The 72,089-nt window shown below is 37.0% G+C and overlaps 3 protein-coding genes and 1 long non-coding RNA gene across 15 annotated transcripts; 3 read left to right on the top strand and 1 right to left on the bottom strand.

Moving 5' to 3' along the window:
* The first annotated feature begins 18,359 nt into the window (after positions 1–18,359).
* JAZ3 (jasmonate-zim-domain protein 3) lies at positions 18,360–26,368 on the top strand. Of its 11 annotated transcripts, none has more exons than XM_028209202.2 (7): positions 18,360–18,528; positions 22,716–22,915; positions 23,116–23,360; positions 23,481–23,571; positions 24,294–24,597; positions 24,807–24,864; positions 25,976–26,368. In XM_028209202.2, the coding sequence occupies exons 1-7, from the start codon at positions 18,444–18,446 to the stop codon at positions 26,094–26,096; spliced, it is 1,104 nt and encodes a 367-aa protein (XP_028065003.2). In that variant the 5' UTR covers positions 18,360–18,443; the 3' UTR covers positions 26,097–26,368. The 11 variants fall into 11 exon arrangements, with proteins under 11 accessions (XP_028065003.2, XP_082765445.1, XP_082765446.1 ...); XM_082909319.1 differs by having other exon boundaries at positions 18,370–18,528; positions 23,487–23,571; XM_082909320.1 differs by having other exon boundaries at positions 18,371–18,528; positions 22,731–22,915; positions 23,487–23,571.
* Positions 26,369–43,092: 16,724 nt separating this feature from the next.
* Positions 43,093–58,937, top strand: TDX (tetraticopeptide domain-containing thioredoxin). Of its 2 annotated transcripts, none has more exons than XM_082909317.1 (11): positions 43,093–43,516; positions 43,649–43,685; positions 55,058–55,198; positions 55,286–55,373; positions 55,475–55,555; positions 55,662–55,726; positions 55,866–56,006; positions 56,164–56,274; positions 56,362–56,415; positions 57,091–57,121; positions 58,544–58,937. In XM_082909317.1, the coding sequence occupies exons 1-11, from the start codon at positions 43,407–43,409 to the stop codon at positions 58,870–58,872; spliced, it is 1,188 nt and encodes a 395-aa protein (XP_082765443.1). In that variant the 5' UTR covers positions 43,093–43,406; the 3' UTR covers positions 58,873–58,937. The 2 variants fall into 2 exon arrangements, with proteins under 2 accessions (XP_082765443.1, XP_082765442.1); XM_082909316.1 differs by having other exon boundaries at positions 56,164–56,280.
* Positions 51,140–51,730, top strand: LOC145813639 (uncharacterized). Its single transcript, XR_014356833.1, has 3 exons — positions 51,140–51,275; positions 51,402–51,455; positions 51,599–51,730. It is a non-coding gene; the product is annotated as an uncharacterized LOC145813639 (long non-coding RNA).
* Positions 58,938–60,103: 1,166 nt separating the features above from the next.
* On the bottom strand, positions 60,104–63,346 carry LOC114284686 (ABC transporter G family member STR). The gene is made up of 4 exons (XM_028227633.2): positions 62,941–63,346; positions 62,288–62,467; positions 61,952–62,220; positions 60,104–61,861 (listed from the first exon to the last, which is right to left on the bottom strand). The coding sequence occupies exons 1-4, from the start codon at positions 63,295–63,297 to the stop codon at positions 60,199–60,201; spliced, it is 2,469 nt and encodes an 822-aa protein (XP_028083434.2). The 5' UTR covers positions 63,298–63,346; the 3' UTR covers positions 60,104–60,198.
* Between the last annotated feature and the right edge of the window lie 8,743 nt (positions 63,347–72,089).

Genomic DNA, 72,089 nt, shown 5'->3' with positions numbered 1-72,089 from the left:
AATTTCAGCCAGCTATTGTAATGATTTAAAAAAGTTAAAAGTTTCGCCCTAAGCTACCGTGTGACAATTTATCAAGTCAATGAATGAATGCTTGTCCAATTTTCTTGAAACGTAATTGTGGTATCCTTAACAGAGGCCCTCGCCCAGGGGACATAATATTGCGGCTTGGTCATGAGGCCCTCACTCGGGGGAAACAATACCGGGGTGCAAGCCCTCGCCCAGGGGAAATAATACCGTGGCCAATGTATGAGATGTGTTCCCAGTACCAGGGGTTCCCTTATAGAACTTGACATGCTTGACCAATACGATATGTTACACTAAAGGAAGTACCGCACATGACTTGAATATGAATATGACCCTAGTACGCATCTGTTCTGAGTCCGATGTGTTTCCCCCTATTTTGAAATAACTGAAATTGATTGGTCCCAGCACGTCTGTTTGAAACTGAGGCCATTATTATGTGAGTACATTTCCACATAATTCGGAAATTATGTAATAAATTGGCAAAACCATGGTGGCATGTATGCCACTCGGAAAAAAGAAAACGATATAATCAAGAGATATCCTGAACTTTTCCCTCTAGATCCAATTTTTTTTCTTCCAAATAAAGGTAATTCGAGTTTGGAAGACCAAACTCTTTGTAAGGAGGGGAGATTGTGACAACCCTCACCATTGATTAGTGCTAATCTATGATTAAACATGTTAACTGACTGATTGACTGAAATTCTGAACCGAGTAATTAAGTGTATTAGCCTAAGTGCATTTCTATTTGTTGACTGTTAGATCATCTGTCCATGTTTTATGGTTTAAACTGCAATTTGAAAGTCCTATTGGCGGCCGAATCTGAAATCGATTAATGTGTTTTGTTAATTGGAATTAATGTGATTTTATAGTATATTGAATTGAAATGTCATTTGGTATGATTAAATTAGATTAAATAATGTAAATTACAAGAGTTAGCCTTATTTGCATTTTTGCCACTTAGTGGCCCACCTCATATAACAATGTTGGAGCTTATTACATTTTGGTATATCAATTCATCAGCCCATTTTGAGAGACAAAATCGAGAGAGAGAGTCTGAGAGAGGAAGAACTTGATTCCACCTTGAATTTGCTTGGAGACTTGATAGATTTGGAGGATTAATTGCAAATTGGGCTTTCCTTCTTGTGATTCAAGACTTAAGGTAGGGCCTTTACCTTCTTGTCCATGTAATTAGGTCATATGTTGCATGGTTCATGACATATTGAGGATTAGAGTCAAGATTTGGCCTAAAAATGTCGATTTGAAGCTTGAATCATGCATGCATGTTTATATTATTGCATTTTGATGTTGACTTCATGGGAACTGTTACATGCATGTCCATACTATTGTTATAGTCCATGAATTCATCATGTTTTTGGAAGAATGGACTCATTTAATCATGTATATGAAGCTTGATTTCAGTTGAACACTTGCATGTTGCATACTCAAGGTGTTCATGAAGTTTTGTTGGAAAATTGTATTCAATTGAACTACCTTTGGGCTTTGATTTCTCAAATTAATCTTTAAAACATGTCATACTATGAGTTTACAAGTGTTTTCCAGAAAATTAGCCCAAAATGATCGAATTTGATGCATTTGGAATTGATTTTGAGCTTAGAGGTTTATTCTGGAAATTCCAGAATTTGAACCCCCGCTCGAGTGTGCACACTGAGTCTTGCACTTCCGCTCGAGTGTATGAAGTAACGCTCGAGCGTGATTTTAGTGCATCCAGTACTTTGCTTTTGGTTACAGTCCGCTCGAGCGGGTATCGAGCATGAATTTCGCACATCCAGTACTTTTACAGTCCGCTCGAGCGGAATAACTCACGCTCGAGCGGATACCTTTGTTTGCATGTCCGCTCGAGCGAATAAATCCACGCTCGAGCAGGACTCCTGTTTTCTGAAAAATTTGATAAGTGTTTTAAAAGTGCATCTTTGCATCCTCATTCCATCCTAGGCATTCCTAGGCCTAGTTTAAGGCATCTTAATGAGGATATTGATGTAGAACCACACCAAGTCAAGTTAGGGATTAAGTTATCAAACTCAAGTGAATAACTTAGTGTGTGTTCGTTCTGTGACAATATAAGGTTGGCATCCAAGGACGCTCAATAGCTTATCTCTAGCCGAGAACTCTGTGAGTAACATTGTTATAAAGATAAGTTCATTTATAATTATTTCATGAACGATCGACTGAACTGCTTCCTGAAGTGATATTGCTTCCTGAGTGGACGCTCGTCCTATTGTATGAACTATACTTGTAGCTCCCATAGTGACCTACCATTACTGTCACTGCTATTGTACCGCTACTGTTACTGTTATTGCACCGTTACTGTTACTGTTACTGTACTGTTACTACTACTGCTAATGTACCATTACTGCTACTACTATTGTACTGTCACTGTTACTGCTATTGTACCGTTACTGTTACTGTTATTGCACCGTTACTGTTACTGTTACTGTACTGTTACTGCTACTACTAATGTACCATTACTGCTACTGTTATTGTACTGTCACTGTTACTGCTATTGTACCGTTACTATTACTGCTACTGTACCATCACGGTTACTGCTGTTGTACCGTTATTGTTACCATTACTATTACTATTATTGTACCGTTACTGTTACTGCTACTGTACCATCACGGTTACTGCTGTTGTACCGTTATTGTTACTATTACTAGTACTATTATTGTACCGTTACTGTTACTGCTACTGTCCTGTTACTGTTACTGCCACTATTACGGTTACAAAAATCTCTGTCAGTTCCAATGTTTGGAACTACTACTGCCTACTGTTTTGATGGTCATCATCAACGGACTGACCGGTCTATCAAGACCTACTGTACTGTTCTGCAATTGAATGTACCACGTATGACTGCTATGATTTCTAAATGACTGATACGACATGAAAAATGAACCACTGATTGGATAACTGATCTATCGATGTAAATGACCGTTTTAACTACTATAAGGACATTCGTTCTTAACCCTTTACGCAGTTGTTATTCATTGGGCTTTAGTTCACTGTTTATATTTATATGTAGGTGTCCAGGCATCAGACCAGAGCTAGGAGCGTCGGAATAGCTCCCTTTTTGTCAAAGCCAACCGTTGTGCCTTACTTCGAGATTCCGTGACTGTTCAAGCCAAGGCTTTTGGGTGGCTCAGTTCACCCTTTTTGTTCCTGTTCTGTAACACTGTCTAAGACTTGTACTGCATAGTTATGGTGAAGGGATTGGGTCCCTAACTTGAATGTTTATGTATATGATGTTTGTACGTAAGTTGTAGTTGTGAGATGAATATGTTTTGAAAGTCTTTTTGCCTGCAGTCTGTCCCAGCTCATTGGACATCTTTTATTTACTGTTTCGGCTTCCGCCAGCCCTTGTACTTTGTATTATTGTCTTTACTGTTAAGCAGGCCTTCGGTAATCGCGGATTACTGGCCGGTTACGGTGCTAAACCCATAGGGGCGGGTTTGGGTCGTGACAGTCAGATCTTGTGAAGGGGGTTCTTGGTTCCATTTCTTTTGCCTCGGGTAATTTTTATTTTGTGCCCTTCCAGTATTTTTCCAAATTTTCTTAACTGGCTTCAAATGACTATTTTTATAAAATCGACCTTTAGGTAAAGTATTTCCAGAAGTTAAATTTACCTTTGCAGTGGAATGCTCTTGTGTCATAAGCGCATCTTGTCCTCGTGCTTCTTCCCCCACCCGAATCCATGTGATTAGAGTCTCCAAGGACGTCTCTTTTTGCTTGTGACGCATTGACTTCTGGAACTCCTTCCAAGATGATGGAAGTTTTTCAACAATACTTGCTACAACAATATTGTCTCCAATTTTGATGCCTTCAGATCTAACTTCAGCTACTAACATCTGAAAATCTTGAACTTGTTCCACCATTGATTTTCCATCTATCATCTGATAGCGGAAAAAACGGCTTACAGCGTATTTTTTAGCACCTGCCTCTTCAGTGTCATATTTGTTCTGCAAGGCTTTCCAAATTTTCTTGGCAGTGGTGTAAGTAGTATCATAATAATCATAAAATTGATCTGAAAGACAATTCAAAAGATAGTATCGACATTTATACTCATCTGTGTTGTATTTTTTGAGTTTTTCAAGATGAGCAGCATACTCCTCGTCAGTCATCTCTTCAGTGGAGACTTGTTCGGATTTTTCTTGGTCAGGATATAAGCCACCTTGAGGAGACCGAGGTAGAAAATCATCTTGCCTTTCCATCTCTTGAAATGAGCTCCCTTGAATCGGAAGGGCTTGTTGAGATCGTCGGTTTTCTCGTTGGGCTTCTCCAGTACTGGCTCCATGAACTTTTGCTATTTGAATCTTCTTAAAATTGTTGGTGATAATTACAAATAAAACACTAGAAAATACAAATAATAGAAATTACAATAATTATTGAAAGGGCTGAGGCACGGGAAATTCGCTCTCTTTAAGGAGATTCAAGCCCTTTGCGGTTAGGCAAAGCCTCATACCGGTGCAACAGAAAAAACCTTGACTTGTCCCCCCTAGGATACAACAGCCTGACTAAGTCGTATGGTTCACCAATACTGCACAATTGGTTGAACCCAAAGTTTTATCACACACACCCTTTTTATTTGTCTGATAATCTCACTCAAGACATAAGAACACAACCAAAACTTCTTCTCTCGTATGTGTCAAGATAGGAGATAAGCTGAATATATATAGAAAGGAAACTTAATAGGCAAGGTTCTTGGTGGATAAGATAACAGGAGACTTGACCAAGACCTTGGAAACTTATCTAGGAATACTTGGAATGGATAAGTCTTGGGAAGACTAGGAGAAGACTTGAATGGATAAGTCTTGGCAAACCTTATCTTGGAAGATTTGGATGGAAAGAATGGGGAGACTAGGAAGACTTGAAAACATAAAACATGAAGAAAATCAATAACACATTATAATATTAAAATACCTGCTAACAATTACACACAGAGATGGAACTATGAGAAGATTATAGGAGCTATGACCCTCCTATTTCTGTGAAAAATATAATTTGTCATAACATTTTTTAATATATTTTATTTTATACATAAAATGACCCTCAGTATAAAAAATACATATCTCATTATTCTCTAATCTCGTACTCTCTTTTTATTTTGCACCAAAAAAATTTCATCCTAATATAAATTACTTCTATGGCATTTGAATTTTTTTTTGTGTATATACATAATTTATATATTATATTGTACATACATGTGTGCTTGTGTATATGGTGCAAATTTTTTATTTGTCTTTTGACCCTCTCATAATAAAATTCTAATACAAAGTACACATATATAATATTTTATCGCAGGTCTCACTAAAGAGAGGCCGAAGAGACTTCTTTGCTCTATATAATAAAAAATAAAAACTATATGTATACATGTTTTAAATAAAATAAAATAAAGAAAAAGCTACACATAATGTATTTGCGTGATATCTGAATTAAGCAAAGTAGGTAATGTAAGAAGAAAATAATCCAAACAGTAGGTAAATGTCTATCCAGGCTGGTCTTAGACTCTTCAACAACTCATTCACAATGAGCAATATTAAGTATACATAATTTATCAAAAAAAAAAAAGTATACATAATTTATACACAAAAATAAATGTGTGATTCAGATTAATTTTAAACATAAATGTCACTAAATAAAAGTAAATTTGAACCACACAACTCATTTTTAGATAAATATTTAGGTATCAAGTATGTGTCTCTAGCTTGATGCATTCACAATACACAACCAAGAAAATTTTAGAGTTGCATAATTAATGCACCATGCAGAAAGTGTGCTTCCATGGCCTAGAGGAGACTCATTTTTTTATAGATGGGGAGAGGAGACTCATTGAATGATTAAATTATTATTAGTCAATTGTCAATGCACTAAAACAAACACTAACTAAAGTGTTTTTTTTTTTTTTGTTTTTTCATCTTTATTTGGAACTTGCATAAAATTTAAAATTTAAAATAATAGCATTTAAGAGTTTCAAAAGAGTTGATTATTAATTCATATTATGACAGACAAAATAAATTTAAAAATCTTTTCTCCAATTGATCTCTTATATTGAAAATAATATCCACATACTTATTTGTCTATTTGTTATCCTCACTAATTGAGATGTTTCCTAGGCAATCTATCAAGTATCTGTAATTATAAACAACATTATTGAGTTGATGGCATACATTATGATCTTCTTTAACTAGTTATTGTTTGACCAATCTTCTGTGTAAATAAAATAATTCCAAATAAATTTAAACAAAATAAATAAAAACATACCAGATTTATTTTGTCGAACCAAATAAAAATTACAAGACCAAGTCGAGTGTGTGACACTCTGTCCTTAAGACAGATTCGCCCCGCTAAGGTGCTTACGGTTGAATGGCGTCTATCTCCCAGGATACAATGATCTTCACAAATTTATAGAAGCACTTCAAATAAATTTGTTCGGCGAACCAAACCTGTGATCTATACTCTCTTTAATTTATTCTAAAACTAAATATGAAGAATAAATGCACTCAAAGAAAAATTGGACAGCAAAGAGACAAAAATATCAGACTATATTTCGTACTACAAAATAAGATTACACGGACAGAATTTTCCCCGGGATACAAGAATGCTGGATTAAAGGCTACATATATAGGCAACCAAATTTAGCCCCGAACAGTTCCCAACCAAAGTAAAAAGGTGCAAACTGTTGCATGAATTCTTTTTCAAAAAGGTTTGAAAAATGTAAGAACAAATTTCAAACAATTTGAAAATAATGTTGTTGGAGAGTTTCAAACTGTTGGTCCTATATTATTATATAAACTATTTGAACATATATATATATATATATATATTAAACTATTAAATATATACATATATATAACAAATTGAATAATATAATAAATAAAGAAAAGAAGTATAAATTTTAGGAAACCACTTAGGAACCCAAAATTTGAATTTAGAATTAAATTAAATTCCCACAATAATTTTTATTGAAAAAATTCAAAAGAATTTTATCTAAAAAATTAATGTTAAACCCGAAAACGACGTCATCTTCCCATTCACTCATAAATGGTTTTGACGTTCCGTCTTCACCACTTCACCTTTTCGGACCCACCCCAAAACACGTTTGGGGTCTACCCAAATTGGGTTAAAAAATATACCTATATAAAACTATTTTTTCGTAGTAACTCTCAAATCCATCGCCAATTGCAACCCTTCTCTTAAAACTCGCAATAACTGCTATACTAGATGTAGTGCCAAAGGGACAATAAAATCCTTCAATCCATTTTTTCAAACAATCCATAATAAGGCCTTGCTCCATCACTAATACCGTTTTTGTTTTTGGTTAGGAGATTTGAGAAAATATCTGAAAATGTAAAGGGAAAATGTGTGAAACTAGGTGAAATGTAAATATATTTTATTTTTATTTTACCTACTTTTTTTCTTTTCATTTTCAAATTACTTCATAAATTCTCCAACCAAACACAACGTAAGTAGGGTTTACTTTTGCAGCTCCATCAACAATAAGTTTCATAAAACTCTTAAGGGTTCGTTTGTGATGTGAGTTGATTTTTTGGCTTTTTTAGTCTGGGGCTAAAACATCTCGTTTAGGATAGATTTTTTGATTTTTTTGATTTTTGTGAGAAAAAAAAAATTATTATGGTTTGAATGTGATATTTTGTCTTATTAAGATAAAAAGTTTGTTTTATATTTTTGTAATTAAAGTAGCAAAAAAAAAAAAAAAAAAGGGCATGCTAAACGAAGGCTAAACTCATTTGACTGCTATGAAAGAGTTGGCAATCACAAGGAAGTAGCAAAGTTATTGAATGACTAATTGAAAGAAAAAGTTATGTTATTAAACAATTGTCAGTCAATTTTCAATGCACTAAAACAAGCACTACCTAACACTTTGCCACCTGCCCAAAAAATATATATGTATATCTTAAACATTTTAGCTTTTGTTTTGTGCATCCCACATGCCTAATTATCTATTGAATTTTTATTTTTTTTTTAAAAGAGTCTAGTGCATTGTCAAAGTTTAGGGCCACAAAAACAGAGGGATTGTAGAGAGCGGGGATATATATTTCTCTAAAGGGGGAATGGTGTAAAACTATTATATAAGATCAAATTAAAAAATCACTGTGCCGTGTTTGGTGGGTCAGAGCAATAAAATTTATTCAAAAAGTTCAGTACAAGAATCGACGTCATCTTGCATTGAGGGTGGTGTTTTTATATATGAATAATAATACAAATTAAAAATTACATATAAAAATTTATATAGAATAATATATTATATGTATATTTATTCATCTTAAAATTTTAAAAAAATTATTATTACATTATTCTGGTAAAATTTTTGTATAAAATTTGTATTTACAAATTATTATTATATATAGAGAGAGATAAAACAATGTGATAAACAAATGTGGTAATTACTTATTAACACTTAACACCTCAACAATTCACTAAGGCATAGCATGTACTATTTATATAGATTAATTGATACATATAATTTATATAATTTATGAGTTATTGCAAGTATTTAAATATATATATATTTTTGCAGAGATGAATTCAAAGGGTGGGTCAAGCTTATATCACTTAAAACTCAAACATACATGAAAGTTGCAAGAGATTATATGTATTGAAAATTTATTTATAATGCCGAAAAACATTGTCTCGAAGGGGTTTCACCTTTTAAAAAGGGATAAATTACACTAATTTCTCATGAGATTTTGAAATATATAGTAAATTCTATAAATTTGATAAAATTATATTAAACTTCTTTAAGATTTTAATTTATATAAAACTTGACATCTTTTCATCAAAAACTCGTTACTTGTATGAATGAAAAAAATAATATTATTATCTCTTTTACATTAAAATATATATATTTTTATTTTATTCATTTTTGTATCTTCATACCATTTATATTAGTTTTAATTTTTTTAATCTTACTAAAAAATAAATCCGTATAATTATGTCAAAATTATAAAATTATAATATTTTTTTTCTAATTTCAAAAAAATTAGTATAATTTATCCTTTAAATAAAGTGAAATTGCTCATAGGTCAAGTGTATGTCGCCTATGACTTTAAAAATAATCATATTTGCCCCACCCCTAAAAAAGAAGACAAATTAAAAATAAAATATCTGAGTTAAGTTTTCAATGCATAATAAAAAATATATAATAATATTGAGAAAGATGAAACACGGCGAATGAATTTTTTTTTAAAATAAATAAAAGAGTCCTCTTGAGAATCCCAGTGGGAGGACCCAGCTCCCACGTCCACGTGAACGTGGGGCTGTGAGGGCAAAGTCCAAAAAAAAATAAAAATAAAAAATTTTCATCTAATCAAAAATCAGTGGGGTGGGGCTGTGAGGGCAAAGTCCAAAAAAAAATAAAAATAAAAAATTTTCATCTAATCAAAAATCAGTGGGATGGTAGGGTCACTCCACTGATCCGAAGTGTTTTCCTAAATAAAAATGCATACGGGCCAAAGATAACCCGCCATTTAATTCTTATAAAACTATTTAGGGCCCTGTCACATGCCCTATGCTCGAATGCACATGCCCTCTCATCCTTGCCATTTTTCTCTCTCCCAAATTGAAACTCTCAGCATTTGATTGATCCTTAAACTAATATTAATTAATTTCGATTTTTTTAAGTTCATTGTATATGTTTTCAATTTCTTTTGACCACATCCATATGATGGTTTATATATATATATATATATTAACACTGGTTTGATTGGAAGATTTAGAGAGAAATTTAGAAAGAGAAAGAGAAAATGTGTGTAAAATTAGATGAAATATAAGTATGTTTTATTCACATTTTACTTATATTTTTCATTTTTCTTTCTAAATCTCTTCTCAAATCTCACAACCAAACACTTTATAAGTAATTAGCTTAAACTAATGTCAATTAATTTTCTTTGATGTCCTTTAAGTTCATCGCATAAATATCTAATTTGGTTGGACCACATTCGTTGTGCTTTTTTTTTATTTATTTATTATTATCAAAGATAGCATTAATATATTAATATAGTTAGATTATAACTAAAAAATTTGTCACTACTCCATCAATTCAAACGCCTAATCTCCTATTCACAGCCCCTTATGGTGTGGCTACTATAATATCGAGGAGTGGCGATTTAGAGCACTAAATTTGAAACTCTAAAAATACCACTAATGATGTAGCAATGTAAAGAAAAAAAAATAAAACAAAACAAAGGCCAAACTATCACATCAGTGGTGGGGTTCACATGATGCCATATCATTAGTGATGCATTAGTGATACTAAATTAGTGGTATGAAGTATTTTTCAATATTGAGGCACACCCCATTCTCTCATTCATTGCCCTCTCTATTGACCTATTGTCTTTTAAATAATAAATACTGTTAATTAGTTTGATTTGTTTATAATTTAAATATTTGTATTAAACTAATCTCACCAAGAACCAGGAGTGGAGCTACTGGGTTGGGACTGGAGTTATAGTTTACATATATTTTTCAAAGTTGCCCCCATTGAAATATTAAAATACTAAGTTTACCCAATATTGTAATTTTTTCTTTCAAATTTGCCCTTATTATTATTTATTTAATTATCTCTACGTGCAAAATTTAAGTGAAATTAATTGAGACATTTTCAAAGATTTCAGTAATTGTTCAAATTTAGTAGGTCATTTTTATAAGCGCTTTTAATTATTTAATTGTCAAGTATAAATAAATTTTGTGTATGGTTGTTGTGTTTGCTGAATATTCGAACACCCTCCTTGCCCAAAAAATTAAAATTAAAATTATAACATGCATGTGTTTGTTGAATAATTGAATAGTTGCACCCCTCTTACATGTTACGTAAGCACTGAGGTCATGTATGATTTATTAAAGAAGAATTATATTAACGGTCCATATAGTTTGAGTTTTATGTTACTTTGATTCTTGACTTTTTAATTGTAACATATTTGATCATGAATTTTGAATCTTATTTCAAATAAGGACAATTGAAGATTCTATTGCTCAATTTCAAAGGCAAAGTCGTTAATTTTATAAAATATAAACTAATTTGACTAAAATAAATATCAAAAAAATATTTTTAAATCTTTAAAAATTATTTCTACCCATTAAAGATAAAATTATGAAAATTGATAAATTTTTTAAATATTTATTTTTTTTAACAAATTAATTTTTATTATGTGTTTAGATGATAATCATGTAATGAATAGTTATTTTTATTTTCATTAAATTAGTTTTTATTTTTCCAAAAGTCAAATATGGCGACAATTTTGATATCATTATTAAGCTAATCCATTAAATCAAAAAATTCAAAATTAAAAACATTTTATATATTAGATATATCGATTACACATTAAAAGTCTAACAACCACCTATTACATGATCATAATCCAAACACATAATAAAAATTAATTTGGTAAAAAAAAATAAATGTCTAAAAGATTTATTAATTTTGCATAATTTTATCTTTGATGGGTATAAATTATTTTTAAAAATTTAACAATATTTTTTTGATATTTATTTTTTTCAAATTAATTTATATTTTATCAAATTGACAATTTTGCCTTTAAAATTGAACAATAATATCTTTAATTTTTTTTTATTTAGAACAAGATTCAAAATTCAAGATCAAATATATTACAATTAAAAAGTCAAAAATCAAAGTGATACAAACTCCAAACTATAGGGACTGTAAATATAATTCGCCCATTTATTAATAAAGGCAAAGCAAAGCAAAGTATATAGTTCAATGAAATATTTTTATTATCATAAATAGTGAATGAGTGGTTTTGTATAGTATGTGATCTAGCCATGCATGCATGTTCATCCAATCTTATAATAATGAAGATAACATGTTTCAATATGAGTTGTGTTTATGGGCTTGTGGGTTATTATAATTTTCGTTTTGATATTTTAAATTATTTATTTTATAAAGTTTTTAAAATATATTATTTATAAAAACGTTTAAATCAATTCAATGACCATATCTACTCAATTTATCTCGCTTGTGAGCCACATGTTTTTCGACTTCATTGTTGGTTGGTTGGTTCAATCCTTTCACGTGCAAAGCACTGCTAGTTAACTAATTGCCTTCAGTCAAAGCATATAGTAAGTCACATAGAATATTTTTGCCAATTCACATTAAAATAACTTATATAGGTAGTTTAGTTATTAAATTGTTGAACTTGAGAGCTCCACCATGTGGTTATTTCTGGAGGTGATTATGTTTCTTGTTTAAAAAAATCACATAAATTATTGCCCATTCAATAAGTAAATAATTTACAATAATGCTTTGATAACTATTTATCATCTCATGAGGTAGTATTGATTTAATGAGTTTTACTATATATACAACAATAAAAATTGATTTATTTAACTTACATAGTGTAAAAATTTATTACGAATTTTTTTATTTTATTTTATAAATTTGATTCATATGCGATATTATAATGAAACCCAACAAATTATAGTCATAGTAATGAAGATCAAATATAATATAAACTTTTACAAAGAAACTCCAAAAAATGAGAGAGAAAGTCCCAATTAATATATGGGGAATAAGACTGACATGCAGATGAAGAGATTCAAATCACTAACCTCTTAATGAGATGTAGAAGTTCTGGCTAATCGATCTAACCTCGTTGGTTATTAGGAATTGTTAGGAATTGAAAGAGCACAAAACAATGAAGGTTCAACTGAGATATAAAATTTGTGATTTTATCTATCATACTTAAAAACTGAATATAATAACAAAATTTGTATTAAATAGAGCAAGTTTCAATGGTAAATAGGATTAGTTACAATGGTAAGTAAATATCAAATCTGATGATAAGTAGGATTATAAATGTATCGAACTATTGGTGAACAATTCAAGTTTGACTCATTTAAAGTTCGTTTGAGTCCGGTTCATTTGTTTAAATGAATGATATCTAGCTTAATTTTTAGGGTTGTTCAGTAATTGAGTTGAGTTGAGTTCAAGTAAATATAAGTTCGCCTCAAAAAGGCTTGTAAATAAAAAGTATATAAATTAATATTTATTTTTGACATATATCAAGTATATTAATTATTTTTTTTATTTCCACATTTTTTTAAAATAAAAAAAGGGCGCTCCATGGCAGCATTCTTCATTTGTGTTTGGTATTTGTATAAGTTTAGATATTTTAAAATCAATATGAGGAATATACTTGATATTTCATTGGCTAACTTTGATAAGAGAGGATAGTGTAATTTTAAAAACTAGAGATCAATGTAATTAAGTCATTTTAATTTGATTTTTTTTTTTTAAATTTAAATTTGACTTCTTTATGTAATCGAAGTTGCTAAAGTTTTTCAAATGCTTGGTGAGAAAAGCTTGAGCTCAATTTTTATTAAGTTTGACTAATTTTTAGTAAGTTGAGCCCAAACACCTTAATGCCCAGCTCGACTCTGTTGATTTGTAGCCTAGGGTCACATTATGTATTTGTGAGTACAGTGGACGAATAAACATTCTATTCTTACTACCTTCTTAAAGTTTTGACCCAATAATTATTTGATATGTGTAGAATGAAGAGATTATATGTAAGTATATGAAAAATTAATCATGTGGAACCTTGAAAAATTTTGTGAGAAAGACAACAAAAACTACTTTTGTCTTAAAAAAAAAAAAAATCTAACTTGTTTTGACATAATTTTACTCATTTCCAATTATAACTAAAATTTTATCTTGAACACATCTAATTATTTTAAATAATTTTAAATACAAAAAACAAGTTTATTGTATGATAGAAAAATCTAACAACAAATGATTCTGCTTGGTTGAATTTTTAAAATTTATTTATTGATTTAAAAAGAAAATTTAAAACTAGTTTAACAAAAAATAAGATTATTTTCACCACAGAGAAAAATCAATCAAGCAGTTTTATAAATTGTTTAATGATTTTTTTAATAAGATATAAATAAATTTGACAAAGTTAAACACCAAAAAATATTATTGAATTAAACAAATTATTTTTAGTCCAAAAAAATAAATAACCATATAAAAATTAGGATTTTTTTTATTTTTCATTGAATTAATTTTAAAAAAAAAAAAACTAAAAAACATATTTTTGGATGCACAATACATGTGTAGGGGTGACCAGAGGAGAAACTTTATGGTCCCAAATTAAAGGGTTGTTCGGGGTGTTCTAAATAAGTGCTGAACCATTTTGATAATCTGAACCAGTCAATGTGTAGAACTCGTTGAGAACTATATGCCTGTAAAAAATCACGTTGATCGGATATCAATAGCTATCTGATCATATTAGTTTTTTTTCAACCGTTAACTATAACACCATTCTTTTTTTATACAAAATTGATTTGATCATATAGTTAACGATATTCGATCAATGTAATTTTTCACAAATATATAGTACTCGACGAGTTTTACACATTGAACGGTTCATATTATCAAAACGGGACCTGTGATGGGCTCCCATGAGCCGAATAGCAATGTGTTAAAATTGCACTCCAACTGTGTAATTTTTCTTAAAAAACACAGTCACACATCTGAACAGATTGACTTGTAATTTTGTGTGTAAAATTAATTTTTAAATATTTTTTTTTATGAATAATGATAACTTTTTAACTTTTTGAATAATTTTTTGTCTTTTTTACACATGTCAAACCAGACCTAAATTATTCAAATTTTTCTAGGTAGTATGATATGCGGTGAAAATTGAATTGATTGATACAAATGTGGGGTTCATAGGTAAATGAATCTGAGCAATAAATTGATGAGTCTGGATAAAATTTATGGATCCATAGTATTACTCGATTGGGAATAGCAGGTGAAAAATATAAGTGTGGGAAATCGCAAGGAATCCATAACACTGCTTATATTTAGGCTAGTAATGTTATAAATCTAAACTTAATTATTCAGAAATCATCAAAAATTATCTTCTACTAATTCAAATTTATATTACACAAACTACACACTACACAAATTCTATGCTAACCACTTATCAACATTCTGGATAAATTCAACGACTCTGAGTTGTTATTATCCTATTTAGTAGATTAGTTAGAAAATAAAGTTAGCAAGTATAAACTATTTTTATATTTTTAGACATCATTTTATAAAATTATCAAAAAATCAATTAAAATACTAATTTTCGTTAAATCACCTCTGTCTTCCTCTCCCTACGAACCATAAAATTATTATACACTTTTTTTATATATCAATATTCTCTTTTGAGCATCAGAATTGAACTATGGTGGTATTTGGTAAAGTTAAAAATTAAAAATTTTAATCTGAAAAGTTGTTTAATAAAAATTTAAGTGTTGAATTAAAAATAAGTTGTTTGATACATATAATATCAAATTTGAAATTTGTTATTTTCAAATTATATATTTTAATTTTTATTTTGTGATGGTGGTAGTGGTAATAGCAGTAGTGGTAGTGTTGATGGTAGTGGCAGTGATAGCGGTAGCAGTAGCGATGGTAATGTGATAGTACATTGATGATGGTGCTTATAATAATAATAACAATAGTAATGAAGGTGATAATAGTAGTGGTGGTAGTGGCGGCGGCGGTGGCGGTGGCATGATAGCATTAATGGTGGTGGCGATGATATTAACAATAAAATGTTAGTGGTACTTATAACAATAATAATAATAGTGATGAATGTGATGTTAGTAATGGTGGTGGTGGTGACAGCATGATTGTGATGGTAGTGGTGATGTCACGATGGTAGTGATGATAGTGGTGGCATGATAATGGTGGTGAATTTATAATAGTGTATATCAATATTTATGTTTAATATTTACGGTAATACTTGGTAGCTCGAGAAATGCGGCTCGAATATTGGCTCGAATCGACAAAACGACGTCGTTTTGTAGATTTTTTTTTTCTTTCTTTCTTTTTCTTTTTCTTGCTTCAGTTTTTTTGGATGGATAATTTTATTGCTTCAGTTGCTTCACAGAGGAGAGAAGAGTCGACTCAGGCGAGAGAGCAAAGAGAAGAGAGGAGGAAGAGAAGGAAGAGAGGAGGATGATCTGGATCTGAATTTTTTTGTTGCTTCAGTTTAATTTTTTTGTTCAGTTTTTCTTGTTGATGATCTGGATCTGTTTGCTCTGCATTTTTTTTTTCTTCTTCTTCTTCATCAGAAAAATCTGCAGAAAAAAAAAACATCGAAACGAAAAAATCCAGATCAACTAAAAAAAATGATGAAGATGAAATATTGATGAAGATGAAGATCGGTTGATATATGAAAAATATTATATGAAGATCTTGAAAAATAGTTGATGAAGATCAGATGAAATATTTTTGATGAAGAAATATTTTTTGTTTTTTCAGATGAACAAAAAAAAAAAATTAGATGAACAAATTTTTTTTTTTTCAGATGAAATATTTTTTTTAAAAATTATTATTATTTAGGTAACTATTTTTCAGATAAACAAAAAAAAATTCAGATGAACAAAAAAAATATTATATGAAGATCAGATGAAATATTTCAGATGAACAAAAAATGTTTTTCTGAAATATTGATGAAGAAATGATGAAGATCAACTAAAAAAATCCAGATCAACAGGTTATCTTCTGGATCTGAACAAGATCTGCAGAAAAACAACGATGCAGAGCAAACAGATCAAGAAGAAGAAAAAGGAAGAAGAAGAGGAAGATGGAGCAACCAGATTTTTCTGATGAAGAAGAAGAAAAGGATCTGTCATCAAATAACATTAATCAATAAATCTTCATGGATTTGTCATCTACTTCAGAGCGCAGATTTAGATCAACAAATCTGAGGATCAAATTTTTTTTGGGTTTGATTTGGTTGATCTCTTTCTCTCTCTGCTGGGTTTTCAATGTTGATTTGAGCACTTTCAAGATGAACAAATTATTCCCTTCCTTCTCCTCTCTGAACAAATTATTTGGTTGAAAGTGCTCAAATGAACAAATGAACAAATCTGGGTTGATCTCTCTGAACAAATGAACAAATGAACAAATTTGGTTGAAAGGGAATAAACACGGAAAAAATCTAGATGCAGCCATCATATATTTTCTGGGTTGATGTTCATCCTTCATTTCAGAAAAAACACGGGAAAAAAGGGCAAAAAAAAAAAAAGAAAAAAAAAGAAAAAAGCAAAACGTATCGAAACGACGTCGTTTCACTCTCGAGCCATTTTCGAGCCACGTTTTTCGAGCTACGTATCGGAACCGTAATATTTATAAATAAAATTATGATGTTGTTTGGTAATATGCTATTTTAGTAATTTTTTGACTTTTATAAAGAGATATTCAGAAAAATAGAGATTGATATGATAACTTATAACTACTTTTTAAATTTTTGACTAAAATATTTAATCCCCAAACGAAGCTAAATAAGTTTCATATAACTTAATTTATTTTAAAAGTTTTAACTTACATTTTAAAATATATTTAAATTTTTAAATGATATTAATTGTGATTATAAAACAGGCTTAATTAATTATTACTTAATATATTTAATTTTAAGTTTTAAATCAAGTTATTAAACACATCCCATATTTAAGGCAGTCTTGAATTCAGTTCTGTGAGAAACAGTATGCACCGTATACCCTTTATAATTAGGGCTGAGTAAGGAATCCGTGAAATTCGTAATCCGATTTAGTCCAGTCTAATTCAGTAGGTTTGGATTAGTTTTTTGAATCTGTCGTTCGGTTCCGGATTGAAAAATTAAAAATCAATAGTTCACGGATTGATTCCGGATTGAACTCCACGGTTCCAGATTGGAACCGATCTGGACCGTATACAAATAGTCTATATTTTTATTATACACCCTCCTGCATAGTACTTTCTCTTATTTCATATAAAACTTAAATCCAAACCTAAACTTGTATAATATTTTTTTTATTACTTTTGTTTGCTAGTTTCTAGTGTTAATTTGTAATGGTCTAAATACTTATAGTGGAACTAGTTTTTTTATGATTGTTTAAATTTTAGAACAGTTTGTTGCTATTACGAAAAGACATGTTGTTATTATGAAACTAATATGATATTATATTTATATTTTTATGAAATTAAAGTGTTATATATATATTTTTTTGTTATTTAATTATGTAAATCCGTGATCCTAAACCGATCTAATCCGTGTTTAAATGGATTGGTTCGGATTGGTTCCACGATTTAAACGGATTGGATTGGTTACAATTTTTCAGGATTCGTAGATAACGGATTGATCCTGATTTTATTCCAATCCGGACCATGCTCATCCCTATTTATAATTAAGAAAATTAACATAATTTTAATTTTTTAAGTCATAATTTTAAAAAATTATTATAATTAAATATAATATAAGACATAATTAAAAAATTTATAAATTATAATTAAAATAACATCATAATAAAAAATGAGAAACGAGAATGGCATAAATAGGGCATATGATACACCTTTTGTTTTCATAATTACTTACCCACACGTATAGATGGAGAGATGTTTTCTGGGTTTGGGTTCCAAGAACAAGTCGGTGGCTGTCAAGGAAGGTATTACTGCTGCAAGAAAAGATTCAGGTAAATACACTCGCCTTGTTCTTTGTTCTTTTTCTTTCATTTCTGTTTTTGTTTCATTTATACTTGTTCTGTTTGGTTGCTGAGAAAATATGTAAAGTTGGGATTTTCTATAATGTTTTTAATCTTAGACTAAAATTTGCAAATGAAAATGTTGGGTACCGATTAATTATTATTATTATTTTTAATTTCTTAAAGATAGAATTTATTCTAACATTTGTTCACAAGTAGAACAAAACTCGCATATATTGTAGATTTTTTTTTGCTTTGTTTTTCCCTCTTCTTGAAAATTGGGATATGTTGAAACAAAAAATTAAAATAAAACGTCGAAATTACAACTAGCCTCATATATTTGATATAATGACAACACTACTTTTTCGTTTTCAGTAAGAATAAAGACACCGAAACTAATATCCTTTTTGGTGCTGGCTTCCCTGGAGGGTACTGTTGGGCCCGTGGGGGTTTACCATGGATCCCGTTTTAATAACCTGGACCGTTTTATATATATATATATATACACACATATATGTGTATAAAAAATCACGGTGATCGGATATCAATAGTTACGTGATCAAATCAGATTTGTATTAAAAAAAAATGGACGGTGAAAAAATAAACGGTTGACAGAAATTTGATCCACTGAGATAGCAATCGATATCCGATCAATATGATTTTTTACAGGCATATAGTACTCGACGAGTTTTACGCATTGTCAGATTAATGGACCCCCATGGGCCAGTACTCTCTAATCTGATCACGGACTGGAGGGAATAAAAAAAGGAACCAAGTGTTATTTGAATTAAAACCTTGACGCTGCATTTGGTTGGGGATTTGAAAAGGAAAAGAAAAAGGTGTGTGCAATAATATGAAATGTAAGTATATTTTATTCACATTCAGAGACGAAACTAAGATTTCATCATCGGAGGGGCCAAAAGACAAATAAAAATTTTCACCATATACATAAGATCACATATATGTACAAATATGATATATAAACTATATCTATACACATAAAAAAAAATTAAAATACTAAAGAAGCAATTTATTATAGGATAAAAAAGTTTTTTTGGTGCAAAATAAAAAGAGAATGCAAGATGAGATAAGAATGAGATATGTATTTTTTATACCGGGCCATTTTATGTATAAAATGAGATATATATTTTTAAAATGCCATGACAAATCATATTTTTCACAATAGGGGGCCATGCCCCTATATTCTCTTGGCTCCGTCCTGTTCACATTTCACTTACCTTTTCCCTTTCCCTTCCCCTTCCCCTTCCCCTTCCCCTTCCCCTTTCCCTTTTCATTTTCAAATCCTTTCTCAAATCCCCCAATAAAACACATTGTAAGAGAGTTTAGTGTAATTATGTCAAACTTGTGGAGCTTACTGTATAAATAGCATCCTTCATTTATCAAAAACATATTATTTTATTTGTTTCATTTTAATCTTTCTTCAATAATACTATGTTTACCATGTTCTTATAATAGATTTTGTTACATGATACATCTACACAATTTTTGGATATTAATATGAGACATATGTGGGAGCTATTGTTTTGTGACATGCTACATTGATGTGATAAATAAAATATATTATAAAAAGATGGTAAGTATAGCATTATTATTGTGTTTCGTGCATTACAGTTTGGATTATTTACACTAAGACTTCCTCAACTATTAGCGAATATTACTAAGAATGGCAACGAGCTGGGGAGGGGATGGGGACCGATCCCCAGAGGTTCAAAATTTTCCGCCCTCGCCCCCATCCCCTAAAAATCCCCGACAACAGATTAAAAAAAAAAAAACAACAGAAGATCATTATCAACAACATAGATCATCATCAAACAACAGATTAAAAAAAAAACAGCAACAGATCATCAAAGATCTCACATAGATCTGAGCTAAAATCTATATATATATATATGTATATAACACAGAGAAAGAGAGAGGAATGGAGAGAGGAATGGAGAGAGATGGAAGGCGTCGGTAGAGAAGCAGATAAGGACGACAGAGGAGATCAGCGCTGTGAAGAGCACTGTGAGGGACTGAAATGGCGATTAGAGCACTCCATGGCGGCTCTCTTCTCCCTCCCTCTTCCTCTCCCTTCTCCCTATTTTTCTCACGACGCGAAGCTCTCTCTCGTCCCGAAAAATGGCTATCAGAGCACGATTTGGACTGAAATCGGTGAGATATTAGAGATAGAGTGAGAGAGGGTAAAGGGAAGAGTGACGGCGGCGGAGAAACGGGGACTGTGAAGAGCACGGAGAAACAAGGGAGATTGGCGCTGTGAAGAGCACTGTCTCTGTGAGGGACTGATGTGTTTTGTGTGTGTCTATAACCCTAAAATGAGGCCAACAAATTGAGAGACACACAAACACACATATATATACAGAGGGGTACAAAATTAATTTTATTTTGGGGAAAAACAGGGCCGGGGACGGGGCTGTGAAAGCTATCCCTGTCCCCTGCCCGTTGGTGATATTTTTCGGGGAAAAACCACTTTTATTGTGGACGGAGGAGCGGGTTCCCGTCGGGTCAGGTTCAAATTGCCATCCCTAAATATTACTTTACCCCTCATATATGAACCAGTATATTTTGACCTCCTTAATTATAAACTTGTATTATTTTCACCTGCTGCAAAGCCCCTCCAAACCACCCCCCAAAGGTCCAAAAGGAGTGTATTTGTATGATTTTTTTAGTTGAGGGGTCAATAGGTATGGGTTTATAGATGAGGGGATAAAGTGATATTTATTAATAGTTGAGGGGTCTTAGTGTAATTAATCTTTATAGTTTTTAGCAAAAGTATAATAAGACAAAAAAAAAATGAATAAAATAATATATAAAGTTTGAAGAATCTGTCGGAGTGCACACACAAATTATTCCTCAATTTGCTTTGTAAGTTGGCATAGCGTACTTTTTATCTTATTAGACTTTTGTAGTTTTTGCTAGAGATGCGCTTATAGGTTTTGCAGTACTTGGGGGCATGAATAAAACAGATTAAAACGTGAACAATGAAGTTTACTTTTCTTTTCTTTTCTTGTCTTTTTTCCGTCTGCCAAACAAGTGGCTAATGTGTTTTATCATTAAAGTTTTCAAGATAACTCATTATTTTGTTATTTTTTCTCTTAGAGTGCTAATGTGCACCTTGGATGCGCACGATTACTGAGTGCTAGTCTAATAGACAATACATTATAGAATGAATAACACTTTGCACCTTTTTATGTATTACTCAATTCTCAATTCGGCCTTCATTTTGATTTTTCAACTATTGGATTTTTGTCAATGTAGTCCAGTTCAGTTACTTACTGATGAAAAATGCCACACGATGCTTGAACTTTTTCTACTTTGGCCCTTTGGTTAGTGTCATGTGGTGAAAGAATTTGACGGTACCATCTGGACCACATTGACAAGAATTCAATAATTTAAAGACTAAATTGGAAAAAATATAAAACTTAATGGCCAAAATGAGAATTGAATAATTCTTTAAAGCTGCAAATTGTTGTAATTTAACCTACGATATAATATATCTAATTGTTCTCTTTTGGCTGGAGGGTTGGTTGTTGAAACATGCAGTTTGTTTTTTGTCATGCCTTCATCCTCTCTACCGGGCTTAGGTAAAGAATTTTTATAGGTTCTTTGGGTTTGCCAGATGTCACATACATTTCTAATAATTTTTTTTAAATGATGCATAATGTAATATAAAAAACAATTGAAAACCCCAAAATGTGTTAGATGTAATATTATATTGGCTTTGACCACGTAGTTCTAAATATTCTAATGTTTATAAAATTATTTCTTCAATTAATAGATGTAAACAAAACAATTATAATAATGTTCATGAGATGCGCAGTGATTAATTTTTTAAAGTTGATCAATATGTTCATCCCCTTTTGACAGCTACACTGATGGAGCATTTTCAATGTTAAATTGAATTCTTGATTTGTATAATCACCCTATGAAGAATATGGGGATATGTTATTGATATATGGTTTGGAGGGTAGTCTAATTTATTTATTTATTTTTTGTTTCTTAACCTACACTATATATAATTACTCCGTAGATCGTAGCTTCGAGAAGTGATTCACTGTCTATATGATATTAAGTTAAAATTAGGTAGCTCTGAACAGAGAGTTCTCTATTGTGGAAGAAACAGTTGGTAGTATTTTCTCTTGGGTTCTAATTTTCAGCAGCATCTGGAGCTTCAGGCATGCAGTGGTCATTTTCAAACAAGGTTTCTGCATCTCCTCAGTACCTTTCTTTTAAGGCTAATCAAGATGATGGTGGACCTAGAAAAACCGGTTTTGATTCCCTCTCCTCAACTAGATTTATGACTATATCCAGTGCAGAAGCTTTTGAATCCAATCACAAACTGTACTCTAGCATCGTGCAGGTTTGTTCTTGTGAAGTGTTTGGAATCATCACTTTAAGATAGTTTTCTTCTAAATTAGTCCGCATGAAGTTTATATCTCAAATCTCAATGTATTGTTGTTATTTTCATGGAAATTACAAAAGTTTTGAGCCTTGTTGAATGATTCTGTGTGATTTTTGGACGTGTTCCTTTTGCCCCTTTTTTTTTTCTTCAATTTATAGAAAAACTTGAATCCGGATAAGCAAGCGGGAACCCATTATACAGTGACCAGCTATCCTCCAAAGCAATTTGATGCACATTCTCGTCCCCATGAAGCCAGGATGCTGCCAATGGCCAACCAAACAAACCAAAAGATTTCCATTATCAGTTCTGCTATAAACCCACAACCTCTTCGAGCAGTTCCTGTAATATCCTCTGTTTCAGTCGTTCCCACGAGCACTTCAGTTGTCGGTACCACTGACTTAAGGTATCTCATATTACAGTTTCTTTGGGTACTATTACTACTATTGAAATTTTTAATCGAAATGTTGAATGTTCTACCATAAATATAGCTGGAAACTTTAAATTGAATTGGATCTGTCTTCAGGAACAGTTCTAAGCCCTCCGGGGGTCCTGCTCAGTTGACCATCTTTTATGCTGGTTCTGTATGTGTTTATGATAATGTATCTCCTGAGAAGGTACTTGCATTTCTTTCTCTTTTTCTATTATATAAGCTCCTTAGGCTGTGTTTGGTAACGTTTTTGTTTTTGTTTTCATTTTTCCGATCTTTTTTTTTTTTGCTTTCTAATGTTTCCATTTTCTGTAATTTGTTTTAGTTTTCATCTTTTTGTTTGGTAATGTTTTCATTTTCTGTTTTCATGTTTTTTTTTTTTTTTTTTAAACTGGAAGCGAAAACTTGTTTGGTATGCTATTTTTGTTTTCAAAAAAAATAAAATTGACTCCAAAATTGTCAATATTTTTGGAAATGAAAAAAAAAATGGTGTTTTCACTTAGTTTTCAAAACAAGTTTTCACTCTCTCCTCCCTCCCCCATCACCTTCGGCCCCCACCCACCACCGCTACCGGCTACAACCAACCGTTGGCTACTGGGGACCCCCCAACAAGCTCCGGCATTGGATGGTCACCACACATGACCTCCGGCCACCAACTCCGACAGCTACTTCCGTCCACCTCCACCACCGGCCATCAGTAGCCACCAACACTAGCAACTCATTAAACATGTTTCTTCATTTTTGTTTTAAAAAATTGTGTACACCAAACAAGTTTTTTTATTTTTGGTATAAAAAAAAATTAAAAAAAAAACAGCGTTATCAAACCACACCTTAGATTTATTTTTTCTCCCCATTTCTTTCTTCTGTTGTGTTGGGTAATTTTTTTTTTTTTTTTTGGTTTTAATTCAGGCTCAAGCTATCGTGTTGTTGGCTGGAAATGGGCATTCTTCAACTCCAAATAAGGCAGTAGCTACAACTCAAGTGGAAGTACCGGTACCAAGGCCTTCTGGTGTTGACAATTTCATTGGGAACCAGTCCCGTACCACGTCCCCTTGTTTAGGTCTTCCGAGCCCTATTTCTGGAGGATCCAGTAGCAGCACTGCTATAACAGCAGTGCGAGCAATAGGAACCCTTGCATCTACTTCTAACAAATCAGAGCCTTCTAAAGGCGTCAGTTCAAGAGCACCTGTTTCTGCTGCCCTGGTTCCATCAGGTTTTCTTTGTTTTTTTCAGATCAGCTTCTTTTCTTCTATAGTTATTAAGCCATGTGTTTTCTCATTGTCCTATAAATATTGAAAAGTACTATACATAAAACGGATTTCTTACTTGATTTTCGTACCACTAAAATCTGGTGAGAAATATGTTCATAGTGTTACTTATAAATATTACCATACTGAAGTTCACAATTTTCATTTCTTATAGCTGTGCCTCAGGCTCGTAAAGCATCTTTAGCTCGATTTTTGGAGAAACGCAAGGAGAGGTAATTAACAGTAATACAGTTGATTTTAATTCGCAAGTATTTATATTGATATATTAAAAGATTATTTCCCAGTGGTGCCCAACTGTGATCTGTATTCTCTTTTAAACCTGCATGATAGTTGAGTTCATGCTATAGTATTGGGGCATGTTTGAACCTCTGATTAAATCAAAACAATGATTTATGTTTAGAATTTCAATTTAGCGTGATTTTTGCATTGCATTTGTGACGAGTCCTCTACAAGTGGATAGAGTAGCATGAAATAAAAACATAACTAAACAAAATCATAGTGTCTACCATCATCCAGTAATAATGTTTGTACTTGCACTCTGGAGAGACACAACCATGGAAGTGATTGCCATATTTTTTGCGAAGGCTGCTCAACAATTGGATTCTTGTAGATGGATCATATGACTGCTACTTTGCAGCTCTCTAGTTTTTTGTTTGTTCCCCCCCTTTTATCTTTTACCTTCTTCCCTGTTATTTTCTCCCAAATCTGGGTATCTGTTGACTGTTTAAGACAGTATCTTAGTATTTTTTAGTGTGAATTTCGTGTTCCAAAAAATGTTGAACTCATCAGTGCATTTTGTTCTCTTCTAAACGGAGTCCCATTTCTTTCTCTAGATTTAATCATATTCTTACTGTTTTAATGATAACTTTGGTAATAACCATCAATATTGAACTCGACAATTCATAATTTGTTTTTGAGAAGCACATACGTTCTTTGTTCCATTAAAGTCAAATATTTCCATTTGTGTTTTCCATCCGCATTGGATGCATCTCTAATTTTGAAAATGAATGTATCATCTTTTTGTGCCCCCAAAGATGATGAAACAAGACAAGCGCTTGTGGTTAGACTCAAGTTTGTGCAATGTATTGATAAATTCTCGGAGATGGGTTAAGGCACACTACCCTTAACCATCGCAATTCCTTAAAGTTTGACCAACCCCACATAGATACGGTGCTAGAGAAAACACACGATTGTCGTGATCTACATAGCTTGCCTTCATGATTATTATTCACCCCCCCCCCCCCCCCCCTGTGTCAAGAACTCAATTTCTCAGCCAAAAAACACTTTATATATTTTCTGTGTTTTTTTTGTTTTTGTTATCAGGGCAATGAATGCTTCTCCATATGTGAGCAAACAATCTCCAAATTGTAGCAATCCCGGATTGGGTAGCCTAAGCTTCTCTATGAACACTGATGGCTCGTCTCCTCTTCAAGCCATCATTTAGATTATTTGCAAGGAGAACCATCTTCAATGATTACTTGCATTTTTCCATCGTATTCTTTTGACTCCAAATTTTAGTATATATGGTTCTAGCTAGCTTCTCCTTTTGATTTTTTCAATTGAGATAGGAGCTTTTAAAATCTAATGACATTGAGAACACTTGTAATTTGTTATTTTCTATTGTGATGTAAAAATTTATTGTTTTTACATGATTAGTATATTTTTGTTTCCCTCATGATATTAAGCAGGCCTTCCAATCAACTGGATTAATCAAAAGTGTTTATTGAGTAATGTTATAAATATCAATTTTTTTTACTATGTTTGGTTTATTATGTTGTGTTGTTATTGTATTTGTTTTATGGGTATAACCACTTATATCAATATATAGTGATGACATGCCATTTTTTTAATTTAATGTAATAAAAAAAATGTGAGTTATGTTAGGAACATAAAATAATTTTTACAAAATGAAACACGCATAAGATAAATGTATGAATATTAGTGTTTATCAAAATTAGTGTTTATTTTGATAACTTGACCGGAGGTTCTTGTAATTTTTTTAGGTGCAAATGAAAAAACACTCTAATTATTATTAATCTTAGGTGAAGTTAGAATAGTTTATTAAAAAAATTAATAATGAACGATCAAATTGATTTAGAAAAAGAAAAATTATTGATTCATATTGTATGGATCAAAGGAAAAATTTAATACTTTTTGTATATGAAATATTATCCCAATTAAATGTATCAATTAAAGTCCCAACGGAAAAAAGGCGTAAATTATATTTTTGGTCTCTCTAGTTTGAGCAAGATTATCTTGGTCCTAGTAGTTTCAATTTGAACTATATAGTTGTAGGAGAGGGTTCAAGAAAGGAGTTGGAAAATTCGAAGATCTTCGAAGATCCTTGAAGAACAATTTCGAATTCTCTAGAATATGATGAGAGGCTTAGATTCTTCAATAATCTCAACTTAGGAACACGACAACAAAGGAGATGATGGAGATAAGAGATTGGGTGAAGAAGAAGGCAAAATGGCTAGAGAATAGAATAATGGCAAGGCTCTCCCATGGATCTCCCACTTTCACTCTCAAGGTCGATAATGGAGAAGGGAAATTAGTTCTTTCCCAAGAGTTAAAAATCTCCAAAATCCATCCCTTGTAAAGCTATGGGTGGGTGCTATTTATAGGCACCTCATGATGTAGGATGGAGCCCATGTGCAAGGCACATGGGGGATATTCTCTCTAACCACCTTGTCCGAGGAGGTGACCTCTCCGAGGAGGTGACTTCTCCGAGGATGAGAAAACCCCGAAGAGGAGATCAACCCCTCGGCGAACCCTTCTTCTTAGCCACACCTAACCAATGATCCCCAATCATCCCAAAGGGTCAGGGGTAGTCCCAGAGGACGTCCTGCCGCAAAATATTACCGAGTCTCATGGACCCCCCGGGGTCGTGCCACCTCGACCCGAGTATAGGCTAGTTTAACCGAAGAGTGAATTTGTCTCCACTCACCGTCCTCGGGATCGGGTCCTTTGTTCGAACTCCATTACGCCCATGGTTCTGGTGCGTAGATCCCGGAAAGCTCCGAGCCCGCAAGTGTTCTGGGACTCATTAACAGAGCGACTTCTAGATTGCGTCTGAATCCGTTCGAAGCCAAGTATTTCGGACCTCTAGGTTCGTGGATCCGAACCCTTTCAAGTCCGAATGCCTCGGATCTCTAGGCTTGCCTAATACCCTTTCGAGTCCGGGCCTGAGTAAGTCTCTAGGTTCGTGGATCCGAACCCTTTCGAGGCTTAGAGCCATTTAGCCCGTTTGACGGCGATAAATCCAAGCCCACCAATCTTGGACTTGCGATAAATTCGGGCCCACTAATCTTGGGCTATTGGGCCTAAATAATTTAGTGGGCTTAAATTAGCTCCTCTTACATTTGCCCCTTGCGTGTGCGAGAAATTGTAATTTTCTCGGACATGCATACTGTCATTTCTTCGATCCTGCTTTGCATCACGTTTCCCAAAAAAAAAAAAAAAAAAAATGTTGTCACGACAGAGCCTATGGATAAAGTTGATGACGCACTTCAATTTACAGAAAAAATTGACAAGCAAAAATTTTATTTTTTTTGTACTTTTTTTTTTTTTTTCTCTTTTTTTTTTTTTTTTTTTAACAAGGCTCACACGTTTTTTGGCAACCCTAATCAATACCCCCCTCCTTTCTTTTTTGCCTACAGCCGCCGACAGCACAACTTTCCTCTTCCTTTCTCTTTTCTTTTCTTTTTTTTTTTTTAATCAGTGACATACACCTTCTCTCTCTTGCTTTGCATTCCATTTGAAGGCCATAGCCGCTGCTTCTGCAAATCAAAAAAAAAACAGAGCCATCACGAAACTCTTTTTTTTTTTTTAAATCAATGCAGCACAGCTCGGTTTTTGCTTCTGTAACCACTGAAGAGCACTGTTGAAGAACACTGATGTAACTTCGTCTTCCTCTCCTCACTATTGAATGTTTTTTTTTTTTATTTTTATGTTGCACGTTGTTCATCGCCACAGCTACAGGCCCCGCCATTGCTGTTATTGATCATCATCAACACCAACTCATCTACAACACCATTGCTGATGCAGCCTTGCGCCACCAGCTCATGCTATCACTAGCCCAGCTCGTCACTGGAGACCCACAAACCACCGTCGTCGGCCTACGCGAGAGTCAGCCGTGACACTGCTCTTTGCACGCGACCACCCAACTCGCGCAGCTTGTGAGCCTCATGTACAACTCCTGTGACATCGCTGCTTCTGTCAGACGCGACCTGCCAGTGCCGACCACGCCGCCCTTGCAACGCGTCGTTGGTCCGCCTAGCACCCTTCTCACATACTGCTTGTCTAAGCCATACGCACTGCTGCCGACTTGTCTTGGCTGTCCCTGGCGCTGGCTCTACGGATCTCGGCCTTAGTTTGCCGATTTCAGTTTGTGCTAGTTCAACCCCTCTCCAAACTAGCTTCATATATTTTTGCTTATCCAATCCTTTGAATAACTATATGTTGAAACCCATTCTTGAATTTCTTATTTGTATAAACTCTGATTTATAAATTTCTGAATAAGTAACCCATAAATTTCTGGTGTTGCACATCTTGATAAAGAGAACTTGATTTTTCTTTGTGAATATGGGAACAATCAATGTTGAATCCCTGCTAATTTTATTGAAGAAATCTGGCTTTGTTGTCTTGAATCCATGCTATTGAATCTTGAACCTGTGCCGATAATTTTGACAATAATTTTGACATACATACAGGTTTGATGTTGAATAATTAATTATTGTCTTGTCGATCTTGTAGATGCTCGGAAGATAAATAGTGGATGCCCGATGCTTTGCCTTCGTCTTCGGCTGTTCAACGCGAACCACACGTCGCCCACTCAACGCGATGTGTGGTTTTTTGCCTAACACCATCCAACTCGTTAGTCTCACAGCCCGGCGCTATTTTTTCGGAGTTTGAATCTCGGTTTTTGCATACTCACTGGTTCCAGTTCCGATCACTGTTGACTTCGACGGTTCCAACGCACACCACACACGTTCGCCCTCTCAACGCAACGTGTGTGGTCCTGCCAAGCCTAGCCCAGTCTTGTTGATTACAGTCTGTAAAGCCTCTTTGATTTCAGCTTAAATTTCCAGTATCGGCTTCGGACTTCACCTCTCTAACTGCCCAAATTTGTAAGTATGACGTTCGACCCCCTCTTCTGAATATAAATATATTTAAATATATATAAATATATTTTTTTGTGACAATGTAGAGGGCTCAAGCAATCTGATGAAAATAAAAATAAAATAAATAAATAAAAACTGAATCTGAATATGGACTCAATTTTTGTGGCAATCCCAATGATATATATTTTTTTTTAGCTCAAACACCGTGATTTTGGCCATATGGAAACATGCACTAGCACTTGAAACCTTATTGAGGTGCTTGGCTTGAACATAATTTGTTGAACTTTATCACCGAGGAAAGGCCGAATATAACTTGTTGACTAGTGTTTGAGCTCCATTTTTGACATGGAGAGAGAAAACCCTGGACTTATGAATATGGACTTTCAGAGAAACGAATAGTTGATGCCGAAATTTCATTCGAATGTGTTGCTTTAATTCCAATATTCTGAATTTTAATACGGTCAACTTCTTACTATTTATACCTGTTTATTTCAGCCATATGTCTTCTCAAAAGAAACCCGTAGCTCCGGGGTCATCAGAACCGGCTCTCATGAAAGAAAGGGATGTACCTCCGGCATCTGAGTGGAGGAAATCTCCTTATTTTGGTCAGAAGGATCCCTTCTGGCGGGCGGCTACCTCCACCACTTCTCTTCTATCTCCGAAAGCGGCTCCATTATGTCTCACTGAGGACACTGACTCTGGACATGAGGCCCTCATTTCTCCTTCCTCGGTGCTACGCTTTCGGATTGAGCGGGGGGACTTTCCATACTGTTATCCTCAGTTCAAGGCCTTCTCAAACCCTCCTTTTGGTTGGCGGGAGTGGGTCGATGATGTCCTCTCGGACAAGAGCTTCTGTCAGCGGCTTCAAGAGGCCCGACTATTGATCCCAGTGAAAATATCTCGATCCCTATCCATTCGTCGCAACAATGCTAGCCTGGAAGCCATGGCTCTTCGGTGGAGCACCGAGACACACACATTTATACTTGGCCAGCACGAGATGGGGCCCACCCTTGAGGATGTGTTCATGTTGCTGCGTCTGGAAGTGACCGGCCCTGATGCCTTCGACCCTGAGCAGACACCCCCCGAAGATGATTCTTTGATCCAATCTCTGAAGCTAAATCTTCAAACTTGTGGTCGGTGGAGTTCCGTTTTTGATGGTTCAGCGAGGAGGACTAGTCGAGTAAGGACGGACCGTGCCTCCTATACTGCATGGATCCGCCACTTCTTCAAAGATCTTCAGCCCTTGGCCAGAGATGCTGACCCTGACTCTCGGGAGTATGAGGCCGGTCCGATGTATGGCTCCAGGCTCTATTTCTTGGGATTTCTGGCTTGCTTCCTTTCATTCTTCATTCTTCCGAGCACACCTCCGGATTCCCTCAATCCTTTCGTCTTCCCCTTGGCAGTCAGGCTCTTCAGAGGAGATCGGATCCCTTTGGCTCCACTATTTCTTGGGAATCTCTACTATCGGCTGGATCTACTACATCGAGATATGGTTCGCTCCGTGGGTCGATATGAGCCTGTCTCCTTTATTCACAGCCAGTTCCTGCTATGTTTCTTCTTCGAGAGGTTCCCAAAATTTGCCCCTGCTCCGACTGTATTTGAGGCGGAAGTTCTTCGGGAGATAGTGGATAAAGATGGCATCCCCGTGCTCGATACTGATGGGTCTCGGACATTTGAGAAAGCGAAGTCTTGCCAGCCGTTGATTACACGGTGGTCACGTACCATTTCCACCTTATCCTTGAATACTCTGGTGGATGATCCCCGACGCTTTGTGGCACAGCCGTATGTATGCCCACCTGTGGGTGTGGCCACACCGCTTATCTATCATGGTTCCTCCCGCTCGGTGTCCTTTCCTTTGCCGAAGAACATCCCTGCACCCTTTGTTGATATGCTGATTATGATCCGTCCGAGTTCATTACCGGTGTGGCATGAGGAAGGCGTTGATAGTGCCGTTTATAGGCCTGACCGCGTAGCATGTCAATTCGGGTTTGATCAATGTGCCCCGGGGCCAGCACCTCCTTTATTATCATTTTCAGCGAGCTACGGGCGCTTCAGTCGCGGGCTTGTACACACCGTGCTTCCCATATCCGGCTCTTTAACGATGCCAGGCTTGAGCCGAGTAGGGGGTTTCACCCCCTCTTTCAGGCGGTATTGGCAGAAGAATATCGATGCGTTTATTGCATTTGTCCAGAGCAGACCGACCGTATGTTTGCCTCCGCCGATTTATAAGAAGGATTCTTCTCTTTGGCTACCCGAGAGCCGAAAATCTGACCACATGTACGAGAGTTTCTTCACCTTATCTGCTCCAACTGACCCTTCTGCTCGGGCATCTGCTTCTAGCTTGGCAATTACTTCTCCGGAGCCAATCCCTTTGAATAAGGCCTCTGGTCCTCGGACGACCCGCCTTAAGAAGATGGCTCACAAGAGGACTTCTGATGCCAGTCCTTCCGCTCCTCGCCTTTCCAAAAGGCTTCATGAGGTACCCGAAATTTTTGATTTGAAGCTACTTTCCTTTTTGCGACTATACCTTCTAAAAATGAAAACTTTTATTTGCCCATGTTGTGCAGGATCCTGCGGTTGTTGACGTTCTCAGTACCGTGGCTCCTGGCTATGCTGCCTCTCCCAGGCCGGACTCAGACTTGGACGACACCCTCCCTTTGTCTGCAAGACTTGTGAAGATGCGCACCTCTCGTATAGCAGTTATAGATGATGATGATGATGAGGCTGAGTCCTCCGACTATTTTTGTGACCTTATTCCACGTATGCGTCGTCACCGCCCTACCGTAGCTGAGGAGGAGCGCTATCTTGGTGACGAGGTTATTGGGGCTCACCGTTCTGATGTTGAGATTACTGGAGGGACTGATGCCTCAGAAATTGATGCCGTAGGCCATGCTTCTAGAAGCAATGTAGAGACGAGGTGCGCCTCTGGGAATGGTGTGGAGGTGGATGTGCTAGAGATCTCTGAGACTCGCTCTGGCACTTATGGCGATTCTCATCCTCCAGCCCTCCTTCCTTCTTCAGGGATGACTGCTACTGTTCAGGCTTCATCAGACATTGAGATCGATCAGGTGGTCTCTACACGACCAAGTGACTTTGTTGATGCTAGGAGTCCTTCAGTCGCTCCGGCTTTGCATATTGATTCTCCCTCTGGTAATCTTTCTTTCTGAAGTTTGTCATTTACTTCTATCTGTGAGAAATCTTTACTCAAATGGCTTTCATGTTCCCTACCTCTAATAAGGCTTCCTTATCTTTTCTTCAGTGTTAGCTGCTACCGGGGTCCTGTCTTCACCTGCCTCAGACTCTGCTCCAGTGTTAGCTGCTACCGGGGTCCTGCCTTCACCTGCCTCAGACTCTGCTCCAGTGTTAGCTGCTACCGGGGTCCTGTCTTCACCTGCCCCGGACTCTACTCCGACTCTCTTTGTAACTCCTCACGGTTCTCCTTCTCAAGGGGGAACACCTGCCTTTGAGACGACTGCCAGAGGTTCTTCATCGCCAGTGCCTTCGAATATTTTGGATTTGAATCTCAGTGATTTCCACATTGATAGTGATGCTTTTGGTATTTCCCCTTATCGTTCGGCATTCTCAGGCTCGGGACCTCTGCCGGGAGTTACCCCTCCGGGTGGTTCATCTAACCCGATAGACATTGGGGAGATTCCTGAGACTAGCAGTTTTTCGGCCCCAATTCCTCCTTCGACTTCTGGCAAAGTATCATTTCTCCATTATTGGGTAGCTCCTGAGTTTGCTTCAGTTCTACAGCTTGTGCATTCAAGTTACCCGGAGACCTTTGCTTCATTTGCTTGCCAGTGTCCACTCATTCAGACTGCTCTTCTCAAGTCTTTTGCCACTATCTTATATAGCTTGGACACGCAACGGTTGTGTGACCTTAATGGAAAAGTAGTCGAGACGGCGTATCAGGGGATCTCTGACATGGAGCGTCACCAAGTGGACTTATCATGGCTTCGGAAGCGCCTGGATATAGCTTCAAACGCCAGTCATCGGCTGGAACTTATGTCTGTGCTTGCCTCTTATCGCACCTCTATAGATGAGACAAAGGCAACTCTTCGTGAACTTGAGTCGGGTTATGCTCGGGCCTTGGAGACTTTAGAGGCACACTCTACTGTTTGTCCTCCAGATGTAGATGTGACGGGCAGCTTCTTCGAGGGTGTCTTTAGGAAAGATTGAGTTTTTTTTTTTTATCATTACTTTCTTGCCCCTTTCGATAAAAATGTTTTATCTAGGACAATGCAATGAAATGACAAAATTTTTGTTGTTTGGATATTTTCGCATTATTTTCTCATTCTACTTGATAAAATATTTATTTCGAATGATAGAACAATCATATGCACATGTTTATAAAAGCTGAAATATTCTCATTAGTTCTTCAACTTTCTTGACAAAAGCATAATAGATTCACTGTAAGTGATGGGATAAAACATACACCATAGAGAAAACCAGCTTCTTCATAACGCAAGGGAAATACAACCTTTAGACAAAGTAAGAAAGTGAAAATGAATTTCAACATAGATGAGTCCAACTATGGGTAGTAATGCTTGATAAACTTTGCATTGAGCGGGCCAGTTCGGAAGCCGTCTTCAACCCTTACAAGTTTGTAGTACCCGCTTGAGCTTGCCTGAACCACCTTGTAGGGCCCTTCCCATTTTGGAGAAAACTTGGGTAAAGGCTGTCCTCGCATGATTGGGTCTACAATCTTCCATACTAGATCACCTTCTTCAAACTTCCTTGGTACCACAGTCTGGTTATAGGCTCGGGCGATGGACTCATGATACCTTTCCATGACTTTTGCAGCTCTGTCATGCTTTTCCTCTAATGCTTCCAATCTGGTGGTTCGAGGCTCCAATACCATCCCCGAGGCGAGAGCCATTCGAGCAGATGGCGTTTCTAACTCTATAGGTAACACTGCCTCGGACCCATACACAAGGGAGTAAGGAGTTGCTTGAGTTGGCTTTCTCTTCGAAGTGCGATACGCCCATAGGGCTACTATCAACTGTTCGGACCAAGTCCCCCCAAACTCATCCATCATCTTGCTCAGAATCCTTATCAGTGTCTTGTTTGTGGCTTCCGCCTGCCCGTTCCTTTTTGGATAGTAGGGTGTGGATTTGTGATGCTTCACTTGGTAAGTCTCTAGGAGGCTCTTCACATATTTGTTTATGAAGGGAGTGCCGTTATCCGAGAGGATGGTGTTTGGTACTCCAAATCGGCAAATGATATTCTCCTTGATGAAGTTCGCAACTGCAGGCCCCGTAGCGTTCTTCAGAGGAATTGCTTCGACCCACTTTGTACTCAATTCTGTGGCTGCGAGAATCCACTTGTACCCCTTAGAAGATGTGGAGATGGGCCCTATCAGATCAAAAGCCCAGGTATGGAACGGCCATGGCGTTCGGATACTATGCAGGTCTACAGCTGGAGCATGGATCAAATTTTCGTGTTTCTGACAAGTCTGGCACCTCTTCACGTAATGGGATGCATCTGACTCCATGGTCGGCCAGTAATACCCAAGGTGTATAAGTTGCTCGAACAGCCGAGCCCCTCCTTGATGTTCAATCTCGTGGGCTCTTCCGAGGACTAGATCTGACTCTTCCTTGGAGAGACATCTCAGGGGAGTGCCCTCAATACTTCTTCTATACAGCTTGTCCTGATCAAGAAAGTACCGCCTCGCTCTCCTCTTGAGGTGTGCAATGTCCCTCGGGCTCTCAGGTAGTGTTCCCTCTTTGAGATAGTCAATGTAGACTTGCCTCCAGTCAGGGGTATCAATTTCAAAGCAACTCTCATCCTCCCGGATGTATGACTGACACTTGGGGCATTCCTTCTGTAATTGATTAGAGTCCTTCTCCATCTCGGGCCAATAATAACCTTGTCTTTGGATTCTTCTATACAGACTGATATCCCCATCCTCGCAAGACTTTTCGTGGATTTGTTGTAGTCGGAAGCTCGCTTCTTGTTGGCCAACACACCGGGCTAGGAATCCGGTACCCCCTCGGAAGTAAAGTTCTCCTTGAATAATTGTGAATTGGGCAAGCTTGGCCATAGTCAGTTTTCCAACTTTGCTTCTGAGTTGTTCGAGGACTTCTCCTCTCCAGTCCTCCGGAAGGTCTTTGTCTTCGGGTATTATTGAAGGCTCTGTTCTCTTCTTGATAACAATCGTTGCCTCTTCCTCTGGAATGTCAACTCTTGCCCCTAATGTTGCGAGGGCATCTGAAAACTTGTTGTCGGAGCGAGGCACATGCTCTATTTCGACCTTCTGAAATTTGTCAAGAAGCCTTTGGACTGTTGTTCGATATGTGGCCAAGGCAGGCTCCTTTAAGACGAACTGTCCTGAAACTTGCTTCACTATCAGCTTTGAGTCCCCCCGGATCCGAATCTTCTTGATACTGTGCTTCTCAGCTGCTATCAAGCCTAAAATAAGAGCCTCATACTCGGCTTCGTTATTCGAACAATGGAAATCCAGTTTATAAGACAAATATAACTTTTCCCCACTTTTGCTTGTAAGGACTATCCCGGTTCCTCCCTTCCCTCCGGCTGCTGCTCCGTCAAAGCTCAATGTCCAGAAGCTTTCCTCGGAAGCCATAGCTGCGTGCACCTCTCCTCTTAATTCTTCATTCACTGGTTCATAGTCACCACTTGGAAATTGGGCAAGGAGATCAGCTAAGGCTTGGCTTTTGATCGCCTTGGGGGCTACACATGTGATCTCGAATTCACCCAATGCTAACAACCATCTTGCCACCTTCCCGGTTAGAGCAGGCTTGCTGAGGAGGTATCGGATTGGATCACTTCTAGTAACAATCTGAATCTGATGTGCTAGGAAGTAATGTCTGAGCTTTTGGGCAGTGAATACCAAAGCTAAACAATGTCTCTCTACTGGAGTATATCGGACTTCTGCTCCTCGAATCTTCCGACTGATGTAATACACCGGGCGTTCTACTCCATCTACATCTTGGACCAATAATGCCCCTATGGACTTGGGGGTTGAAGTTAGGTACAACATTAGAGGCACCCCGGGCTGCGGGGCTATCATGGTCTGAGGCGAGGTCAAGGCCGCCTTGATTCTCTCAAAGGCCTTTTGGTGCTCTTGGTTCCACTCGAACTTGGCATCTCCTTTTAACAAAGAGCCGAAAGGCGCAGAGATCTCTGCCAGTGCCGGGATAAACCTCCGAATATAAGACACCTTCCCGAGGAACTTCTTTAACTCCTTCTGAGAATGCGGGGGAGGCATTGCTCTGATAGATTTGACCCTGTCTTCATCTGCCTCGATACCATGCCTATGTACAAGAAACCCGAGGAACTTCCCGGCCGTCACCCCGAAAGCACATTTGAGAGGATTCATCCTCATTTTGAATTTCTGGCACCTCTTGAATACCTTCTCAAGGTCTTGGAGATGGTCTTCTTCTTTCTTGGATTTCACCACTAGATCATCAACATAATCTTCCACCTCATGATGGATCATGTCATGAAAGATTGCAGTCATAGCCCTTTGGTAAGTTGCACCGGCATTCTTGAGTCCGAAAGGCATGACTGTATAGAAGAAGTTTCCGAGAGGTGTTCTAAAAGCAGTCTTTTCTGCGTCCTCTTCAGCCATCTTAATCTGATTGTATCCACTGAATCCATCCATGAATGAGAACATCTGGTGTCCCGAGGTAGTATCCACGAGGGTGTCGATGTGAGGAAGAGGGAATTCATCCTTCGGGCAAGATTTGTTCAAATCTCGAAAGTCTACACATACTCTGATTTGGCCATTCTTCTTCTTTACTGGCACGATGTTTGCTAACCACGTGGGGTACTGTATTGGCCGGATGAAACCAGCCTGTTGAAGTTTTTCAATCTCCTCCTTAATCTTCTCTTCGAGATCTGGATGATATTTTCGAGCAGCTTGCTTAATTGGCTTGGAGTTTGGGAACACATCAAGATAGTGGGAGACTAGGTCAGGATCTAGTCTGGGCATTTCCTTATATGACCAAGCAAACACATCTGAGTATCGGCTTATCAACTTTAACAACTGTTCTCGCTTTTCTGGGCTAAGGCTCGAACTTACGAATACCGGCCTCGGTGCATCTTGTCCATCACTCAGATCTATTTCGATAAGTTGTTCAGGCTGAGGCTTCGGCCCATCTTGCATACATTCTGGAGCCACTTCAGGCTTTATTACTATATCATTGTCAGGAGGCTCTTCTTTTGACTCGGAGTCGGTGACTGAAGAAACCGACTCCCCGCACCTTCATAAATAATACACCATCTTGCCTCCTTCTCGAACTTTCATCACCTTCCGAGGAATAGGCGGACTTTCTGATCTAGACATCGCCCGCTTACTTGATTCTGTCATTGGCTCCTTGTCATCTTTGATATCCTCCCAACGAGGAATTTTGACCCCTCGAGGCTTAGAGGTGGTGGGAACTTCTTCGACAGCCAGCTCGGTGAAGTAGATGGCATCAGAATAATGAGCTTCATGGATCTCGAACGGCCTTTCTGTAGCCTGAATTGTCACCGTCTTCTTTCCCCATTTAGCCTTAACACACTGATGATAACTTGATGGTACAGCCCCATATCTATGCATCCAGGTCCTCCCTAGAATGATGTGATAATTTGCCTCAGAATCGATAATATGGAACTTGGTGGCCGAGCGAATCTCTCCAACGGCTAAATCAACTGTTACGCATCCGATAGTAACTCTCCTTTCTCCACCGAAGCCAGTGATGACTATCGGCTGCTTCACAATGCGTTCTTCAGAGATTCTGGCTTTTTCTAGAGTAGCGCGAGTCATAATGTTGATAGAGGCTCCACTATCTAGAAAGGCCCTTTTGAACTCAACCCCGTTAATAAAAACAGTCACATAAAGCGGCGATTGTGAGAAAAAGGATACTTTCGATCAGCCTCGGAGAAAGTAATGGCACTAGATTGCTCTTTTGCCTTTCTCGGGATAGACCCCTCAGTCGACATGCATTCCTCATGGTGTGCCTCGGCTATATTAATGATAGACTTGGTGATTTCTGTTCTTGCCTCCCTGGAAAGTCCAAGCTGGTCAAAGAACTGCTTGAACTTTACACAGTCTTGCAGGGTTTTGGCATAGTGATCCGGATCTTTTTCCACTCTTGGAGGCTCGTAGTTAACCATCTCCTCGGTCTCCTCAAAATAAGATGCCACATAAACATGGTGTCCTCCTCTTCCATAGTATTCTTCTCCTCCTTCTGGATCAAAGGGATCTTCGCCATGAGTCATAAATGTTCTGCCCTCTGGATCGAGAGCACTTCCATAGTAAACTTGCTCACCCTCTGGCTCGAGGATGTCGTCCAGATAACAGTCATCGTCATCGAGATTAGCGATAGCCTCGATCATTGGGCCTTCATAAGCTATCATAGCAACATTCTTGCCCTTGTCTCGGTGTTGAGGATACGGTTGTTCTCGGATGTCTTGAGTCCCTCGCTTTTTGAACCTCAATTCGTCTGCCTCGACTTTATCTCTGAAGATTTTCCTGAGAGTCCAACACTTCTCTGTCGGATGTTTCAATGTACGATGGTAGACACAAAATTCAGGGCTCTCACGGTCCTTTTTTGATGGCATTTCTTCAACATAAGGCAATTTTAGCTCTCCGTCAGCCACCCATTCCTTAACTAGAGCTTTCACTTCCTCGATTCCACATGGATAAGAAACATTCCCCTTTTCACCATTATATTGCTTTCTTTTCTGGCCTCTATGACCTCCTCCTTGTGAATTTCGGGTATCCGGGGCAGAGGCAGCAGCAACGATAGGTCCACGAGATGACTTGAAACTAGTCTTGTAACTGGCTTTAAATCCGGACTCCTGAGCCTGAGGAATGCTAATGTTCCGAGCTGCTTCTATTAATGCCGAGAAAGTGGGTAGCTTGTGGTTAACTAGAAACATTTTGTACCTGCTCAATGCCCCTTCTAGACAAATTTGAACCAGATAACTCTCCTCAACAGCTTCATGACAATCCACGGCCTTGTCCTGAAACCTTTTGACGTAGTCAAGGATGTCTTCACTTTCTTGTTGCTTCTCTTTACACAATGTAAGTGTGGTCACCTTCTCCGCCACTTGAAAGAACTTGGAGTGGAATTTGTTAACCATTTCCTCCCAACTTCGGACAGAGTTTGGGGCCAAATTAACATACCAACTATATGCTCGGTCGGTGAGGGACTTAGAGAATTCTCTCAGTCGGAGGACGTGGTTTGAACCATGAATACCTAGAGTCTCGATGAATCGCACAACATGTTCTCGGGCATTTCCTTGTTTGCCGTCGAACTTGATGAACTTCGGCACTGTATACCCCTCAGGGTATGGATAGCTCAGCATCTCAATGGGGTAAGGCGGCTTGACGTCTGGATCAGGCAAAGAGGGTAAGGTCTTCTTGCCCCGTTCGAGATCAAACATGGCCTGCACATCGGCGAGAGTGAGAAACTGTTGAGAGAGAGAGTTTGATGGTTGTATTCCCGGGACTTGGCTTATGTACCCGAAGACTGAGCTAGGGGCGTCTTGGCCATTCTGGTGCTGCGAATTCATCATTGGTGAGGACATTTGACGATACTGGCCATCAGCGCCTATAGACAAGCCAGTTGGTGATGGGATATTGAATTGAGGCCCATAGAGTCCACCGCACGGCGCTGCTATACCGGGTTGTGCTTGCAGATTTGTTGTCGGCACCAAAGGAGGCCCGCTTGGTGCTTGGGTAACATTTACTGGTGGCGTGACAAGATTAGGTACGGGCAGAGCTCCCTTTTGCGCCATCACGCTCCTTATGTTTTCCTGGACACCAACAGTCGCCGGAGCACCATTCATTACACTAGAAACTCCCCTAGTCACCATTGGATCTTGGCTTGGCACGCCATGGAGCCCGGGCATGGGCAAACTGCCACCGCCTACTGTGGTTTGAGCATGTGTTACTGTGGCCGTGTTGCCATGAGCCATAGGCTGATTGGGGCCTACTTCTCCTTGGATTTGATTTTGCGCTCCGGCGAGAATAACTCCACCACCAGTTTGATTCCCGTTTGGCGCCGGTGCAAAGTTAGAACTCATCACCAACATGGTGTGAGTGAGATTCTGAAGAGTGGTAAGAATCTCTTGCTGAGTATTCTGAAGTCCTTGAATGGCTTCAAGCAAAAGTGGTTGATCTGGAGTCATGGTTCTGTCATCACCACCATTAGAGGATCCTTGTTGGTGAACTTCATCTTCTCCCGCCATTCTTGTTGGAGTTGTGTGGATTCCAGATCTCGTTGAGACCATTAACCAATCCGCCTCCCCAGCGGAGTCGCCAAAATGTAGGAGAGGGTTCAAGAAAGGAGTTGGAAAATTCGAAGATCTTCGAAGATCCTTGAAGAACAATTTCGAATTCTCTAGAATATGATGAGAGGCTTAGATTCTTCAATAATCTCAACTTAGGAACACGACAACAAAGGAGATGATGGAGATAAGAGATTGGGTGAAGAAGAAGGCAAAATGGCTAGAGAATAGAATAATGGCAAGGCTCTCCCATGGATCTCCCACTTTCACTCTCAAGGTCGATAATGGAGAAGGGAAATTAGTTCTTTCCCAAGAGTTAAAAATCTCCAAAATCCATCCCTTGTAAAGCTATGGGTGGGTGCTATTTATAGGCACCTCATGATGTAGGATGGAGCCCATGTGCAAGGCACATGGGGGATATTCTCTCTAACCACCTTGTCCGAGGAGGTGACCTCTCCGAGGAGGTGACTTCTCCGAGGATGAGAAAACCCCGAAGAGGAGATCAACCCCTCGGCGAACCCTTCTTCTTAGCCACACCTAACCAATGATCCCCAATTATCCCAAAGGGTCAGGGGTAGTCCCAGAGGACGTCCTGCCGCAAAATATTACCGAGTCTCATGGACCTCCCGGGGTCGTGCCACCTCGACCCGAGTATAGGCTAGTTTAACCGAAGAGTGAATTTGTCTCCACTCACCGTCCTCGGGATCGGGTCCTTTGTTCGAACTCCATTACGCCCATGGTTCTGGTGCGTAGATCCCGGAAAGCTCCGAGCCCGCAAGTGTTCTGGGACTCATTAACGGAGCGACTTCTAGATTGCGTCTGAATCCGTTCGAAGCCAAGTATTTCGGACCTCTAGGTTCGTGGATCCGAACCCTTTCAAGTCCGAATGCCTCGGATCTCTAGGCTTGCCTAATACCCTTTCGAGTCCGGGCCTGAGTAAGTCTCTAGGTTCGTGGATCCGAACCCTTTCGAGGCTTAGAGCCATTTAGCCCGTTTGACGGCGATAAATCCAAGCCCACCAATCTTGGACTTGCGATAAATTCGGGCCCACTAATCTTGGGCTATTGGGCCTAAATAATTTAGTGGGCTTAAATTAGCTCCTCTTACAATAGTTTTAATGTTGTTATAATATGATCTCTCTATTAATTACCGTTTGAATTTTAAATGGAAACGATTATATGCAAAACCAGAAAGATCAAGGGGAAATTTAAAAGACAATTAGAATTATAAAATTCAAAATTGACACTGCAATTAAAATATAGGAACTAATAATATAATTTATCCAAAAATTATGTTCCATCAAAATCATAATTAGAAAATACTTAATTTATAATTTATGTAACGTTATACAAAATTATAAATTATACTTTTTTATTGTTATTTTTGGATCATCGATTTAAAAAGAGTTAAATATTTTTTGGAGTGAAATATATGTCAATTTTTATTATTTTAATGTTAATTTTCTACTCCCAAATCACTTTAGGGGGGTGTTTGGTAGGAAGAATTTTGGCTGAAATAATAAAGAAAAAGATTAAAAATAGCAAATAAGATAAAGGTCCCTTTTGGCATTGGTTGTTTTTTTTTTTTAGACTAAAATAGTCAATAAAGACAAAATAAGTTAAAATAATTAATAAGATAAAATGTCACATCTAAACTATAATTATTTAATTTTTTCTCTAATAACCATCAAATCAACTAAAAAAAAAGACAACCAACATTCTAAGTACAAAATTTTTAGCCATATCCAAAATAGTAAAAAAGTCAACTAAAATAGTTAATTTTTCAAATGAGTCCAAAGTATTACATCCTACACATCAATTAATTACTTTTTCTCTTACAACTATTTAATTACATAAAAATTTACAAATTATCGATAATATAACTTTTTTTCATCTCATAAAATAGAAAAAAAAACAAAAAATCAATTAAAATAACAAAATTTCCAAACAAGGCCTTAGGCTTATTTTGGAAACCACGTAATAAGCTATTTATTTCAGTCGCATTACATTTTTATTTATTTTTTTACAATCTATTCATAATATTTAAAAAAAAAAAAAAACAAATTTATAAGCCAGACCAAAAAAACAAACACTTCTATACGATGCAAACCTCCACAAATTACCCCCACGGTATTTCCAAGCGGTTTTGCTTCGAAAGGGCACCGAAAGCACCTTCGCCTGGTCGGTTCGGTTCGGGTCGAACTGTGAAACAGGCAGCTTAAATTCAAGCTCAGGGTCTCGAGTTCGGTCGGGGCGGGGTCCGTGGGTGGACTTGGGGCAGCCCATGAGCCCACAGCCCTACTTCGCCGCAATTTTCGAAGGTTCGAGGCTAACTGTGTTTTGGACTAGAGAGAGAAAAAGAGAATAGAGAGAGAGAGCGCGGTGGCCATGGATGCTGAAAAGGTTGCAGAGCTAAAGAACTTCGTGGAGCAATGCAAATCCAATCCTTCGATTATACACAACCCATCTCTAGTGTTTTTCAAAACCTATCTCCAAAGGTAATATATATATATATTACTGTTTTCATAAATCACTTTCAAAACCCATCTCTAGTGTTTGTTATCTTCTAATTCTGCGTTTGACACCCCTTTTGTCTGTCTGTCTGTCTGTCTGTCTCTCTCTCTCTCTAGCCTTGGCGCTCGAATTCCACCCGCAGTCCCAAAATCAGTAAGCTCCAACATCCTTGTCTGCTTCAATGTTTTGTGCTTTTTAAGAATAATTCATTTATATATGTATTTTTTTTTAAATTTAAAATTTCTATAATGAGATGGTATGAAAATGAAGTGATTCCAACATGCTTGAAGATGTTTAATTGTTGTAAAAACTATGAACTGTTTGGTGTTTGTGTTTTTTTTCCAAGTTGCATTTGGGTTTAGACAGTTGGCTTTAGTTAATCTATGAGGATTAGCTTCTGCTTCATACTAATGGAGGCATAGTGGAGGACATTGCTCAAATAGGGTTAATCTGTTAGGAATTTGGAATAATGCTTCCCAACAATGGTTTTGTGGATTTTTTTTTTTTTTTAAGGGAAAAAAGTAACAGGGTTTATGAATTTGAAGGGGCTGCAATTAGCTTGGTTTTCAAAAGGGCAGTTTTTTGGACTCCTAGAAATTTCAATGCTGGAAGCACTGGCTGACCATTAATTTTTAAGGTTTTAGATATTCAATATTTGAATTGTTGGACAATAGGTAAGGGAGATGAATATATGCTCTGGGGTTTAGGGATTCAAGCAGAAATGGATTCATCCAAGAGATCCTTAAAGTAGTCTTACAAAACTTACCTGGCTAACCTCACTTTTGTAATCTTCTGCAAAGCTCCTCACTTGCTCTCCAGTCCTCGTGTCTTGTCATATAAGAAACTCTTGATCCAAAAATGTTGCACAGAACTCCTCAATCTGATCTCTGCTCCTCACGGCTCCATTACCCTACTACCAAGTCAAAATGCGTTGGTTTTTATGCAATCACTTATTATAGAAAACCATATATAATTGAATAAAACATGAAAATCTATATAAAAATAATGAGAAGATGGGTTTCAAAAAGTTTTGTGGAACTTCTATATCCCTTTTGTTTTCTTAGGGAAGTGGAAATTGATTCATGCAACGTTGAGACTTGGACCCGACCATCACACCGATAAGGGAGCACCTCATCTACTAGGTCAACCCTTGGTCTCATATTCCTTTGGCTTTTCTCTCTCAAAAGTGTATAGAAGTTTTTGTGTGTTTTGGGAAACTTAGTTCGATTACTTATATGTTCACATGGAAATTGCCAAATCTCTCTACAATTGTAACAAACCAAGCTCGATCAGTAACGACCTATGAAGCTTTTAGTGGTTCAAGCTTGAATAACCTGCTTGTCAATGTTTTTAGCCTAAAATGTGACCCAGGTGGTCTGATAGCTTAGTAACGACTTACGTTAACTTACAATATTTGAGGTTAGGTTTCACTTCCAGTTAACTGTGTGAACATATTATATTATTATCTGAGCTATTGGTTTGTAATTATTCTATGCCCTCAGGGCTTGTACGGGAAAGAGATAAACCTTCTTGTATAATCCTGTTGATCAAGTCTGCGATCCTCCGTACGACGTCGCTTTACTCCCTGAAAACACAAGTGTGAGCTAGCCGGCGGGTGTGTGCCGGAAACCCCTCCGATGCCTAAGTCAGAAAAACAGACAAGTAGACAAGAAGTTCTGTGAATTCGAGAATCAAAGTTGTGTTACCTCTCCATAGGTGATGTTTGTGAGCTTTTATAGGTTTTGCGTGACACAATCCTATTAGGACTTTTACTGCTCCATGCAAAGTCCTCCTAGGATTCATACTCCTGAAGGATAATGCTTATCCTTCAACACCCCCCTCACTGCTTAAACCAAGTGAGATGGTTCTTCCATGGCCGGCCTACCATACGACCGAAGTAATCACGATTATGCTTAACCGAACTACACTAGTTCGGTTCTCTGCCCATAGTTTTCTACAAACCATGGTATGCCCAAAACCGAACTATCTTTTTTCAAGGTTTAGACCGATCTAGTTTCACTGCGCCATGACCGGTATAAGTTCAAAGCACCCTTAAACCGGTCTAAAGCGTCCTTCAACCGGACTAACATCAAGAGTCCCTCGGACCGGTCTACCTTCTGGGCTTGAGATCGGGCTAACTTTAAGCCTCTTCAAGACCGGAGTAAGTTTATGGCCTCTTTACTCAGCCCTTCGTATTGAGGCCCATAAAGGCCCAGCTCGGCCCAATTCGCATATAAATTATCCTCTCAGGGCTCATCTTGTAATTGTCTCATCTTGTAATTGTTACAAACCCTAATCTTCATTTATATACATAGGGGATGATATCCTATCAAACCCTAAGCTGGTTACTCAAGCTTCATGGTATCAGAGCAGAACCTCTAGGGTTTCGGCTCACCCTTGTTGGTCGACCTCTGCACCAACGACACTCTAGGGTTCGAAACTTACCTAGGTTGATCATCTGCTGCGTCGATCTTCAGCTCGTCGATCCCTGTTTCGTCTTCATCACTCAGTCGCCTTCCTTTGTCGATCGTCACTCAGCCGTCTCTCAGTTGATCGTCACTCAGCCGCCTTCCTCTGTCGCCTTCGTCACTTAGCTGCCTTCCTCAGTCGATCTCCTCAGCTCGTTGACCTTCCTCAGTCGATCTCCTCAGCTCGTCGATCTCCTCCAGCAGTTCGTCAATCTCCTTCTCTGGTATACTCTCATCTCTGTTTGGTAAGAAGAAAAATATGCTCTACAACATCACGGTGGAAATTGAAATTCCTGGATCAAAAAGAACAACTTTGAATGCAATCTTGGATACAGGAGCAACTACCTGTGTTGTGGATTCAGATTCAGTACCAGAAGATGCTTTGGAGGAAAATTCTTATACTGTGGAATTTAATGGCATTAATTCACAGTCCAAAGCCAACAAGAAGCTCAAAGGAGGAAAAATGTATATTGGGGATAATTGGTTCCGAATTCCCTATACATACAGTTTTCCCTTCCATCTTGGAGGACGTATCCAAATGATCATAGGCTGCAATTTCATACGATCTATGTATGGTGGTGTTAGAATTGAAGGCGACAACGTCACATTCTATAAGAACGTCATTACCATACAGACTCGGCAGTCTGTTAACCTCCTGGAAGAAGTCCAGAGTGAAGATGATGAATTGATCATAGATCATTACTATGATCATCCTGAAGAATGGATCTTCCATTCAGTAACTGGGTCCATTTTTGAAGACAGATATCCCAAAGTAATCAAGCAACTAAACACATGTGGGATAATAGGTGAAGATCCTATGAAGTTATGGATGAAAAATCAAATCACCTGCAAATTGGACCTGAAAAATCCTGATTTCATCATTGACGATAAACCTATGAAGCATATTACCCCAGCAATGAAGCAGAGTTTTCAGAAACATATTGATCAACTGCTGGAACTAAAGGTGATTCGTCCAAGTAAAAGCAGACATAGGACTACGGCTTTCATAGTCCAATCAGGTACATACATTGATCCTATAACCAAAGAAGAAAGGCGAGGGAAAGAACGGATGGTTTGCAACTATAAGCGCCTTAATGATAACACTCACAAGGATCAATACAGTCTGCCAGGAATAAATACGATTATGGCAAAAATTGGCCATAGTAATATTTATTCAAAATTTGACCTTAAGAGCGGATTTCACCAAGTGGCTATGCATCCTGATTCAATTGAATGGACTGCATTTTGGACCCCTCTTGGTCTTTATGAATGGTTGGTTATGCCATTCGGTTTGAAGAACGCTCCTGCGGTTTTCCAAAGAAAAATGGATAATTGCTTCAAAGGCACTGAAGAATACATTGCCGTCTACATTGATGACATATTGGTATTCTCTCTTGATGAGAAAAGTCATGCTAATCATATTCAAACAATGATTAGTATCTGCCAGAAGCATGGGCTCATCTTAAGTCCAACAAAGATGAAAATCGCACAGGCCCAAATGGATTTCTTGGGCTCTACAATAGGCCATGGAGAAATAAAACTTCAGCCTCATATAATTTCTAAGGTGGCCAATTTTTCTGATGAAACTTTGAAGGAAACAAAGGGCTTACGATCATGGTTGGGCTTATTAAATTATGCCCGGGCTTATATTAAGAATATGGGCCGACTTCTTAGCCCCCTATATTCAAAGGTAAGTCCAAAAGGAGAAAGGAGATTAAATTCTCAGGATTGGGCCTTGATTCGACAAATAAAAGCCCAAATTCAAAAGCTCCCAAGCCTTTCTATCCCTCCTGAGGGATGCGTAATTGTCCTTGAAGTTGATGGTTGTATGGAAGGATGGGGTGGCATCTGTAAATGGAAGGCGGCATCAAAGGACCCCCACTCAACTGAAAGAATATGCTCCTATGCAAGCGGGAAATTTAACCCAATCAAATCAACCATTGATGCTGAAATCCATGCTTGCATCAATTCTCTGGAAGCATTCAAGATATTTTATCTTGACAAAAAGCAGTTAACATTAAGAACCGACTGTCAAGCTATTATTAGCTTCTTCAACAAAACTGCTAATCATAAGCCGTCTAGGTCTAGGTGGCTTGTTTTCACTGATTACATTACTGGTCTTGGTATTGATGTAAAATTAGAACATATTAGTGGTGCTGATAATGTTCTTGCAGATGCACTATCAAGATTAGTTTTCTCACTCTGTTTTGAAACAGAATGGCCAACCGAGGAGGATTTGGAAGGTACGGAGGTTCAAGCAGGCCTTCTGCAAATCGAAGAACTTATCCTCCAATGTCAAGAGACGAAAGGATTCAGCTCTCTCAGACTGAACCATCTCACCGCTGGATTGATCCATCGTTTCATCCCCTTGCTGCAGACTACCAGGCAACCCTCCAGCGATATGAAGATCATCTCACCTATGATTCCGGCATCTCCCTTGATGAATTCTCAGCTATACAAGGAGATCTCGCCGTCACAGAAGATGATGCTATCCAGCAAGCAAGGACCGCCATGCAACAACTCGTTAAAATCCAGCAGCTCAAACTTGAAGCATTTGCCCGAATGGCAGTCAGTGACAACACCTACAGTGACAACCTCCACACAGTGCACCAACAAACGCAAGAGCTCAAAGAGATTGATGGAGAATTGTTCGATGCCATTATGCTGATGCGTCTCTATCGCATTTAGTGGAAGACATGGTGGGCCCCCTTTTATGTAAATTATTGAATGGTGTGATGAGTCGTGTCTCTTTTCTCACTTCAATCACTACTCAGATTCCTGAGAAAAGCTGATGAGAAAAGATGTGTTCTTATCTATATAGTTTGTCTGTTTGTAAGATATTTGCTGAATTATGAACCTGTCATAATTGAGCATCTACTTTATTGTATTATTGACCTCGAATATGGAACCTGTCCATATCTTGATCAACTTGAGTCTGTCGTTTAGCAATTATGGAGAACGATTTCTATATTTAATTATCTAAGGCAGTATAATTCTTGAAGTTAATATTCAAGTAAAAGACATAGGCCCTATATCTGGCAGAGAGAAGTAAGTCCAGTGAAATCCTATGGTGAATGAGAATTTAATTGGTAAGAACTACTTGGACCTTGATTTTTAAATATAGTCTATAGCGTTTCCCTTTGGTAATTTTAAGACCAAGATAACTCAGACTAGTTAATATTTTCCTACTCAGACCAGTAAAGATGCTATGACAAATATATGGGAACAAAATATTAAAGAATGGTATGAGAAATCTGAAACTTCACGCCTGAACTACCTTGATCTTGCCTTAACTGAAAAGCCATCTTCAAAAGAACTAGCTCATAATATTGCTGTAATCTACGATAGAGTCTGTCTTCTGAGTAAAGTTTCACTTAAAGAATCTCGTAATCTCAGAAACATATTGATCAACTGCTGGAACTAAAGGTGATTCGTCCAAGTAAAAGCAGACATAGGACTACAGCTTTCATAGTCCAATCAGGTACATACATTGATCCTATAACCAAAGAAGAAAGGCGAGGGAAAGAACGGATGGTTTGCAACTATAAGCGCCTTAATGATAACACTCACAAGGATTAATACAGTCTGCCAGGAATAAATACGATTATGGCAAAAATTGGCCATAGTAATATTTATTCAAAATTTGATCTTAAGAGCGGATTTCACCAAGTGGCTATGCATCCTGATTCAATTGAATGGACTGCATTTTGGACCCCTCTTGGTCTTTATGAATGGTTGCAATGTTATCTTTGTGGAGAAGAAGGCCATTACGCTCGTGATTGTGTTAAAGATAAGAAGAATGTTAAACGAGTGGCTTTATTTGAAAACATTGAAGTCCCAGAAGATTATGAAGTTGTTTCTGTTCATCCCGAGGAAGACGATTCAGATGCTATCTATTCAGTCTCTGAAGGAATTGATGATACAGAACAAATTGGTGGGAGCATTGAAACAATCTATATGTTCCACGAAGACTCCAACAAATATCTGCTTGGGGAAGCGGGATACCTATGTCATGTATAAACACCGTACCAATACATATATAAATGAATAACTAAATAAATACAAAAAAAAAAAATGATTTATTAATTTTATTATGCTTTTATAGTTGTTATTGTGCCTGTTCTTTCACCACCACCTTCTGGGTTTGTGATTGCCACTAGTTTTGTTGCGGGTTCGGTAGTATAGTATCTATGGCAGATTTCACCAGTGTGTCCCCTACTTCTCAAACACTGAAGAGTGAGAGTCCCATTATACCTACTACCATGACTGAGAACCCCAACCCTAGTTTTAAAATCACCACCTCTTTATTTAATGGTCATAACTACCTAGCATGGTCTCAAAGTTTGACTATATTTTTGAAGAGCAGAGGGAAAATGGGGTATGTTGATGGCAGGGTACAGGCACCTAGTACCACTGACTCGGGTTATGATCAATGGGAGATTACCAACTCTTTGATTATGGGTTGGCTTATTCATTCGATGGTTCCTGAAATTGGTGAGGGCTACTTGTCTATAGAGACTGTCCAGGATGTTTGGGATGCTGTGGCTGCCACTTATTCCCACAAAGGGAATTTCTCACAAGCATTTGAGTTGCACCGCTCTATTGAGAGCTCATTTCACGGGGAGCAGACTGTTCTTCAGTATTTCACTTTCCTTACCAACGGCTGGAAATGCCTTGACCACCTGTAAGACTATAAGCCTGTTTGCCCTGCTGATTCTGTCGGGTACAAGAAGTTCATCGCACAGGAACGGGTCTTTAAATTTCTGGCAGGCCTAAATGTGGAGTATGATCTAGTTAGGGGTCGAGTTCTGGGTATGGACACTCTTCCTTCACTTAAATGCCTATGTACAGAATGAGGAGAGTCGCCGATCTGCTATGATGTCCCCTGTCTCTACTGACCGCTCAACATTACTGTCTACTTCTTGAGATGGCCTCAGCCTGACTCCCATCCTTCCGTTTGTTGCTAAGGAGTCTGTATTCTGTGATTATTGCAAGAAGCCGCGACATACTCATGAGACGTGTTAGAAGCTTCATGGGACTCCATCCGGGGGTCGAGGTGATCTGTCTGGTTCTCGAGGAGGTCGGTCAGGCCAGTCTAGAGGACGTGGTTCCTATTCCCGGGCTCATCAGTCTAGTGCTGTTGATACACTTGATTCTAATTCTGCTTCTGTTGGCCAAGCTTCTGATGCTGAGTTAGAGGATGCTTTGCGCCAATAGTTGGACTGCCGATCTTCTACTGCTCTCAGTACAGCTTCCTCGTCCTTTGCCCGCTCAGGTAACTTAGCCTCTTCTCTTTGTGTTTTCCTGTGTCATAAGTCTTTGCCTTGGATTATTGATTCTGCTGCCTCAGATTATATGTCTGGCTCCTCTGATCTTTTCTCTGCCTATAAGTCCTCTTCAGGTCAGGACAAAGTTAGGATTGCGGATGGTACTGTTTCTTCCATTTCTGGAAAAGGTTTAGTCCAAGTCACTCCTACCATACATCTATCTTCTGATCTCCATGTTCCCAATTTTTCTGTTAATCTATTATCCTTGAGTCGTCTTACCTAGAATTTGAATTGTAGTGTGACGTTTTTTCCTGATCATTGTCTTTTTCAGGACCTTGTCACGAGGAGGACGATTGGCAGTGGTAGTGCAGAAAATGGTCTCTAGTTCCTGGATTAACCGGACAAACTTGCTTATTCTTCCACCACGTCTTCTACTACCTCTGCTGATTTATGGCTATGGCATCGGCGTCTTGGGCATCCTTCCTTTTATTTACTTAAGCATTTATTTCCATCTGATTTCGCAAATCATCATGTGTCTGACTTTTTTTGTGAGTCTTGTCAACTTGAAAAACAACACAGAGCTTCTTTTGCTCCCAGTTTGAATAAAAGTTTAGTTCCTTTTGCATTAGTACATTCTGATGTTTGGGGTCCCTCTCGTGTTATGCCTGTGAAAGGTCATCGATGGTTTGTTACATTTATTGATGATTTTTCTCGTGCTACTTGGGTGTATCTCATGAAAGATAAGAGTGGGGTTTTCTCTGTGTTTCGCAATTTTCATAAGATGATTTGTACTCAGTTTGGGGCCATTGTCAAACTATTTTGTTCTGATAATGGCGGGGAATATATAGATTCTGGGTTAGGACAATATTTTTCTACTCATGGCATTATCCATCAGACCTCTTGCACCAATACCCCTCAACAAAATGGGGTGGCGGAATGCAAGAATCGACATCTTCTTGACATGGCTCGGTGCATGTGTTTTTCTATGAGTGTGCCTCGGTTCTATTGGGGCGACGCTGTTCTCATCGCTGCCCATCTTATTAATCGTCTCCCTACCCAGGTCTTGCAAAAACAAACTCCTCTTCACGTCCTCCTAGGTTCCCAGTCCTTGTTTTCTATTCCTTCCCAAATATTTGGTTGGGTCTGTTTTGTTCATAATCACTCTTCTTCTCGTGGTAAGTTGGACCCTCGCTCCCTCAAGTGTGTTTTTCTTGGTTACTCTCCTACTCAAAAGGGGTATAAATGTTACCACCCTTCTTCTCGTAAGTGGTTTGTGTCCATGGATGTTACTTTCTTTGAGTCCCAGTCCTATATCTTGTCCTCTCCGGTGTCACCGTCCTCATTTCCGGGAGAGCCTTGGTGTGAAGTGAGTCCTGTGCTTCCTATGGTGGACCCAGTTGTTCTTGCACCACCCTCTTCTACTGTGCTTCCTATGGTGGAATCAATTGTTCTTGCACCACCCTCTTCTACTGGGACTATAGAACCCAATGTCACCAAGGATAAGGACGGGCATGTTTATGTTCGGGACATAGACAGACAACAAGTTAACTGGATACAAGAGACCACTTCTGTTCCTCCACTGCCATCTCCTACTTCTGATGAGAGTCTAGGTAACTTTGAATCTCTTGAGTCCAGTGATCTTGATGTCCCTATTGCCAAGAGGAAGGGTGTGAGATCTTGTACTCAACATCCTATCTCACATTTTGTGTCCTACTCTCATTTGTCATCCTCATATAGAGCGTTTGTGTCCAATATTTCCGCTGTTAGCATTCCTAACCATTTTCAGGATGCACTTGCTACCTTTGAGTGGAAACTAGCCATGATTGAGGAAATGAAAGCACTTAGGAAAAATGACACTTGAAAATTGACTGAGTTACCTACAGGCAAACGACCTGTGGGATGTAAATGGGTATATACTGTGAAACACAAAGCAGATGGGTCTATTGAGCGTTACAAGGCATGACTTGTGGCAAAAGGGTTTACTCAGACATATGGCATTGATTATCAGGAGACCTTCGCACCCGTGGCTAAGATGAATTCAGTCAGAGTACGTCTCTCTCTAGCAGCTAATCTAGATTGGCCGCTTTATCAGTTTGATGTCAAGAATGCCTTTCTCCATGGTGACATCGAAAAAGAGGTATATATGGACATTCCTCCTGGTTTTGAGGATCATCAGACAGAAGGCAAAGTATGTAAGCCTCGGAAGTCATTATATGGTCTCAAACAGTCTCCAAGGGCTTGGTTTGAGAGATTCACTTAGGCTATGTTTAAATATGGCTTCAAACAGAGTCAGACAGATTACACCTTGTTTATGAAACATTCCTCACGTGGTAAGACTACAACACTTATTGTTTATGTAGATGACATAGTTCTTATGGGCAATGATAGTGGGGAAATACCTCTGTTGAAGAAATATTTAGCTAGTGAGTTTGAAATCAAAAACTTGGGAAGCTTGAAGTATTTTCTGGGAATTGAAGTTGCTCGTTCTAAGGATGAGATATTTATCTCACAGAGAAAATATGTGCTTGACCTGTTGAAGGAAACTGGGATGCTTGGCTGTGCCACCCCACTGGAACCCAATCAGAAATTGGGGGATGATGAAGGAGGAGAAGCTGTTGATAGGGGAGCTATTAGCGATTAGTGGGTAAGCTCATTTACCTATCTCACTCCCGTCCTAATATTGCTGTTGCTGTCAGTGTGGTTAGTCAGTTTATGCATGCTCCTCATCAGATTCACTTTGAAGCTGTCATGAGAATCTTGAGGTACTTGAAGTCTGCTCCTGGTAAGGGTCTTTATTTTTCAAAGTATGATTATCTTCGTGTGGAAGCCTATACAGATGCTGACTGGGCTGGATCAGTAACTGATAGGAGATCGACTTCAGGGTATTGCACTTTTGTTGGAGGCAACCTAGTTACTTGGAGGAGTAAGAAACAGAATGTGGTTGCCAGGTCAAGTGCAGAAGTTGAGTTTAGAGCTATGGCACAAGGTGTGTGTGAACTTTTATGGATCAAGTTATTGTTGAGTGATCTAGGTATTGATCAGACGGACTCTATGCGGTTATACTGTGATAATAAGGCCGCCATCAACATCGCTCACAATCCAGTTCAACATGACAGGGCAAAACATATTGAAATTGATCGCCATTTCATTAAGGAGAAACTCACTAGTGGTACCATTTGTACTCCTTTTGTCCAGTTTAGTGAACGACTTGCTGACATTCTCACCAAGGGGGTTGGGAATAAACCATTTCATGACATGTTAGGCAAGTTGGGCATGAGAAATATCTTCGCACCAACTTGAGGGGGAGTGTTAGCATATTATATTATTATCTGAGTTATTGGTTTGTAATTATTCTATGCCCTCAGGGCTCATCTTGTAATTGTTACAAACCCTAATCTTCATTTATATAAATAGGGGATGATATCCTATCAAACTCTAAGCTGGTTACTCAAGCTTCAAACTGTAGGCTCTCCAACACGTTAAACTCTTGCTGCAGTAATACCTAATGAGATTTTAGTTTATACATGCAAGATTTTCTACATTGAAGGCAGCCGGGAAAAAAAAAAATTACAAAAAATTCTTTGTACAACTTTTGGATTGAAATCAACCTTACAATTGGAAAATAAATGGGTCATTCCTGGTGCCACCTCACCTAATTGAAATTGTTTAAGAATCCACGCTCTGTTTGTTTGGGTTAAATTGAAAACCCATAGCCATAAATTTTCAAAATTAAAGATTTCTTTTTGTTTAATCTTGTAGCATTGTCTAATTACGGAGAATTCATCTACAGGATAAAGATGATGGGGAACATCTTGATGCCAAAAAATCCAACTTGTCAAATGATGATATATTGGATGAGGACATTGTCGAGTCTGATGTTGAGTTGGATAACATTGATGTCGTAGAGCCTGATAATGATCCTCCACAGAAGGTGGGTAATAGAATAAACCAAACTGGTTTTGGTTAAGGCTGTGCCTGCTTCAGTATTGAACAAGTTCACCTTGTTGTTTCATTGTAGATGGGAGATCGTTCTATTGAAGTTACTGAAGAAAATCGGGATGCTTCACAAATATTAAAATCAAAAGCTATGGATTCAATCTCTGAAGGTACATTAGTAGTTTCTTGTGGTTAACATTTTTCAACAAATCTTCTTGGCTATTGTTTTCTCAGGAAGTATATGTCTCAACAAGCTGTGTATTCTTTATAGATAAGCTGCATGAAGCCATAGATCATCTCACAGAAGCTGTCATGTTGAATCCAAGTTCTTCGATACTGTATGCAACTAGAGGTGACGCTTATACTTGTAAAGCCTATGTTTTTTCAGATCACTTGACTTTGTTGTCCATATTTCCTTATTTGTTCTTCCCTTGGAAAACTGACATTCTTGCTTTCAGCTAGTGTGTATGTTAAACTGAACAAGCCAATTGCAGCAATACGTGATGCTGATGCAGCTTTACAGGTTTGTTCATAGATGAGTTCCTATACATGCCTTAAAGAACTGAATAAATAAAAGTTTGAACTTTGAAAATGATCACTAATGATGCTCACTTTATTTCATCTTGTCTGACATGAATTAATGAATACATAATCTCGTTCAGATCAACCCTGACTCAGCTAAAGGGTATAAAATACGAGGAATGGCACGGGCCATGTTGGGCCAGTGGGAAGCAGCAGCAAAGGATTTGCATGTAGCGTCAAATTTGGATTATGATGAGGAGATTGGAATGGTGCTTAAAAAGGTTTGCCCCCCTCCATTCTCTCCTTTCCCCCCTTTTGGGTTTCACTTGTGTTGATGTTCTTGGCTTTTTCTTCTCTTCCCTTTCCCCCTCTCTTTTAGATCTCTGAAGGGTAAGATTTCATAGATACTATTAACTGTTTACAAGTTGAAATATGCAGGTTGAACCTAATGCACACAGAATTGAAGAACATCGGAGAAAATATGAACGTCTGCACAAAGAAAGGGAGCAAAGAAAAATTGAGCATGCAAGGAAGCAGCGGCGGGGTGAAGTACAAGTTTGTAATCCATGTCATGCAATTTTTTTGCATAGTAAAATTCCTAATGCTTACTTTGATACCTAAATGTTTGTGCTGCAGGCGAAATATGAAAGGGAAATGAAGATGGAACAACCTTCTGAAAGTAAAGCTTCAGTGAGTTTCTTACTTTATTCTGATGTATCCATCTTTGGTTACAGGATGCTTTCTGAGAAGTAGCTAGTAGCCACTTCTGTACATTATTTGTCATGTGCAATACATTTACATCATCATGGCCATCATTAAGGTCTAATGTGGCTGTAGTAGATTTACAGGCTTGTCAGTTTGGTACAAATTAGATTATGCGTATACTATCTATAACTGGAGCCCCACTTTTTCATTCCTGATTGGGCTCTATCCTGATAAATACCAAAATAGCCTCTGTCCATTATACACTTTACCAAGAATACGGTTGAATGATGAACAATTCACTTCAAACTATCTAGTTGGCTTGAATGCTGAAACAACTTCCTTTGGTGTGTAGCTTGGTGTCCTTGAGTTGGAATTTGACTTTTGTTCACTTGACCTGCCTGTTACCCACCCTAATTTCTTCTTTCATTCTCTCCCTCTCTGTCCTGAGCTATGCTGGTGGTGATCCTACTTGAAGGGTTGCAGCCTTCCAGTGATTAATCACAGTTTATTTTTTTAGGTCCTGTATCCAAATGATTGGGATAAGATACATCAAGTAATTGGATGATTATCCTCTGCCTTCCCATCTTATTTCTCAATCATACCTTTCTATTGGTTGTTAATCATTCTTTAAATGATTATAATCACACAAACTTGATGCAGGATCCAGAAGCTGCGTCTGCCTTGAAGGAAGGTATGGCTTTTGACTCCATTCACCATTTATTTCAGGATAATGCTTGCATCTTTCTCTTTATTAATTTCCTTCATTAGAATTCTGTTTCTTTCTTATTATTAATACTTTTGGAAGATATTACATATGCTATGAAGAATGGTGTGCTTTTAAATCCATTACCTTCTATTTCAGAATAATGCTTGCATTTTGCTCTTTGTTGAATTTTACCAAAATTTCCTCTATTATCAATATTTGGGATGATATTGTGCATCAATGCTTTCGTTTAGTGTCCACTCATCCGGCTAAGATTTGGATATTGTTCTTCATTGAACTTTTTTGTTAATATTTCCTTTCTCTATAACCAGTTATGTTAAGCATGTATAGACATTGACGTTGCGTTTTCTTCCCTTTGGTGTGATTGTGTGAAAACATGTGATGCTGGGGAATAGCAGTGAAAAGTACTAGAATCTTCTTTTCAAGAGAGGGCCCTGTATCTAAACAATCACATTTGTGCTTCTTGTAGTTATTTGTTTTAGATTATTAGTTCACTACCAATATGATAACTAGAATATTGATTATGTATTTGTACATGTATTCATGCTGCAAGAGTAGTGTAGCCTTTTTGTTGAAGCTCTCATTGCTTGTAGAGTAATTGAGTGACATTAAGGCATTAGGTGCTTTAAAAGTTCTTTGGAAGCAACAAGACCTAGTATTTGTGGGCTATTTGAATATTGGTTATTTAGGCTTTTAGTTGGAATGCAATACTTATAATTTATTTGTTCATTTGAATTCGATACTAGTCATTGAATTGCTATTATGTTCATTTGAGTTAAATACTACTAGTTTCCCTCCCAAAAAGTTATTTGTTTCCAACGTTACACTAGTGGTGAGATTTACATGACTGTTTATTGAGATAACTTGAGATACATTGTAATAATCTTGGCTGATTACCTTATTTTTATAATTTTTTTTCCCTACTGTCCAATAATGCGAAACTCAAGTCTTCGTTGCTGTCTGAACTTCCTGCAACTCCTATGCCAAAAGTATTAACTATTTTTATTGTAATTTTCTAGTTATTCAGAATTATGCCATGCGGTTATTTATCAAAAAAAAAAAAGAATTATGCCATGGGGATCAGTTTGAAGGTCTTATTATCATGTAACTTGTTCGTGCAATGATCCTCACTTGTTTTTCTTCAACATAAAGAAAGTTTGGCCATCTGTTTATCAAAGCTATAATTTTATTTTGAAATATTATTTTACATTACCTTGTGCCCAAATTTCTTGTTCTTGACATTGGAATATCCTACATTATCATCTATTCTTAGCTGCAGTTAAATCCTAATTGAAGTTTCTGAAAAGAAAACCAGAGTATATGTAGAAATCGCTGACAGCATTGTAAGGATACGTTATACAGATGAACCTTTTTTTTGGTGATTTACAGGGCAAGTTATTGGCATTCACTCTGCTGGTGAACTGGAGAAGATGTTAAAAGCTGCTTCAAAGTCATCCCGCCTGGCAGTTCTGTACTTCACAGCAACCTGGTGTGGGCCCTGCCGCTTCATTTCGCCTCTTTTTACAACCTTGGCTGGGAAGTACCAAAAAGTCGTATTCTTGAAAGTTGACATTGATGAGGCAACGGATGCGGCAGCACGCTGGAATATAAGCAGCGTGCCAAGTTTCTTCTTTATAAAAAACGAGGAGGAGATTGACAAGGTTGTTGGAGCTGACAAAAGTTCACTCGAAAGGAAGATTGCCCAATATGCTAGCTAATCTTGATTTGTAACTCAAGTCACCAGGCTTTTAATACCTGTTATATAGTTTGTTCCTGTACTCTAGATCACTTGTATGTTGCAACCAATGTGTCCCTTAGTCATAATTTGGTCCTTTTGTGTTGTGGTCGTTACATATGGAGAGATTGTTCGATAAACTTTCCTTTATTGTACTTATAGTGACTTAGGTCTCGTTTGGGAACTGACTGTTTTACTTTAAAATTAAAAAGTTATTGAAAAAATTAGAAAGTCTATAATATATATAAAAAAGTTAAAGATTTTATTTTTTCTCTATTTTTGTACATCTTTTCATAAAAAATTAAAAAAATCATTCTAAACATTATTAAGATTGATTTTGAGTGATCTTCAAAAAAAAGTCAAAGATTCCAATGGATGTGTTTGGTTTGCTTTTTGACAGAGTGAATTCAAAAAAAAAAAAAAATTGGGGAGAAAGTTTAGAAATTTTTTTGGTTTGTTTGGTTGTATGTTTTGAAAGTAGTTTTAGAGTTTGAAATGATTTGATATTTTGTTGTAATTGAGTAGATGTGTATGAGAGAAAAAGTGATTGAGAAGAAGAGAAGAGAGAAAAGAAAGTGATTGATTGATATGTAAGAGAGAGAGAGAGAGAGAGTGATTTTGGAAAATTTTTAAAAAAAATCAAAAACTAAACAAAATTTTGAAATTTTTTTTCAAAAACAACTCTTCCAAAAGCAAATCAAACAAAGCTTATTAGTTTTTTTTTATCTTATATTTAATCAAAAAGTTAAAAAATTACTTATGTAAATGAAGTCTTAATTCTAATAATTTCTTGTTGCCTTAAGTTTCCATGCTTGAACTAATGTGTATATATATAGATATACTAGCGGTTGTGCTAATCCACTGTGCGTGCAAATTGCAAAGCTATCTCTTCTCCATCTGCTCTCTCCTATAGTTTCTCTCTGCTGGTTTCAGATTTGTGAGAGAGAGTTATTATCCCCTGCAATTGTGATAAGACAAAAAAAAAGAAAAAAAAAACCTGTTTCATAGTGAGAGTGGAGGAAGTTACCAATGCGTAAGAAGTCGGTCAGTGTTTTTTTTTTTTTTAATTTTTTTATTAAAATGTGACCCAACTTTGTCTACACCAAGTGTGTTGTTCCCATTATATTATAGAAAAGATGGAATGGTTATATATTTTTGGCATTTATTTCCTTGATATGGAAACTAGAGTTCAAATATAGATGGTCATTCTAACATTGATTTGTGAATTTCCTTCGTTGATAATTCTTCCAAATGTAGTCTGAAGACACATGAAATAAAAACACAACATTTGCAATCAGATACGAGTGATTTATTTTCTCTCATTCTTGGAATAGAATCTGAGAACCAGATAGAAGAAGAGACGGTAAAGGACCCCCCACGCCAACAATATGAGAATGTCGTACCAGATGTTCTTCAGTGTAATGTCCATGGTGTACAGAACATCTTCTCCAATCAATGTGCAGTTACTCAGTTCTAGGGAATCCCTGTGTAGTTTGCTGATCTTCAATGCTCCCAAAGGACCAGGCGAAAGATCTGCTGCGTTGCCAGAATAGCATTGCTTACCCTTGAACTCGTTTGTTAGCATGGCCTCAAATGGGTACTTGATTGCAGAAATGTAATGGAGCCACACCCAGTACTTGGGTATCTGAGACGCCTTCAAGAAGAAGCCGCAAGTGAGGAAGAAAAGAGCTGTTGTGGCGATCACGACTGCGTAACCAGTGATGTAACTCGGAACAAGTGCACTAACGAGCATCACGTAAGCGTTAGTAGTGATCAATGAGGCATAAAGGATGAGCCAGAAGTTAATGAGACTGCTTCGGAGATGAAGTATGAAATGGGTGATCGCAGCGAATGTGAAACCTTGAATGGCAAAAAAGGGGAGGTAGACAATGAGGGAGGAAACGACATATGATGAAGCTCGATAAGCGTTGTGGGAAGTCTCTCGGATGAAGATGAATCGTTCTTGGATGAATGTAGGGACAGCGTCATTGGATGAAAAGAAGATTAAGCAGACTGCGAAGATGTAGAAGTTGAGGAGCCGATTGATGGTTTTGAAGTCATCATTGTGTAGTTTTTTGAAGAGGGAGGCTAGAACGAGAGCCATAACTGTCAAAACAATCTCACGGGAAAGGAATAATTCTGGTGTGCGGACCACGTTAAGTGCGTTCCTCCACGAGAGAACCGCAACCTCACGGAGCCACGGATTTGCGAATTTGGGTCCGTGATCTGACACATCAAGCACTTCTTCTATGTCAAAATCTTCATAAGAAGGCTCATATTGATTCGTTGACGGTGATGCTTGGCTGAAGACTACCGGTGTCTTTGTCCGAGAAGGGGTTGGCATAGGTGTTTGCTGAGGTGTTGGATATCGGCTTGAAACTTGACTTCTTGCACCGGAGACAGGTGTCTTCCCAGGTGTGCGTCCCGGGGTTCTTGCCGGGGTCCATGAAGGTTGGTGACGAGAAGTCCGCGTGACACCATGGTACAACCAAACCGAGAAATCTTTATAGAAATGAGAAGCCAAGCGGGGATTATAGACACCGCTTGATGGGTGCATAGGTGTTGGAGCGCTCTTGCGTTCTAGGGAGTTGTCAAAATCATCATCGTCGTCATCATCGTCATCATCAAATTGCCCAGAGTCCAATCGAGGCGTTGCGTTTCCAGTGGAGAATTGATTGCTACGCAGGCTGATCATATGCCTCGATACAGGTGTCCTTCCATGAGGAGTCCGAGGAGTTCTCAGAGTTTTGGTTTTGGGTGTTCTCGGTACAGGGGTCCTGGCCACTTGATTGGGTTTGATGCCATCGCGCTGGTACACCACAAGTGGATCAAGCCCCACTGTTGATTCGTCGTACTCTTTGATAACATCAAGGAGATATTCGAGGCTGTTCTCACTATCTGGAACCGGCCGTCCGAATCCAGAGAGATGACCAGGAAGTGCAGTTGGGTTTCCCAAATATACCAATCTCCCTCTGCAAGCACGAAGGTACGGCTAAATCAGCGTCTTACACACAATTCTATGTGTTCTTAGAAAAAAAAATCACAAGCGAACAGATTACTACCTTGCAAGGACGGTGATGCGGTCGAGGAGCATTTGGATTCGGAAGGAAGGTTGGTGGATGGTCATGAGGACGATGCTACCGCTTTGAGCGATAGCCTTCACTTTTTCCACCACACTGTAAGCGCTTGTCGAGTCGAGACCAGAGGTCGGTTCATCGAGAAACAAGAGGGACGGTTTGTGGATTATGTCGATCCCTATAGAAACCCTCCGGCGCTCACCTCCTGACACTCCTCTCCTTCCTTCATCGCCGATGTATGTGTGTGTTGTACTCTGCAAAGCCAATCATATCATCAAACTTGTACGATTGTGCATGTTTGAGACTCAGAGAGAGGGATACCTGTAAGCCGAGTTGGTCGAGGAGCTCGAAGACTCTATTCTTCTTCTCAAGCTTGGAAATGGAAGGTGGGAGTCGGACCTCAGCGGCAAACATGAAGGTCTCAAAGACAGTCAACATGGGGAAGAGTTGATCGTCTTGCATCACATAAGATGAAATCATCTTCATGTAGCTAGTCGTGACCTGCATTTATATACAACCCTCCCTTTATATATATGTATGTGTACTGCACTGCTCCATTTTGTGTGTCTGTGTCAAGGTTTTAAATAGCGGGAGTATCTAACAATAAGTGTCGGGAATCAGGTGATGTGAGCCAGATCAGCCATATTGATTGTGAACTGATTATACTGTGTCGTGAATTGGGTATGAATCAATGCGTATTACAAATTGATCTATATGCATTTAATAGTGTCAACTATAAATGGAGTCATGAGTTGATATGAATCAGCAAATATGATTTTCATTCCCACTGATATATCAGGATGTATCGGTGGTAGGAGGAATATGATTTTCATTCTCACTGATATATCAGGATGTATCGATAGCCCGAGGTTAAAAAATTGATATGTATCGTCTAATATTTAAAATTAAGTTGTGCACATGTGTGTGTATATATATATATATATATATTTAGAGAGAGAGAGAGAGAGGCTAACAGGCTTGCCATCAATCCTAACAGACCCTTCAAGGCTGCCCTGAGCAATCCTCCCAGCCAAGGCATCAAGAAAAGTGGACTTGCCAGCACCACTAGGTCCTAAAATGGCCATGATTTCACCTCTAATGGCCTGCCCAGATATATCATTGAGAAGATAAGCTTCTTTTGTGATCCAAACACCATCCTTCTTCTGCTTCTTTATCACACTGTAAGATAGGTTGTTGAATTCCAGACCCTGTCCTGGTATCGTCCTCCTGTTTGTCTGCCTCATCACGGTTTTCGCCACCTGCGATGACTTATCCATGTCGAGCAGGCTCTCCAGGCTCCTATTTGTGCCCATCCGATTATACCTCGCCATTGCACCGATCAATCACTGATTGTCGGTCAACTTTTCTGGTGACTTAAAAAGAAAGATTGTTTGTTTTTGGAGAGTGGAATTTTTTGAGGTGAATGTTTAACCATATAGATGGAGGGGAGAGAGGGGTTGGAGTGTGGACAAAAAAGGGACGGGTAAAATTAACTGAAGAGGTTTGGAGGGTTGTGAAGTGGACTTGAGAAGAAAATTGGGATCAATTTTGTTACCAACATAAAAATTAATTATAAAATTAGACACAGAAGATTTTACAAAATTTGTTAATAGAGTTTATTTTTTAGAAATCTAAGGTCTCATTTAGCAATTTAATTTTTTAGTCTAAAAGTCATTAAAAAAATCAAAAAGCTAACGGCTTAAATTAAAAAATCAAATTCTTTTCTTTTTTTTTTCCTTTATTTTTTTGTACATTTTTTCGTAAAAAATCAATTTTTTTTTTCAGATATGCTAATTTTTTTTTACCTCGTATTTTAGTCAAAAATTCAAAAAATTACGAAAACAACATATTTCCAAACGAGATATGTATATTTTGTATTTGATTTTGTAATCAATTTCCATATTGATATTGTGATTCAATTGGGACTTGGACGGCAAGGTCAAGAGGTAGTTTTGTTACTAGTTACTCTGTCTCTCTCTCTCTGCATTGGAGTTGTCGATGGCTTTCTTTGACAATGCCGGAAAGTGTTGTGGATTTGTATGTGTAGTACTGCAGACAACTTCATCTTTGTTTTCCGTTATACCCATATTTATTCACTATGATTTATGATTATTATTTATAAGAATACTAAAGGAGTCGTGTAATATATAGGCTTATTTTGAGAAGATAGTTAAAAATTGATTTTTTAATTTTTTTTGAAAAAATATGTAAAAAGTATGAGAGATAATATAATTTAAATGGGTTAAAAGCTAGCTTTTGACTTTTTTTAATTCTTTCCAATGGTGCTACTATTTGCCTTTTTTTTGTTTTGTTTTGTTTGTTTGTTCTATTTATTTATTTATTTCTTTTCTTTCTCTTCCTGTTATTGGCTTTTCATTAATGTTTTTATTACAATTCTATTTTAGTGTAAAATACTAACCCCACTTTCATCTCTGACCTTTCAAAGTCTAACCATAATCTTACACCACGCTAATCATCACCTCCAGTCACTACCACCGTTACCACCTCTGGTAGCCCTTCCCATACCTCCTAGACCCTCTCCTGCCACCCTTAATCCATGTCTTGCGCTGCCAACCCTAGCCACTCCTTCCTACAATCTTTCAAATCCTCATCCTTTTCCTACAGCCCCTTGTAAGTCATAAAGCCCACCCTTCACCAACTCTGACCATGCTTCATAGCATATCCCTTGCTCACCCTTTCCAACTCATGTCATATATGTATGATTGATTGTTTGTTTTTGGAGGAGCCAGGGGTGGTGTTGGAGGGTGGGGATTGGCTAGTCGGAACTAGTGAGGAGCGGGAGAGGCTGGTGAGGGGTGGAAGAGGGTGGCAGGAGCTACTGGTGGTGAGTGGTTAGGGTTTGAGAAGAGAAGGATTAATTTTGGTATCAAGTGCTGGGATGGTCAATTTTTTTTTTTTTTTTACAAAATTTAAACTTGGTTGGTAGGAGTCAAATAAACAAGAGGACAAAGAAAATTATGTGGGTACTATTAACTGTATTCAATTTCAGATTATTTAGTTGGGGTTCAAACAAAAAATGTTGTGACTCAAGATTTTGAAATATACATCTTGCCTTCTAAGGTTTGAAATCGCATTATAATTTCTTCATATCTAACAATAATTTTGTTTTTTCTTCTAAAATATCAAATTTAACCCTAAGAATCCTAACCCCTACTGACCTGTTTCTTTCTCTCTCTCCAATGCAAGCACCAGCACCCATTGCACAAAAACTAGTGCTACCACACCAACACCACCGTGCCACTTTATCTCTATCTCTCTATCTCTCCTTCACCATTCGAACAGTAGCATTGTATGAAACATGATAAAAGTGTCAGATTTTTCAAGCTGCATGCTAAAATGCTAAAAGGGATGATAAATTTTTATCCCTTATATAGTTTCTTTATTTTCTCATTTTCTTTAAATAAATTGATTGGCATTTTTAAGCCCTACGCTAATAGAAATAATTTTTTTACCTACACCAATCAAATAATCAAAATATGTACCAACCTCTTGCACGAGGGTGGTGTGAGACCCATTTCGATAGTTTGATTAGGTGTTTGTCTTTTAATAGCCTTGTAAATTATGTTTTCTTAGAGATGCCTACTTGAAAGTGAAATATTTTATTTATTTTTTATTTTTTGTTTTTATTTGTCTTATTACGGCATAAGGTTAATTTTTTTTTTAGAAAGTGCAAAGCTTATATAATTTTTATGTGAAACTCTAAACCAATGAATGACAGGATAGTGGCTTTTTTAAACTTGTAACTAACTTTTGAGAGCCTTTTGATTTAAAACGGTAAGACTTAAATTTGCTACATTATTGTAAATATAATTTATTTTACATAAATTTTCTATTTATACATTATTTATTTTTTTAAGCTACATTTTCTCGACTCTGTCCTCTAGTCGTGTAGAAACCATTCCCTTATTCGTTGTCTGGTTTGTTTATGATCATTCCCAATCAATGAAGATTGGATGGTTATTATTGTGATTCTAATTCTAAATAACAAAGAAAAAAGTCCATTACTCTTTTTCAACGTCTAATATATATTTTTTTCTTTTTCTAATTTTCAATCTTGAGATTTAATTGAATTTAATTGCCATATTGTTGGCTTTTTTTTCATTCGAATGGACAATGTAGTAATTCGAGCGTAAAAAATCTATACAGAATTAATTCAAACCAAAATCAACTGAACAAATGTGTTTAAGGTTCTTTTACTTCAACGAAAAGGATTTTCAATGACATTAAATTGTCAACCGAAGAACCAATCAAAGAGAGAATTGAATACAAAGATTAAAGGCAAAAAAATAAATTTCAATTGACTGGATGATAATTCAATTACAAGATAGAGATGTACCTTACTGTTACTAGTACTACAACTCTTTCAAATCACACTACTCCTAGAATTACAAGTATTTGAATCTTTTGCTTACTTCTATCGCTACTCTAATTTGAAAATGAATGACATAATGAAGATATGAAGTAAATGAATTTTGATTTGACGGAGTCTTGTCCCTCATTTCTTCGATTGTCCTTGTTTAATAGTTTCTTGACCTTCCCGTAACCATCAAAGGGATTCGAATTGCTTCACATGTCCCCATGATCATCCTTAGTGTCTTTTGCTAGCACGGCACTTGTATTTGAATTCAAATTCTTCCTGTAACTACTCTTTTCTAAGTACTTATCTTTTCTCTACGTCGTACATTGAATTGTCTTTTTCAAAAAATTTCACGTGTCTTCTCTGATTTATATACCATTATATATATATGCGTACATATATATATCGGGGTATTATGGTTGCCGCATGTCTTTCTTCTATTGGTTAATTTGGATTTGGCGCAAACACATATAGAAACAAATCTATACTATTATTATAAATTACAAATTACACACCTTTGAGGTTGAAACTCCCTATTTATTTCTTAATTTTTTGAAAACTTTGTACAATGAAAATTGTTGTAGGTCTAAAGATAAAAATTTGTATAGCTTTACATTGCGTTTCTGACCTTTTAATTTAAATTAAATTTGATTTCCATATAAAAAATGAATTTGAAAAATGTCCATTAATTATTTGGAGAGAATGAGATATGGATTTTAACCAGTTTAAAAGGCTTGGCTAAAAGTAGTTGTCAAATCAATTTTTTTAATTATTTTTATCAAAAATTTTCATTGGTTTATCCGATTCAAGTTTAATATTAAAGCAAAATATTAACAAAATAATATATTGACTACACATTTCAAAAATATGTTATCTTACTCCAACTTTAAGTTTAAACTCTTAAATTACCCAAAAAGAAAAAAAAAAAAAACATTATAGAGAAAAGAATGATATAATTCTAACTCCGTAAGTTAGAAAAAAACCAAAGAACACAAAGCAACAATTGTAAAGGCTATTTGACACAATCTTAATTCATCTTGGAGTCATAGCAACCTCCATTGCAACCAAGCTACCACCACCTCAACCCCACCTCCATTGCAACCAAGCTACCACCACCTCAACCCCAATCACGCCCCAATTCATGCATGAAACGGCACGTGATATTGGCACGGCTCAATCAAACCGCATAGTCGAGCCATTGATCAACATTGTGGTTAGGTTAAACCGCACCAATATCTCGAGGCTTTGTTCCACCTCAAGATGGACTGGATACTTGACATAGTGGTGCAGCTCAATCAAACTGCAAAGTCGAGTGATTAATCGACATTGTAGTAAGACTGAACCGCACCAATATTCCAAGGCTTTGCTCCACCTTAAAAATGAACTATGTACTCAATATATTGGCATGACTCAATCAAACCGCAAAGTTGAGTCATTAATTGACATTGCAGTTAGATTAAATTGTACCAACATTCTGAGACATTGCTCCACCCCGACATGGATTATGTACTCGGTATATTGGTGCGGCTCAATCAAACCACAAAGTCAAGCCACTGATTGACATTTTGGTCAGATTGAACCGTACCAATATCCCGAGGCATTGCTCCACCTCAACATGCAATACATACTCGGTATATTGGCGCGGCTCAATCAAACCACAAAGTCAAGCCACTAATCGACATTATGGTCAGATTGAACCGTACCAATATCCCGAGACATTACTCCACTTCAACATAGAGTACATACTCGATATATTAACGCTACTCAATCAAACTTTAGAATGTAGCCATTAATCAACATTATAGTTAGGTTGAGCCACACCAGTATCCCAAGACAATGCTCCACCTCAACATAAACTATGTATTTGATAGCACAACTCAATCAGACCATAGAGTCGAACTATTTATCGACATCGCAGTCGAGTAAGGATCCTCTAGAGTTTTTTTTTCCTAAAGTTTCCTAAAGTGGTGCATTGTGTGGTTGAGATTTAATGACAAGTCACATCAATTTTTCAACATTAAATCTCAACCACACAATATATCACTTTAGGAAACTTTAGGAAAAAAAACACTCTAGAGGATCCTTGGTGATCGCAGTCAGGTTGGACGACACCAATATCCCAAAGGCATTAATTGTTCCACCTCAACATGGACTAGGTAGTGGTGTTGAAATTGAAGGGTGCAATTTTTGAGTTGAGTTGAGCCTCCATTGGGCCTTTTATATGTAGCTTTGCTCTTGGTGTCGTCTAGGGGGCATCCATTTGGTGAGCAAACAAAGTGGAAGATTTCTTAGTGAATATAAAGAAATAAACAACACTCCAACAAAATGTAGACTGATTCCTCTAGGAGTCTTGCGAGCTTCTCCAGGCATTGCCGGCTTTTGCAAGGCAAACAAGCAATTCAACTCTTTAAATCTTGTTCATATTTATAATTCTTTACACTAATTAATGATCATCTATTTTTATTAATTTGTTTTATCATTTAATATGTTAGTTTAATTCTAGATAATAATTTTATTTATTTATTTATGTAATCTATTTTTACCTAATAATCTAGAAATTAAAATTGCACTAAATAGTTTAATACAAACTTTCAAAATAAAACATATTATAAACTATATCAAATAACTCCGTTATGTTGAAATATGATAAATATAATATATTGTTATTTTTTTGAATTATTTTGATTTTCCTACGAGGAGTTAGATTGAGATGAATTGGAGGATTTTACATAAGTGTAGAAATCACATGAGATTTATAGATTTTACATCTATATAAGATATTTAATAAAAAAATTAATATTTTTTTTAAAATTTCTAATATTTTTCATGTTTTAAGCCTATTCAATCTAAACAACCGTTAACGGTCCCATTGTGGCATCTTCCAAAATGAAATGATTACAAATCTTTATTTTTTGTTTTTGTTTTTAGCATGCGTAGGGTAGGGTCAGCATCTCTCTAGTCGAGAACACTTCTGTCGAAGTAGAGAGAAGTTTAAATTGAGGTTTTTAACATATTTGATAGGTAGATTATAATATAATATTTAAATTATTAATTTATAAAATTTATATTTTAGTGTTTGATTGTAATTTTTATTATTCTGATTATATTTTAATAAATATTTTATCCAATAAAATTATTGATTTTTGTAATTATGTAATTAATAATGTATGATAAACATATAATTAATATTATATAATTTCATATTCATTGCAAAATAAACAAGAACAACATGAAATTATTCATCTAAAGCTAAATAATTAATCCTACACTAATAAATTTTTAATCCCCTCGTTACTAAGGTGTAAAACAATTTCTTGAAAGCACTACATATGAATTTTTGTCTTGGTTTTATTTGGGGGTCTCTTGTTAGTCGATGGTAAATTGATCTTTCGAATTAGTTGGTCCAGTAGACTGAATATATATCCAGTTATCAAAATAATATAAAAAGGCCTTGGACTATTCTGTATTCACTGCAGAATGATATGTTTATTTTTAGACTCCTATATGGTAGATCATTTAAATAAAAAAAATTAAATTGATTTGATAATTATAATCGTACGAATTTATTACATTTATCTTCGAAAGAACCAATAACTTATTTTCAAAATCGATTTATCTTTGAAAGAATCAATGACTTATTTTCGAAGGCGTATTTGTCGTTTATTTCTTTAATTAAAGGCAAATGTGATAAAAATGTAATGTTAAAATTATTAGGTTAATTTAATTTTTTTAAATTGATAATACACACATAAAAACTTAAAATTTGAACATATTAGATCATTAGAGCGTATACAATAATAGACTCACAAAAACCCAAAACAATCCAGTCTTCTTTCAATCGAAGAAAAACTAAGGGGTACTTACGTGTAGGTCCTAATAAGTGAATTTATTGTCTAATAGATCTATAGAAAAAATTTGTCATTAAAAAATGTCATTAATTGTAAGTCTTAACGACAATTTATAAAAATCATGACAAAAAAAGTAACTAATTATCAATTTTTAGCGACATATGTAAAAAATTATCACAAAAAAAAATATTTTTAATAACAATTTTATCAAAATTTATTTTCAATAAAATTTGCTGAAAATTAAGTTCAACTATTGAAGAATAATCATTTAAAATGAAAATTGCAGTTACACATAGCAACCATAAACTACAATGATCACCCTTTGTTTTTGATGGACACAGTGATGACCTTTTTTGTTTTAAAACCATGAGATTTAAATAACTGACATAATTTTATATCGATACTTCTAATATTTTTTTTCACTTCCTAGTTTATTGCATAGTCCATATAAATCTTATAACTATTTGTATAATAGTGGAGTTTACTATGCTTGTAAGAAAAAATGTCTAGATGAAGGATTTTGGATAAAATTAGAGTGTCACATGTGAAATTACTCATTGCACAATTGTATTAGTTATTTGATTAAATCATCTTATAAGCATAGTTGTTGGTTATATATTTTGTATAAGTCAATTACAATTCGACGCATGATAAAATAAGGGTAATATGAGAAGACTATTCAAGTATTCGATCCTGATCGTACACGTGGCAATTAGTATTGGTTGTTACGAGATCTGAGTAGCAGTGGATCAACAAAGAGATGCAAGGTGATGTGGCTTCAACAGTTACTTACATTTCAAATTCAAATTGAGGAGGGAAGCCTAACTGCAAGTAATGGCGTAATGGAGCTAATCTTGAGGCAACATGATCAGCGATCATAGAGGAGCAGTTTGACGGTTAGAAATGCAATTCGATGGTCATCCTTGAGCAGTATAAATAGCTGAGAAGGCCCCAGAAAAACCCCCTAAACTCAGATCCAAAAAACCAGTCTTATTATACTTATTTCAGTTTTACATTTCCAGTCTTACATTTTCTGTACTTTAAATTCCTGCATTACACTTTGTTCATAGGAGTAGTTTCAAGTAGATTGTTGCTGTAAACCTCTACGAGGCAGAGTTTGAATCATTGTAAGTTTTTTCATGTTAATGAAATATTTCAACTGTTCTTCATTTAATTGTTATTTTGCTTAATTCTCCTAAATCAAGTCACCAGTAAAAGTCCTCTTCATTGAGGCTGAAAGAACTAAAACGCAATCGTCTGATAATTGGTTGACAATTAATTTTTTGTAAGGACTAATTGATCCTTGCAGGCACGCTCACAATTACAATAATACCATTCGAAAGCCAAAAAGCTAACATATATTTTTGGCACGCCCGGTGGGACTAATTGAAATGGCTAGACGTAGAAGATAAGGAGAAAATGAACGCTTGGAAGAAGGCGTGGAAGGAGAGGTAGAGATATCTAATCCAGAGGATAATGTGATAACACATCCTGTGAAAATTCCCATTTTATCAGAACCTATGGTCGAACAGACTAATACTTCAGAACAAGTACCACATGTTCGTAATGTTGGATGAGACCAAGAAATTGGACCATCCACTGTCCCATCTACTCGGCCAATAAATCCATGGGGTGGCTTAATAGATGCAATTGGATAGCAATTAATGAACACAATGGAAAGGTGGGCAACATCTTTTTTGGATTGAATGAATAACCACCAATTAACAAACGTAAGACACATGGAGGAAGTTTCGAATGTCCCTCAGCAAAGATTGGCTAGAGATAAACAGCCTATGCAAGTTAATGGACATTCTAATGGTCAAACTAATAATCAGAACTATGAAAGACCGTCACCTCAATCTTAGTACGAACCTATTCCGAGGCCTATAGCAGGTCA

Source organism: Camellia sinensis, chromosome 15 (assembly GCF_055761805.1).
Source record: "Camellia sinensis isolate YWXY chromosome 15, ASM5576180v1, whole genome shotgun sequence".
Classification (NCBI taxonomy): Eukaryota; Viridiplantae; Streptophyta; class Magnoliopsida; order Ericales; family Theaceae; genus Camellia; species Camellia sinensis.
This window is presented reverse-complemented; position numbering and strand designations above follow the sequence as displayed.

What these genes read in the sequence shown, in the direction of transcription:
- JAZ3 (XM_028209201.2), top strand. Translation starts at nt 18,444, where the DNA reads ATGGAGAGATGTTTTCTGGGTTTGGGTTCCAAGAACAAGTCGGTGGCT. An exon ending in TGCTGCCCTGGTTCCATCAG is followed by an intron (nt 24,598 to 24,806) that starts GTTTTCTTTGTT and finishes CATTTCTTATAG; the next exon opens with CTGTGCCTCAGGCTCGTAAA. An exon ending in TTGGAGAAACGCAAGGAGAG is followed by an intron (nt 24,865 to 25,975) that starts GTAATTAACAGT and finishes TTTTGTTATCAG; the next exon opens with GGCAATGAATGCTTCTCCAT.
- TDX (XM_082909316.1), top strand. Translation starts at nt 43,407, where the DNA reads ATGGATGCTGAAAAGGTTGCAGAGCTAAAGAACTTCGTGGAGCAATGC. An exon ending in ATAATGATCCTCCACAGAAG is followed by an intron (nt 55,199 to 55,285) that starts GTGGGTAATAGA and finishes GTTTCATTGTAG; the next exon opens with ATGGGAGATCGTTCTATTGA. An exon ending in AGCGGCGGGGTGAAGTACAA is followed by an intron (nt 56,281 to 56,361) that starts GTTTGTAATCCA and finishes TTTGTGCTGCAG; the next exon opens with GCGAAATATGAAAGGGAAAT.
- LOC114284686 (XM_028227633.2), bottom strand. Translation starts at nt 63,297, where the DNA reads ATGGCGAGGTATAATCGGATGGGCACAAATAGGAGCCTGGAGAGCCTG. An exon ending in TTAGGATTGATGGCAAGCCT is followed by an intron (nt 62,468 to 62,940) that starts GTTAGCCTCTCT and finishes ATATAAATGCAG; the next exon opens with GTCACGACTAGCTACATGAA. An exon ending in TCGACCAACTCGGCTTACAG is followed by an intron (nt 62,221 to 62,287) that starts GTATCCCTCTCT and finishes TTGGCTTTGCAG; the next exon opens with AGTACAACACACACATACAT.